At 43.4% G+C, this 64,933-nt stretch overlaps 2 long non-coding RNA genes across 2 annotated transcripts; one reads left to right on the forward strand and one right to left on the reverse strand.

Annotated features, from left to right (window-relative positions):
- The first annotated feature begins 4,394 nt into the window (after positions 1-4,394).
- LOC135202063 (uncharacterized) lies at positions 4,395-7,571 on the forward strand. Its single transcript, XR_010311665.1, has 3 exons — positions 4,395-4,521; positions 6,180-6,398; positions 7,273-7,571. It is a non-coding gene; the product is annotated as an uncharacterized LOC135202063 (long non-coding RNA).
- A 30,490-nt stretch (positions 7,572-38,061) lies between these two features.
- LOC135202064 (uncharacterized) lies at positions 38,062-56,485 on the reverse strand. Its single transcript, XR_010311666.1, has 3 exons — positions 56,388-56,485; positions 53,323-53,477; positions 38,062-38,149 (listed from the first exon to the last, which is right to left on the reverse strand). It is a non-coding gene; the product is annotated as an uncharacterized LOC135202064 (long non-coding RNA).
- Between the last annotated feature and the right edge of the window lie 8,448 nt (positions 56,486-64,933).

A 64,933-nucleotide genomic window follows, 5' to 3' on the forward strand; every position in this document is an offset into this window, starting at 1 on the left:
GGGTTCATCTTCAGTAAAAAAAAAAAAAAATTACAAGAACTCGCAACATTTTATTATTATTATTATTATTATTATTATTATTATTATTATTATTATTATTATTATTATTATTGACCTCTTAGAACTTTAATGACTTATAATCATTCACCATTTTTTATGATCCAGTCTTTATGTTTGCCTAATACATAACTAGAGACTAAAACGAGAACTTGAGAGAGAGAGAGAGAATTAGTTACTGATTGAAATGAGTCTTTTTCCAAGCTACCCCCCCAATCAGCAAACCCAAGGCAAGGTCGACAAGACTGCTTCATAATAAAAAGGCACGTATTTGTCAAAGAACCAACCCCAAGCCACAGAAAACAAAACCAACTATAGAAAATAGCAAAAAAAAAAAAAAAAAAGGAAATCAGAAGGAGGTTAACCAGAAAATGTGACAAGGAGACAACCGAAACCTGGCCGAGGAAAAAAAAAAAAAACCAAAGAGGAACCACCTCGGTGCCTAAAACCAGAAACCGCACTTTGGCGTCTTCGCCTTCGTCTGTAGTAAGCCGCGGAGGTCGGTCTATCTGTCTGTCCACTTGGGAATTGCTTCGAGAGGGACCCTTGCCCCGACGCCCCATTACGCCCGAGTTTATCGCTGCCGGTGAGGGTTGGGGGGAGGGGAAAGGGGGAGAAGGGGGGCGTGCGTTCCTTTGCTTAAACACTTCAAGGGCTGTTGCGTCCTGTGTTGGCACTGAAAGCCTCTCCTGGAAACACAAAGACGGCTATACTACCTTACTCTGGTTGGCAGGCTGAGACGCATAAATATAGGGCCGTAGAGAAGGACGACCGTCTGTGGGGGGTTGAGGGGCGGCGGCTGCTGCTGTTTGCTGCCGGTCCAAAGACCGATTCCGCCTCCGATTCCCAAACCTTTCGGGTGGCACGCCCATTCAGAGGCCATTGGAGGCCACTGGTGCGTAAGGGCGCTGCCTCAGAAATGGGGATTTGTTTTAATCAAATGTCTATACGTTTCGTCAAGGCTATGGCTAGGCTTGTGATCTCTCTCTCTCTCTCTCTCGCTCTCTCTCTCTCTCTCTGTCTCCAATATCTCTCTTCTATCCTCTCTCTCTCTTGCTTTTTACTGAGTAGTTTCTCGTGAACTGTTTGAGTAGGTTAGACAGTTTAATCAATCAAAACTGATATTTGAAGTCATAAACGACATGGTCTTTCGTTGTCGTTCTTATAGAAGAGTGGTAATGAATATAGGTTCAACTACTCTTTTATTTATTTTTTTTTATTTTAATCTTATTAGTCTGTCTTTTTAAATGGTTTATTTAAAGAAATTGTTCGTTAATGTTAAATATACAGTTTCACATTGCTGACTAATATTCATGGCATTATCACTGAATTCGTGAACAATTTCACCTTTTTTACTGCTGCTAAATTTATCAGGAGCATCCTTATTATTAACGTCTCTAGTCTCTACGGCATTTAGGGACATAGATTAAATGTCGTACATTCGCGTAATGGAACCCTTTTTAAATCCATTATACGACCTAAATCTTGGCTGCTAAAAAAATAAGACGGCGCACAGTTGAATTAACTATTACCGAACATATCAGTAGTACTACACCAGTTACTTCAATATTTATTTATATATCCACCGAACGAGATTCACACAGCATTCCTATTCTCGTATTACGACGTCCATACAGATCAACGAAAAAAGTAACCTTCAGAACTTGGCCAGAAGGCAATTCATTGCGTTAGTTAAAAAAGGACGGGGTTAGAAATGAACATATTATTGGTACAGTAAAAGTCACTGAAGCATCAAAGAAAGTTCAAGGGAGAAGGTTAAGATGGTATGGCCACCTGATGAGAAGAGAAGAGCAACACATAGCAAGAGAAGTGATGGACGTGGAGGTGGATGGAACACGAAGGAGAGGAAGACCTAAGACCAGGTGGAGGAGAGATTGCATTAGAGATGATGTGAGGGAGAATAAGGGAGTGCGGGAGGAAATGACACAGGACAGAGGTAGATAGAAGAGATTCATTAAAAACGGCGACCCCAAATAGGGATAAAACTGGGAAGAAGAAGAAGAGTTCAGAGCCAGCCGTCATTCAAAATCGTGATTCCACGTCATCAAGAGGTCGAAAACTCTTGTTCGTTGACCCAGTGAAGAGAGCTCACTGCCGCCATCTCTCGGTTGCAAATCTAACGAGAACTTGAGAGTTTAGCTCGTTTTTTGTTCTCCTTGTGTATATGGGGGGAAAGAGACACGTCTGCGCGAAAGGAAAAGAAAATGATACGGATATTTATGCCCCTACCCACCTCAACAATTTTGAAAGTTTGAATACTTGGATTTGGGGATTCAAGAATAAATTCATTGGACCCCTGTTGACTACAGAGATGAAAAGGGAGAATGGGTAGCAATTTCATCCGCCTAGGCATTACTAAAGGTTTTCTTTACAGCGTCCCTTCAGCCCCTAGCTACAACCCCTCTCATTCAAATATGTTGGACAGAATCATGGTTGCAAATGATTAATACCGGTGACTCCCATGGGGAGGGGGGCGTGTTGTGCTGGAACTTGTGCCGTCAGTGCACCTCACGCGTGGTTCACTGTAGGCGGTATTTGAGGTTCTTTGCAGCGTTCCTTCGGCCCCTAGCTGCAACCCCAGCCATTCCTTTTACTGTACCTCCTTTGATATTCTCCCATCTTACATTCCACCCCCGTCCAACAATTGTTTCAGAATGCAACTGCTTTGAGGTTTTCCTCTTGTTACACCTTCCCTTCGTAACCTTTTATTCTCTATTTTCCTTTTAGCGCTGAATGACCTCATAAGTCCCAGCGCTTGGCTTTCGACCTAAATTGTAAATTCTATTCTAATACCGGTGATTGGAAGAAATCGGTTTTATACAATGGCACTCATGGTGTCTCGGAGAAAATTCCTCTGCCATTATGATACTAAACATCAAATCTCAAATTTCCATATTATATTGAATGATTGAAACCAGGAAATAAAAAAAAATAAAATAAAAACATTGTCAGAGGAGTGGTGTAGGTCTTGGCATTGAAGTCTTAAATATCTAGAGACATTAATTTAATTGGTTTCTATTCCTCAGAAAGGTTAGGAATAGTTATTCATGTCTGCTACCAGATGGGATGTGTTTTCAAAGGGAATATTTTATAGACTAACTTTCGTTGAGTTCATTTCTCCCAAGTATACTACACGATTCCACTGTAGGTATTAGTAGTATATTTCGAAAATTTGTGTCAGGAACCAAGTGGTATTGCATGCTGACACAGTTCTTGTACCTATCGTTTACATTTAATCCCGGGTTATTTCCATAATTTTACGTCGACTTTTCTCTTATTACATTTCCATAAGTATAGCCAACGCATAACATGCGAAGATTATAGAAATTTCCTACATTTTCTTATTGCATTTTTACTTTGAGTATTTAATGAAAAGAAAGTTAGTATAAAGTGAAATTGAATTTATGTACTTTACAGAATAGAATTATCCATCAATAATAAAACCATGCACAATTTAAAATCAACAGTCATGCATTATGGTTAGAAAAAAATGTAAACATATCAATTTGAACTAATGAGACCAAGATAACTACGCAAGTGTGTCCTGCAAATGTATTTTACCCATTTTCTTTATTCACTTCCATTCAGGATTGAAGGAGGAACTTCTGTAGCGTAAATAGGTGACCGTAATGAATCATAACTATTCAGAATACTTCAACTAGGACTAATTATAATTAGATGTCGGTTAATCTGAGTAATAGTGTCGCGTCGACTAATTTCATTGGAAACTGCAGTTACCAACTTACCTATAGTATTTTGGTTGCAATATTTACTCCATAATATATTTTGTAATTGAATTTGTAAAAGAATAATTGCTGGAACTTTTGAGGGCAATATTCTGCCTAGAAAAATTTTAACCACGATTCAAGTCAAGTTAAGAATAAAACGTTCTTTTCATGTTGATTTTGGGTATAATCTAGTTATTGAGTGTGTATAATACGCTAATTATAGTGAACATAGTCAGTAAATAACATATAATTGGCATAATGACAATGTCAATTTAATATTAAAGGTCAGTTGCCTTTTATTTATCCCTTTCTAAAACGACTTTTCACCACCACAACTTTTGGTGAATAGAATGCAGCAGGAAGTTACTAGTGGGGGAATTTATTTTTATTAAAAATTCACCTTTGAATTTCCCGTTCAAATATTTGAATGATAATTCTATCACTACAATAATTAAAAATCATAATCAAATACTATAAGATGGCTATTCTACCCATAAATTGAAGATTAATTGTCTATTAAAGTAGTGTTCTGATAAAATATAGGTACCTGGCAATCTAAGTTACCTGACACCGTGATAAATGTGGTGACTTGACTCGTGAGACGTTTCTTCCTCTGGTATCCATGTTAAACTTGCCACGTTTCTGTTTTGAACTTTTGTCGAAAATATTAACCGAACCAGCTATTTGAAGGCTTGTAAGGTTTATTATATGGCATGTGAGTTATATTATCTAGTTTTTTCCATATTAAATTAACTTTGGATCATCATTTTATGTCTGGTTTTCCCTAAATTGCCAAAAGAATTGTGTTCAAAGAGGAGGCTCGCCCTTGTTGAACCCCATGTTACTGTAGTGGCATAAATCGAAGATCAGTGGAAATGGAATAGTAATATATTTTCATTATCATCAGTGTATTATTAGTACTTATTACGGTTTTTGTGTTGTATTGGACTTTCCGTAAGGTTAATTTTAATCATTGTACCCTAGGCTAACCCTAGCCAGTAGTACTTTGTGTTACGTAGCCAGAAAGCGATTCTGCAGTTCAATACCTAGTAAGTATTGATCAATTCTGCCATTGTGTAATACTTTTGTTACTTTGTAGTTTTGTTGAGCATGGTATGATCCCCATAGGGGGTTAGTGCCAACAGTGCACCTCATGCTTTTCACTGAAGGTTCTTTGGAGTGTCCCTTCGGCCCCCGGCTGCAACCCCTTTCATGGTAGCCTTTCATTCCCTATTTACTGTACCTATGGCCTAAAGTCTATTTTCTATTCTATTCTATGCTATAATTGACCAAAACACTAGAATTTTGAAGTGAATATGACAGGGAGGTTAGGTGAAGTAATGGTATTTCTATATAAGCATTCTGCATCGTTCATCCCCGCAAATACGAAAGCCACCAGGAATTGGGGTGTCAAATGTATTTTGCCGGGTTTAGTACGAGTCCCTTGGGGTTAATTACAGTCGTCCGAATAAATATTACTTAAAATTCTTGTTCATGCAGTAAAACTACATAGAAAAACCGCAACTGCCATAGTCTAGGCCGCCGCGGAATAGTATAGATCTACCAAAGTAACTTTTCGTATCATACCCAGGGGTTGGTGCAATTTCCTAGTTGTAACAGTTAGCCAAAGGGTGATCTGGAGGGGGAACCAGGGATTGGGCGCTGCAAAATTCCCTCGCGTTAATTAAGATGCTGTGCCTTGGTTAGGTTACGTTTGGTAAGGATGTATTTTGGCAGTATTTGATAGACTTATTAAAAAAAAAAAAAAAACTTGTGTTACATAAACATAACACTGACGTTATGTTAAGAATGGCTTAGAAACAGACACTCCCTCTGTAGCTATAGACTAGATGCATGTAATTCATGAAAAACTTGATTAATTACGAAATCAAGCCTGACGGTCAAAATGAGGTGTGACTTATTTAGGGCATCTAGCCTACTAGGTAGGTAGGCTAGTAAGTTTAGGATATGTCCTAACCCAACCTTAACTTTTATCTATAACTATGCCTTGCCCCGAACAGACCCCCTTGAGCCAGGTGTTCCAATTACAGACCTACCAAATGAAACTGAATTGAGCTGGAAAACATAGATGTTGGGAGATTGAGGCTCTCCTCAGTAGGGGAAATAACTTAAGGCTCATACTATATGGTATATATTTGTACCATTTTGTATGTGAAGAGTTCCACCTAAACCATCATAATTGTCACTCCCATACTAGTTATTAGTAGAAAGTGAAAAGCTATGGCAAGAAAGAAATTACCAAGGAAGAAAATTTTGAAGGTTTTCAAATGATGTAATTATATTTAAGGCAGATTTTCAAATTACTATAATGTATTGAGATTGAGGTAATAGTTTGTTTACTTTTCACTACAGGAAGGGCTGAATCAAGCAAGAGATTAAAAGTTGGATGACTAAGATCGAGTTGAATACGAAACCGAAGACATGAATGGCGTTCAGACCCAAAGGCACAAAGGATTCAGTAGAGTGCCTTGTGCAAGCGGAGTTTTCATTCATCAAGGATAAAATATGACGCATAGAGGGTTGGCAGTGGAGGAGGAAAAAACAGCCAAGGATGTTAACATCGTATTATTAGTAAAGTTAATTTTAACTTTTTCCCCTACGTAGTATTATCAGTAAAATTCCTTTTAGCTTTTTCCTGATGGTATAGGCCTTGCCCCTCCATAGAATCATTATTTTACTGTATATAAGACAAGTTACTGTATACTATTAAGAAGAAAGTAATATATTCAATACAAAATTTTTTTGCTGATGTTATGAATGACACCTCAACCTGTTATCAGTAATAGATCAGTTCATCTTACTGATGCAGTCATGGTATATATTAATTTCTTTAATTATATTTAAAGGTGTCTCCTCAGTTCGAATGGCAAGCTTTTGAGGCACCTTTATCCATCTAACACTTACTACACTCTGAAACGGAGCCTGCTTTTTGAATGATTTGCTTAACCAAGGTGCAACACTTTTTATCCTTTCGTATGATTACTTCTGTTTTGTTTATCGAACTTCATTGTGATTTTCATGGTTGAAATGGTTAACAACTTGTTAAGATCAAGCCCTTCAAGGGACCTTAATGAGAGTCTTATGAATTTGAATCCTTATTCTGTTTACATTATTTTAATGGTAATAATAGGATCCCACAAGGTCAGATCTTTGTCAAGCGGTGTAAGACATGTAAGCCTTTAAGTGTCCAATTTCTTTAACCATGCATTGCTCATTTAGGCAAACTCTGAGGGAGATTAAATACAGAGCTGAATGGTTTTGATGAACCATTACCTAATAAATGATAAAGTTTTGTATGGTAAAAAAAACTTTAGCAGGAGATTTTTGACAATGTAGTTTGTATAGCATTTATGAATTAGCATCTAGTGATCTTTTTGAAACGTATATTTCAAATAGGTGTGAAAGTGATAAACTTATCTAGCAGTAAATTATGACTGCATTTCAGATTCTGCGGTTCATCACAAGAAGTTGGCATGAAGCATCAAGATACGAAGACTGGATTCATTTGTCCACTCCCTCCCCCCTGTTTTTCTCGGTCGTCTGGTCACCTGTAATTTAAGTCACTGTCTCCTTTGCTAGTTGTTTGCTCCCTTGTCAGCTGTCCCATGCACATTTTGACGTGTTTAGAGAGCTTTTCTGAGTGTAATCATCCTCACCTTACTTGTTGTTATAAAGTGGATCTGCAAACTAGTACTACTTACTTTATTGGTCTAGAATTTGCTTGTTGGCATCTTGGAAGGTGTTTCTGAGGGATATAGAGTTGAGGATATTTTCATGCCTGTCTGCTTGTTTTAATGTGTTCAATCATTGCAGGCACTTGGTGTATTTTTTTTATTCTTTTAAAGAAATGCATCTGTGTACAGTGATAGTTGATTATCTGTCACGATGATTATTATGCAGAAGTTGAACCCTATTTATATGGAAGAAACTCAGAGGCCATTGACCTGGGAGTATTTTGTGATTCAGCTAATTGAATGACAAGAATACCTCTTGTGGACAAACACGCTTACCTTACTTCCCCCCGCCCCCCTTCCTACCTCCTCCTGTCATTCTGTCCAACCACTCAGCTAGCGCCTCAGTGACGTGATTGGTATGATGTTTGCATCCCACCTTGGTGGTCGCGGGTTCAATTCTCGGCCAATCCATTGAGGAGTGAGAGAGGTGTATTTCTGGTGATAGAAGTTCACTGTCGACGTGGTTCGGAAGTCACGTAAAGCCGTTCGTCCCGTTGCTGGATAACCACTGGTTCCATGCAACGTAAAAACACCATACAAACAAAACGAGCACTCAGCTCCCTCCTTTCATGGCCTTTGTGCTGAATTACTGAAAGTGCCCCAGTGCTTGGCCTTATAATGAGCCCAATTCTCATAAACAAAAGTAAAGTTAATGACTGACTAATGTCATAAGGAAAACACATTGAGGAATGGTTAATCTAGTCGGTTTGAGTGATTTAGGCTGTCAGTAAAATGTTGCTAAGTACTGTAGACATTGAGTACAAAATAGGATTAGTTTCTCTTTACCTGTGCTTTTTTTTTTTTTTTTTTTTTGTTTTTTTTTTTTTGAAAAGCTACACTCGCTTCTTAACCACTGACTTCACCTCCATTCTTATATAAATCAGATTTGTCAGAATCTAGTGATCAGATTTGAATGACTTCAATTACATTCATATAAAAATAAGAGGTTTGTTGTTTGTATGATTACTTGCCGAGTGTAAAAATAAATATTTTGTGTAATGGGTACAGACCACTTTGTTGTGCTATTGGTGCTCTTTTCTTTCATTCCCTTATATAATTCCTTTCCTTTTTATATTTTCCCGCTTGAGTTTGCTCTTGACTGAGTGTTTACCCCGTTGGGGGTAGTACCATCAGTGCACCTCACGTGGTGCACTGTAGGCATTACTTCAGATTCTTTGCAGCATCTCTATGGCCCCTAGCTTGCAACCCCTTTATTTTTTTTTTTTTTTTTTTTTTTTTTTTTTTTTTTGCTGTGCCTGCATATTCTTTTTTCATCTTACTTTCCACCCTTTTCTAACAATTGTTTCATAACGCAAATGGAAGGTTTTCCTCCTGTTATGACTTTAAACCTCTCGTGCAACTTTCCTTTCAGTGCTGAATGACCTTATAGGTCTCGCATGACCCAGAACTTTCCCTTTGGCCTAATATTATATCTATTTGTTTGTCCATCTATCCATGTATTAACCGAGAGTTCGGGCACAAGTATGAATAAAAGGTTTGTATCTATGAAACTAATAATGTTAAGTCATAAAGTAAATTGTCATTTTTAGTTTTGTAAAGTTGCCATTTGTAGGTGAATTCTTGTTTACAGTATACTGCATTTGAAGAGCATAACTGGTACATAATTACATTGTGTGCATTTTTTGTGATTGGTTTTTTTGTCTGTATTGTTTAAAAGAAAATACATATTGCTTTCATTGTTGTAGCTCTTATTCTGCAAGAAATCATTAAGTATATAAAATAGGAAAACAATAGTCATAGGCTCAAATAAAGTTTATGCAGGAATTGTTAAATATAAATCTTGTATGGTCATTCCAGATATGTAAAGATAGATAAGTTCAGTTATAAATTATGTAGATATCCAAAATGTAATTATCAGTAAAGTAAATCATAGTTTAATGCTCCACAGGCTTGAAATGTCAGTAAATTAAAATAAAAATTTAGAAGATTGATAAAGACAGATCTAAGGAGTAATTGTAAAGTTGTATTTACGTATCTGCTGTAAATGAGTAAATACTTGTGTTTTGACTGTATATTGTATTTGAACTATTGACTTGATACTCTAACCTTCAAGGAAGTGTTAGACATGGCATAGGACGGGTGCAAATACGAAGAAGCTCAGATGAAGTGGATGTGATTAAAATTAATTTTGATTACATGTTAACTTTTAGGATTTTGCACGTAAAAAATAAAACTTAAGGACTAACACTGTTATGAGGCAAGAATTGAGAACTTTCAAATACCTGTAAAGTTGTTATTTTGGGTAAACTATTAAATGCTAAATATGTACTGACTACTAATAATCTAACGAATCCAGAATACGACAGAAGACATTTTATCTTTCTCCTCATGTGTGTGTTCTCCTTCATTTTTTTCCCCACAATGTTCTTAAGGACCTGGACCATATGCCAATACAATATGATCCAGGTCCTTAAGTTATCCCAATCTTAAACTCCTTTATCACATTCATAGCCATCACTGCATTCTTCTCTCCGTTTAATCATGTGACAAAAACCATAACTTTTAGGGGTTGTAGTACTGTTATTCGTGTGGATTTATCATTAGAAGTTTTCATGACACTTGTATTTTTCTCCATAAAACTTTACATGTTACTGCTATTTAGTAATTTTGGATGTACGTATGTGCCTCGGTGCTTGGCTTGACAGCTTAAATTTCATAACTAATTTTAATGTATTCTAATATAGTCAGTGTATGTGATAACATTCTTCCTAACCATAGAAGCTGTGATATGGAGAAGTACGGTTGGACTGTTGGAAAGTGGAATGTATACTGACAAATAGCAGTTTTGTGTGTACTGTATTTTCATACTATTAAGCTAGAGATAATTTGGTGGATATAGTACAATAAGGTTAGGCAATAAATCAAATAACAGGAAACACTTTTATTTACATTCCTAAGAATAAATTTTCAATATCGGGTGTGGATCCTCTTAACAATACATAAAACTTACTATTTTATTTTACCCCTTGTAATATCCCAGAGGAAGAGTGCCCTAAGCAAGAGGTAACCAGTTAGTTCAGATTTGAAACCGACTGATTTATAGATCAGTTTTCTAAATTGACAGTCAATTTACCAAGATGGGAAGAGCCCTTCTATTTTACTTTGTGATTTTACCAGATGCATTGCCATTTTCTGTCACTGCTAAAAAAACCATGGTTCCTTTCAAACATTAAAAAAAGAAAACATATGCACAGGGAGTCCAAAGCAAGAGAAGGGGGGTAAAGTTAACATACAAATGAACGGTAGCAGAAGTTCACAATGACGGCTATGATTTTATGCTTTGGTAAATGCTCATCTGATGTAGTATCACGTGAAACTAGGCGTGAAAAACCTGTGGGCTTTACCTCCAGAATTCTGTTTTGAAGCAGACACACCAAAAACTACTCTGTTCCTCTATGAATAACATTCCTGTTTTCACTGAGTTCTGAAACCACAAGAATTTTGGTTATGCCTTCTTATAGAAAATGAGTATTTAGCCTTTCTAGAAAAAACAAAGAACAAGAGGCAAAGTACGTACACTAAAAGATATTAAGTGTGTTAACCGACTGAATTTACTTTTTGCAAACAAAATTCTCCACTTCCATCTGTATAGGATAATTTACCTGTAAATATTGCTAAGGTTACTTCATCTTCATTTTCAGAGATGCTAATATATATGAAATTCAGTTCAATCTTTCCAACATGAGTTGGCTAAACTAATTTGGTATATTTAAAGGGGCTTGCATAGCTGTTCCATGGCGTCTTGCAGCTATTTGTCATCAGAAGTGATAGTGTCATTACTGGCAACATTTTTTGTTTATTGCTACTGTATGTTCATAACCATGGTACAAATATGAAGACTTCAATTTTAAAACTAAAATTTCAGCTTTTTACTCACTCATTTTATTTAGATTCCTTCCTTAAAACATCTTTGACTGGCCAAAGTTTCCATGCAGATTTGAAGGTAACAATGCAGCTACATGACACCAACAGTTTACAAGATTTATTTGCAAAGTATGAAATTCATCTATATATCTCTCAAATGTCTTTTGAACAAGAAATCTACAGGAGTATCTTTCAAGTAAAAGCAAAAAGAAGGGTAATTGATTTTATTTAATGAATAAAAACCCACACTGATCCTCAAGTCTTTGTTACAGCAAAAACAATAATTACACCAAGACACATACAGTACCCACAAAAGCAGACAAGTAACCCAAATGCTTAATCGTCTTTCGGCATGACACCATTCAATGTAGTGATTGAGTCGGGTAAATGGTCGGAGACGTGCAAAGCTACTGTCCTCCTGCCCCATTCTTCCTCCCCCAGCAGGACAGGAGGTCGGACAAACGTCACCCTTCACCGTACACATGGACAACCAAGCCACTTTAGGTAGTGTGTGATTAACATCTCCAAAATCATCCCATTGGCAGGTAATTAGGGAGAAATGTTCAGCATCTGATTTGAACATTCCTACAGGTGTTTTGTAGTTGGATTTTTTGTTTTATGTGGATTGCTGTAAGGCTATGAATTTTTTATATTGCTCACTAAAATGACTTAAAATAAAAAATGCTTTGCTTTTCATAGTGGTTCAGCAGAGCAGGTCTGTACATTAAAAAGGCTGTTTCACATTCACCAGAGCATGACTAACTATGAGAGTAATAACTGCAACTGTGTACTACCTTTTGAATAAATATTGCCTTACATATTGATCAATATGATAATCATGACAAACAATTCTTGTATGAAAAACTTAAAGTTCCATCGACTTTGTGTTGTCTGGTCAGCTTTTTGAATAGTACTCAAAATCTTGGTCTTTCGTCTTATTCTTCAACAAAAATCCTCACATAATTCCAGAATGCTTTTTTAACCCTCTTACGCCGACTGGACGTATTTTACGTCGACTTACAAAAGTTTTTTTAAAATTCGCGGAAAAATACTTATAGGCCTACCAGCCGAAACCTTTTGAATCACGCGCCTTGGGGATGCTGGGAGTTCACGGATCAAGGTGTTGTTTTGTTTACAATCGTTACGCAGGCGCGCAAGCGCGAATTTCTTTCTTGCCGCACTAAAAAGTATCTGTGACACATCTCGGAAATTATTTCGTCACTTTGACATAATTTCTGTACCATTGTAAATTAGCCATTACATGAAGTATTATATATGAAAATGTGCGCATTTTTATGTAGAATACAACAATAAAATACTCATGATTGTAGCTTTTATCAGTTTTGAGATATTTTCATATAAATAACGATAATTGCCAAAATTTCAACCTTCGGTTAACTTTGACTCTACCGAAATGGTCGAAAAACGCAATTGTAAGCTAAAACTCTTATATTTTAGTAATATTCAATCATTTACCTTAATTTTGCAACTAATTGGAAGTCTCTAGCACAATATTTCGATTTATGGTGAATTTATGAAAAACATTTTCCTTACGTCCGCGCGGTAACTTTTCCGAAAAAAATCATACATGCGATTGTGGTAATGTTTGCACCATTTTAAAATTAGCCGTTATATAAAGTTTTATATATGGAAATGTGCGCAATTTCATGCACAATACAACTAAAAACAACACATGGTTGTAGCTTTTATCAGTTTTGAGATATTTTCATATAAATAACGATAATTGCCAAAATTTCAACCTTCGGTCCAACTTTGACTCTACCGAAATGGTCGAAAAATGCAATTGTAAGCTAAACGCTTATATTCTAGTAATATTCAAGCATTTACCTTCATTTTGCAACAAATTGGAAGTCTCTAGCACAATATTTCGATTTATGGTGAATTTATGAAAAAATAACATTTTCTTTACGTCCGCACGGTAACTCTTCCGAAAAAATCATACGTGCGATTGTGGTAATGTTTGCACCATTTTAAATTAGCCGTTACATAAAGTTTTATATATGAAAATGTGCGCAATTTCATGTAGAATACAACAAAAAATAATTGAAGGTTGTAGCTTTTCTCATTTTTGAAATATTTGCATATAAATCACGATAAATAGAAAAAAACCACGTTCGGTCAACTTTGACTCTACCGAAATGGTCGAAAAACGCAATTGTAAGCTAAAAACTCTTACAGTCTAGTAATATTCAGTCATTTATCTTCATCTTGAAACAAATTCGAAGTCTCAAGCAAAATATTTAGATTTATGGTGAATTTAAAAAAAAATCTTTCCTTCCCTCCGCGCGCAGATTCTCCGCCACAAATCTCCGAAATGCGTACGTCCCATTCTCGGAATATTTGCTCAGTTTCATATTAGGCATTTCATAGAGTTTTATATATGAAAATGTGCGCAATTTTATGTAGAATAAACCGAAAAATATTTGAAGGTTTGTAGCTTTTCTTATTTTCGAAATAATTGCATATAAAAAATATATATAAAAAATAAAAAAATTTGACATTCGGTCAACTTTAACTCGTCAGATATGGTCGAAAACTGCAATTGTAAGCTAATACTCTTACAGTATAGTAATATTCAATCATTTGTCTTCATTTTGAAAGAAATTGGAAGTCTCTAGGACAATATTTAGATTTATGGTGATTTTTTGAAAAAAATATTTGTTTACGTCCGCGCGTTACGAATTCATGCATTATTTTGTGATAATATTTTCTCTGTGTTGCTTTTATCGTTTTACAATGTGTTATATACCAAAATGATCGCATTTAGTGTACATTACAACTAAAAAAAAGGAACTTGTTACCTTTCACCGTTTTGCGCACAGCGCGATTTGAATACAATTATATATGAAATTTCGTTTTTGCGCTATCATATATCGCATTATTTATATATGATAATGATAATTTTTTTCATTTCTGATGGTTGCATACTAAACTTCAGCCAATGACAAAAGAAGGAGCCAAAAATGAACTCTTAATCTTGAAAACTAAGCGCACTGTGATTTTTTGAAAAAAAATATTTTTTCCGCTTCCGCGCTCACTCTGAAACACCTCCAGCACACGGGAGAATTTTTTTTTTACTGCTTCGGCGTAGAGGGTTAAAAGGGCCTTATAATTTTACAACTAGACATAAACATTTTCAGAAGTGTCTAACTGATTTCGCCCTTTTATGTTTGTTGTTCAGACTGCAATTCTTATTTCGTTCCAGTAACTAATTACAGGTAGTCCCCGGGTTACGACGGGTTCGGCTTACGACGTTCCGATGTTAAGGTGCTTTTCAATTATATTCATCAGAAAAATTATTTCCAGAGTTACGATGCCTCCAATGCTGATCTGGCAGAAGAAAATGTCACCAAAAATGCAAAATAATCAATATTTGAAGGTTTTTTGATGAAAAATGCAATGAGAATGCAGTTTAACATAGTTTTGAATGCTTCCCAAGCATTAAAACTAAGTTTCATACAATCAACTTACCTGTCAGATATATACATAGCTAAGACTCCGTCGTCCCAGCTATGTATATAGCTGCCAGGTAAGTATGTATGAAACTTTATTGTATTATAACAATATCATGTTTTCTTAGGATTTTGATGATGTTCCGGCTTATGACGATTTTTCGGGTTACAATGCGTCTCAAGAACGGAACCCCGTTGTAACCCGGGGACTGCCTGTATACATTTCTTCAGTTACTGAACTGGTTCTTGATTATAAAGACAACCTCTGCATAACAAAAATTTCTAAGAGATATTAAACCTCTATTCTTGCAAGTGCTTTTGGGCAAAAGACATTCCAGGACTAACACACTTGGCACTCGCCACAACTGACCAAAAGCCTAATCCACTGACACTAAGGACAAAAACTCCCCAACTGACACTCTAAGGCAAGAATCTTAGTTGAACTGATGCTTTCTGGAAAAAAAAAAGAAACCAAATTAGAGAAATAAAATTTATATGCAAAAATGTTTTGCCAAATAAACTCCATTTTCTGGAGAACGCCCTTCTAAACTAATGAACATTGCAAGCAAATGAACTCCACTGTCTGGCCAAAAGAATTGCCAAATCAACAAATTTGAAGGCCAACAAACAAACATTCCTCACCAAAAATACTTACTAAAGGATTTCCACGGCAAGAAAAAAAATTCATACAGCTGGCCTTTTTCCAGCATAAAACTTTCATATCAACAGACTTTAACCAACTTTCTAACCTAAAAGCTCCAAATTAACAACTTCTATGCAAAAATCCAATTCCCTGACAACACAGTTTCTTGGCAAAAAAACAAAAACAAATAGCAAACTAAAAGTACTTGGTAAACCAAAAACATTACCAAACTAGCACACTTCCAGTGGCAAAAAAAAAAAAATCCCAAATTAACACTTTCTATGCTAAAAAAAAAAAACAAAAAAAAAAAAAAAATCCTAAGATATATTACAGAAAAGGTTATCCCAAGTACATTTTTCAGCAATAATAAACTCCCAAAGTGGCACTTTCTGAACACCAAAGCAGACTTATCCAGCAAATAGCCATCCAAAACTAAGACTTTATAAAGTAAATAAAACTTTTCACATTAGGCACTCTCTCATTAAAAATATAATTCCCAAAACTTACACAACACTTTTTCAGCAAAACTATCACAAACTACAGATTTTCCAGACTTCCATATGTAAGTAAACAACAGCCTAGTCCACAATAGTCATGAATTAACAAAGTAAATAAATCCAACTGACAGACACTACAGGGAAAAACTCACAAACTCAATACCTCTAGAATTCAGACATCCTGAAAGCAAAACCAAACCAAAATAACAGACTATTTACAGGCACACATATATATTGTAAATTAAAATGTATTACAAACTGTTAACAGACATTTTTTTAGGAAGAACGCCAAAAACCTAACAGACTTTCTTTAGGGAGGAATCCACAAACTAACAGACTTTTGGGGGAAAAAACCAAATGCATACTAACAGATTTTTCTTTAGCGAGAAAACCACAAACTAACATACTTTCTTCAGGGAGAAAACCACAAACTAAAAGTCAAGCTGTGTGTTTGCTGAATCAACAAGTGTATTTTAAGAACAACAATTTAGCCATATCATTTAATGAGGTTTGTAAAATGTCCTTGTTTGTAGGTGACCTTTCTGATTGAAGGCCAACTTAATATGAATTCTTATGAAAATCTCAATCATATATAGAGGAAACATAATTGAAGAGAAACCATTCTCAGGATTAATCCCCGAGAACCAGCCCGAGAAGAGTCTACTTGAGACTCAGAGGTCTCGAAAAACTCAGCCTTATTAATAGTATAATAATGAAGAGAAACCAGTTGACAAATCCTTCCAGAAGCTATATGAACTTAAAAATGTTAACTTTGAGATGTTTACATTGGTTTATGGTGGGCAATTGATTTCAGGCAGTCTCAGTTCTCTCTGAAGGGTTGGAGACAAAGTTTTTTATTGTTTGACTGAACATTTTATTGGTTTTGAAAAATGGGGCTACATGTCCCAAATATGAGGTGGTTACGTATGGCAGTCTCTTTTTTTTTATATATAAATTTCATGGTTTGAGTGTGTAGGAGATTATGCACATATATATTTTTTGGCTGCTTTTTTGATATTTTGCTGTATAATTGGTATAGCATTTTTATTGCCAAAATGGTGGATCATTGGTTAGAAAATTTCCATTTTTACACTGATGCACAATTTGCCATAAAATAGTTTGTGGATTTCTGTAGAAGTTAAGGTTAGTGAAGATTTGGGATTTGAGAAATTGAAGTTTGCTTAATGATGAGAATTCTGATTCTGTTCTTGTCTGGGATAGTGAATTTTGCCCTACAGTTAAGCTTGGTAATATCTAACTTTTGATTGTGAAAGGCAGATCATGATAATCTAGTTCTGGACTAAGAAAAGTTTGTTTTGTTCATGACAGTATAGTATGAAATACCAGCTGAAATAATTTATTTTTTGTGTTATCTGGTATTCAGTGTACCTTTATTTATGGATTTATCACGTTCCAAACTTTCGTGACTCAGTTATACATATACAGTATCATACTCAATACTTGACAATAATCTTGTGAAACAAGTTCATGGAACTACCAAAGGAATATGCATGTGGTACATTAAATCAAGTTTTACTTCAGCAAAAACGGCATTCTGTTCAAGCAAGTTTACAATATGACAATTTGTCGAAAATTGTATTTTTCCCCAACTATACAACCTCAGGTCCTTTACAATAGGAATGTAACTTGTGGCAGCTGGAACCGGTCATAAGCTTCGAACAAGGGAGTTCGGTAGTTAACTGCTTGTCCGACAGTGCACGCACCGCGCGACTGGGAGGTGAGGATCCACTTTGCTTTAGGCCCAGGAAAAAACAGAGTGAGGGTGGCATGAGGTGGGACTATGTGTAAAGGACCTCAGGTTTGTATAGTTAGGAAAAATACAATTTTCGACAAATTGTTTTTGTTCTGATACGAATACAAACCATCGGTCCTTTACAATAGGAAGACTCACTTCTTGGTGGGTGGAATCTGAGTCTTAAGAACAGACTGGTGTTCGTCCAACCTTGGTTCCCTCCCTGGTCGTAAGAGCAGACCTCTGGACCCAAGTAATAAGAGGGGGGCAAGTGTACCTCTTAAAACTAGCAAGCAAGAACTTGTTTCCTATTGCAAGAGGCAATATGAAGTCATGGGTTTGTCTCTTGATGGCTTCCACTTCCACCCCCTTGTCGGGGGAAGTGATGGATAATCGCTCCTATCCCGATAGGATGGGGCTCGGTCGAGTAGCTTACCTGCATCCCTTCCTGTTCCAGCATAGTGACGACTGCGTCCCTCTGCCCACAGGTAGAGGAGGAGAAAAAGATGGGGAAGAGAAGCAGTCACACTCATTCACTCCTCCATTCATGCAGTCACACAAGGATGCGATACCTGTTCTGTCCGCTCGGGTGCTGGGTAAGCTACACGTGTTGAGCAGCCACCACGGGTCCCAAGGAAAAAAAGTGTCCAAGGACCTGTGGGCTATATCCTGAAGGAAGAAGGAGGTGAAGGTGGACTGTTGACCAGACCCCTGCCTTCAGGACCTGCGCCACGGAGAAGTTCTTGCGGAATGCAAGGGAAGGACCAATACCTCTGACTTCGTGGGCTCTCGGACGAAGGGTATGGATGTCGTCGCTACCATCAGCTTCGTACGCCCTCCTGATCACCTCACGCAGCCAGAAAGAAAGAGTGTTCTTGGATACTTCTTTCTTGGTCACCCTGGTGCTAACAAAGAGGCGTTGACACTCAGGCCTGAGGTGCTGAGTTCTCTTCACAGACAGAGCAGCATCTCATCTGCATCGTTGTCAGTGAAGTCCATTAGGGAGGGGATTGTGAAAGACTCGAACCGGTCGTCAGGGACCAAAGGATTCTGAGTCTTCGCTACGAAGTTTTGGGATGAAATCAAGCATCACAGATCCCCATCCCCTGGAGTGCTTGATGTTGAAGGAAAGACCATGCAGTTCCCCTACTCTCTTCGCCGATGCCAGGGGCCAGCAAGAGAGGGTCTTGAGGGTCAGATCTCTGTCTGACAACTCTCGGAGTGGCTCGAAGGACTTTGAGTCAGACTCCTAAGGACGAGAGTCACGTCCTCGAGCGAATTCGAAATATCCATCCCCTCAGTTCAGGACTAGGGCCAGAGCGGCTCTGTATCCTTTGACTGTGGGGACGGAGAGGAGCTTGTCTCGGCGAAGAAATACGAGGAAATACCGCTACCTGCTGAAGAGTGGCCCTGAGAGGAGATAGACCTGTCTACGACCACACCACAGAAGACGGCCCACTTTCCCTGGTACACAGCTGCAGAGGACTGTCTGCCGTTTGGTACACCGTCCCGTCAGGAATGAAGCGGAGTACTTCCTGGAGGCTTGATGGACGGGTATCTGGAAATACGCGTCCTTCAAGTCCACCGAAAGCATGAAGTCGTTCTCCCTGATGGAGTCGAGCACGGAACATGCCGTCTCCATCGTGAACCGAGACTGGCGAACGAATCGTTCAGGGGAGAGAGATCTATCACCGGGCACCAGCCCTCCGAAGACTTCTCCACCAGGAAAAGACGGCTGTAGAAGCCCGGTGAACGATCCCTGACGATCTTCACGGCTCCCTTGCTCAGCATGGCTTGGACTGCCTGCCGAAGACTACATCCTTTGATGTTCCAGGTACGTAGGTCTGAAGGTGGACTGGGTTGGAGGTGAGGGGTGGCCGAGACTCAAAGGGTAGTAGATACTCCTCCCGAAGGACGTCTACTATCCAGGTCTCCGCTCCGTAATGCTGGCCATGTTGCCCAATGGCTCGCCAGGCACCCCACCCCCCCACTTCTGGCAGCAGGTGAGGGGGGGGGGGGGGGGGGAACGCCGTCCCTAGCATTTCCCCGCCTCTCTTCGACTTCTTCCCCGCTCCCCCTCGAGGGAAGGAGGGCTGGGAGGAGGGCTGAGGACGACCGCCCCTGGAAGAAGTCGAAGGCAGAGTCTTTTCCTTTGGGCTTTGACGATGCAATCGTCTTGGCCGCAGAGGAAGCGCTAACCAAGCTCTTGGGCTTGGCCGCAGTTGTTCGAGGCTGCCCAGAAGCCTTCGAGACTGCCTGGTGTACTAGGCGGTCACTGTCATCAGTGAGCTGTCGTTCCACCACAGCGTCCACCATCTCTCCTGGGAAGAGAGAGTAGGAACTCCGAACCAGTCCATAGCAAAGACCCAGTGCCGCCTCACGCCCAGCCACCCTGGTCACTTGGGTGAGGACTGTATCCCTACGCCGAAGTACCAGGTTGGCCCACAGGTTTGCCGTCTGGTGGGCTAGGTAGGAAATGGCTCCACCTCCAGACTGACACAGCCTCCCGAAAGCCGGGTCCCCCGTCGGGAGTAATATTTCCTGAGGTGGTCCGCGACCTTAGACACTGTGAGGGACCACAGGTCTAACCAGGAGACTGCCTGGAATGCTGCCATGGCGGTGGATTCCAGTGCAAGTGCCTCATGCTGCGGAGAACCACAAGTTCTCCGACAGGAGCTGCTGCAGAGACACCCCTGGAGTTAGCCTAGCTCCAGGTTAACCTGTGGGCGGCATAGGATCCTCTGAAGGCAAGTAGAATCTCCTCTGTTGCAGTAGAGGCGGGGGAAGTAGCTTGGAAGACCTGCCGGACTTCAGCAAACCCTCCTGTCCAGAGACAAGCGAGTCCACCTGGCCCAGCACCGAGTCAGCCAGAGCTGATCACTGCAGACCCACCGTTGTCTTGGGTTCCTTCTTAGGACCCCAGAATGACTCGAGCCGGGACATGGACTCAGAATGGTGGGAGCGGCGATCCTTCCCCGAGGTCGTTGTGCTGACGAATCAGCGCAATAACCTCTGCGCAAACGACCTCTGGATCTCGGGAGTGACCACGTCATGTGGAGTAGGACCGTCCAGTCCCTTCAACAAGAACGCCTCTCAAGACCCTCCTCCTTCGGAAGGAGGAACAGCGACAAACCCCTCCTGGTCTCCTCCTGCCACTTGTGCATACGACTTGGTCGGTCCTAAGACCGTGCCGGGTTCGTAGGGCGTCGTGGTGGGACCGTCGATCACTCCGGATCGCCTCACTCTTCCCGGCGTAACCCGAGGAAGTTAAAGGGATCGGAGAGGAAGACCTGACGCTCCCCCCTCGCTCACCGGTAGAACCGGTGTGCTAGGGGGCTGCAGGCGATCGCCAACCCACGGTGGCAATCGAGCTGCAAGCCTGGTTGCGCGGCTCCCCTAGGGAGAGCGGCTGGACCGAGAACAGCGGCTCCGGTCCCGTGCGTCAGAGGAAGCCGCTGCTGGTCCCCGCCCCCTACCCGCCCGGTCCCGATGGGAGTGGCGGTCAGGGGACCTGCAGAGACCACTGTCAAGGTGAGAGCGGTGCCTATCCTCATGGCACATTGAACCACCCTGCGATCGAGGGGACCTCTTCCTAGCCTCAGCCCACAGGGCGGGCCGGTCTGGGACCGTCGCGTCAGCCCTGGTTACCTGCGGCTCACTACGAGAGCGATCACTGGCCTGGCAGAATCACCTGAGCGACTCTCACCAGTCTTCCGCTCCGTGCCTCGGTCCTGGCGCCGAGCGAACTCGGAAGCCTGAGCCTTGGCTGTACGGTCACCCGCAGGCGACTGTACACTTGGTACCTCGCGAACGAGAGGCCAAGCCGGAACCTGGTGTAGCGGCAGAACCCCTAGCACCAGGTGAGGAAGTACCGCTGTTACCCGGTACCCCTCTGGTCCCCGTCTTCTTCCTCCTTGCGGAAGGAGAGACGGGCCCTGCTTGGGAGGACCAGCGGAAGAACCCCCCATCCCACTGGAGTGAGACGGGCCCTTAGAAGTTCCCGAAGGAGACTTCTAAGGGGGGTAGGAGGCAGCCTTCTTCTTCCTCGGCTTAGAAGCCTTGGAAGTCGAAGGGGAAGAGGCGGCAGCAGGCGACAACGAAGAAGACGATGAAAACAACGACGACACCTTCATACTCTTCCTCTTCTTCTTCGTCAGCTTCCTCAGGATAGACATCAGGTCCTCCATCCAAGACGGAGCTGGGGCTATTGCCGAAGCAACACGGCCCGGCTGCACCTGTCCGGAAGGACCCACGACTGGGGCAGCAACAACACGGGCAGGAACGACGTCGGCAGGGGATGGTCCAGGCACGGCAGGCACGGCAGGAACGTCAGGTACAGCAGGAGGCAGCACCGCAATCAACGACATCCTGGGTACCGGTGGAAGGTCCAGGGGCGAACTCTTGGGGCACCGAAAGTCGGGGGCTGAGGGAAGAGCAGCAAACCAGGGTGGCAGTGGCACGACCCTCCTCGGAAAAACCAGCAATTGGGGCCTGCACCGCAGCTGAGGGTGTTACCGTGGTAATATGCTGGGTATACACCAGGTGAAGAGGCGCGGCATACACCCCGGGGTCGAGACGGTGTGTGGTGGTGGTGGTGGTGGTCACCGGTCCATGGGTGACCGGAGCAGCACCCGCCATGGTGGTGCAACAGCCCTCGAGAACCATACCTGGCTGAGGTCGTCGCCCACAGCAGGAGCACCTGAGGAGGCAAAGGTCAGGTTAGTAGGAGGGGTTCCCCTCACACGAGGGTGGACAAGCCCCACCCCGAACGAACGGAAGACCCCGAGTACAATTGATTGTCGGGATACCTCGCCCCCTCCTCCACGCTCAATGGATTGGGCAAGGAGAAGGAACGAGAAAACCCCCCCTCCCCCGAAGAAGGGGAAGGAGCCATACGAGGGAGCTGAGGTGGCGGCAGGAAGGAAGACGACTGTCTGTGACCAAGGGCATCGCCGGAGAACCCTCCGAAGACTCCCTGGCAGGCTTACGTCGCTTACCTCCTACCCTCATAGAGCACCCACTGCTCCTCCGACCAATTATTACACACAACACGGCTCGGCCCGAGAGCATTCACACCTGTGATGGTAATTGCTTCCTAGCAAAGAAAGATAAAGGAAAGGAGAACACATTTTCGAGAAGTTCGGCAGCAAGGAGGCGTTAGCGCATTGTGTTGGAGGTGCCTGTTATCATGATGGTTCTAGAATTGGCAGAGTTGTGGAACTCGTCGGGACGTGAGAAACGCCGCGATTTCTGATGCACACCTCGTCTAGATTCATCTAAGAAAGTTTTTGGTGAATTTCTGTTGGAAGGCGTAGTTTTCCTCTCTTGGACAAGTAGATTCGAAAGTAGTAGTCTTGCTTTGAGACACAGGCGCTGCTATCTCACTGATTAGAATAGTGTGTGTGCCGAACAGGGCAGAAATCAATATGGAAGAGAAAGTCATGTTAGGTGGATTTCCTAACACTTGTGTTCTTAGTCCTTTGTTGAAGTTGAATTTAGAAAGTCAGGTAGTGTCAGAAGTAAAACTTGCAGTTGTGGACAGTTTGCCCATCGAAAGCGTTGACATTATTGTCGGTAATGACTTAGTTTTATCCAAGAATGTGAATCCTGTTGTGAGGAATATTACAGTGCCTGAAATGGTAGTAACTAGGTCGGGTTTTGAATACAGTCGTAGACTACGGTCATAATTTGTTCGTGGATTCGAGCGAAAGAAAGTTCGTGGATTCAAACGAAAGTAAGTTCGTGGATTCGAACGTGAGTAAGTTCGTGGATTCGAACGTGAGTAAGTTCGTGGATTCGAACGTGAGTAAGTTCGTGGATTCGAATGAGAGTAAGTTCGTGGATTCGAACGTGAGTGAGTTCATGGATTCGAACGAGTGTGTTAGAGGTAGCGAGGTTTGATCTTGGCATGAGTGTGGCTGAGAGACCTAACTCTATCGTTGACAGTGATAGCCAAGGGGAAGGCGTAGCTGTCGAGAGTAACGTAGTAATGTACCAGTATCTAGTACTAGTTACGGTGATGAATTAGGCTCCAACATTTTGGATAAGGATGAGCTAGTCAAGTTGCAGAGAGAGGATGAGACACTAACCCAAATTTTTGAATGTGAGCTGGATGATGATCTCGATGATGTGTGTAAGGAAACTTTTTGTTTAAAGGACGAAGTTTTGTGTCGTTATGTTCGACTGAAGTCAGGTAGTAAAGGGGAAGTCACAGAACAATTAGTAGTTCCTAGGAAGCTTCGTGAGCTAGTTTTGAAGTTAGCATATGATGAGCAAGGGACATTTGGGAGTGAATAAAACTTTCAAGTGCATTAGTAGGGCATACTTTTGGCCTAAAATGAAAAATGATGTAAAGAGGTATGTTTTTAAGCTGTCGTGAATATCAAATTGCCGGGAAACCGATTCAAGTAATTCCCAGAGCTCAGTTGTGTAATAGTATTCCTTCAGTAGGCGAATCTTTTGAGAATGTATTTATCAATATGGTCAGAACTTTGCCTAGAAGTAAGGGTAGAGATGATTGCATAACTAATCTTGAGTATTATAAAAACAATCTAAGAGATGTTTGGCAGTTAGCAGAGGAGAACGGAAGTGCTTGGCACTTAGTGAAAGAAAACACGAGAGGAAGTCAAGGGGAAATTAAAGGGAAACTTGATCTTAAAGCAAAAGAGAGAAGTTTGTGTGCAAGAGATAAAGTCTTAGTACTAGTTTTTGAGAGAAAGTTACTTTTTACCTTATAAGTTCGAAGGTCCTTTTTCAGTGTTAGAGGAGAGAGGAAATATACATTATATAATTAATGTGGGTAAGAGTAGAGCAAAGGCAATGAATGTAAATTTGCTTCAGAATTATAAAGAACGACCCCCGTGCCATGGCCGCCGCCCGTACCCTTGGTAATTGTGTCCCAGAAAGAGAGATTAGTTTTGAGAAAGACGCAAGAGGTGTCTTAGTCTTTCAAAGTTTTGAGCAGAGTTCAGAAAACAGAAAAAGTAAGGGGAAAGGATAATGTATTAGCTGATAGCCTCTCTAGAGATTTCTCAGAATGAGTAGCCTAATGACCGTTTTCTGTTTTGGCACGAGTGGTTGAGTGGATGAGAAAGTATTAAAGCTTTATGCAGAATTGTTTCCACCCCCCGCTGTTTAATTCTTGCTTCTCTTTAAAAAAAAAAAAATCAGTTTATTTAATTTTTTTCTCTTTGGGGGGGCGTGTGATGGTAATTGCTTCCTAGCAAAGAAAGATAAAGGAAAGGAGAACGCATTTTCGAGAAGTTCGGCTGCAAGGAGGTGTTAACGCATTGTGTTGGAGGTGCCTGTTATCATGATGGTTCTAGAATTGGCAGGAGTGTTTTGTGGAACTCGTCGGGATGTGAGAAACGCAGCGATTTCTGATGCAATACCTCATCTAGATTTCATCTAAGAAGTTCCTAGAAATCCCTGGAGTCCTGTGAAGTTCGCCATAGGCTCCGCCCCCAGAGTGCCGTATAAATACGACAGTCGTAGCAGGAGAAGCAGAGATCATAAAAGAGAGACTCCAGTTAGTCACAGAGAGATATCCTCAGTAAGAGCCACAGATCAGATTATCAGTGAGAGATCAGCAGCAGCAGAGATCATCCGTGAGAGATAGAGAGAGAGGGACCGACGAAGGATCAGAAGAAGAGTTGGTTTGGACACTGTTCTAGTCATCTTCAGGAGTGGATGGCCGTTGTTATTCTTCACGTCGAGCAGTACTTCAGGAGAAGAAAAGGTCCTGCTAGAGGTTTTCTGGGAGTTCCTGCCTTACAAGTAGACTAGTTTCTGCAATACGGAGTCAAAAGGACGTCTGCAATCACCATTTTCCTTTTGAGAAGCCACCGCTTCCAATTGCCAAATTGACTAGCAAGTATTTGAATTGCCTCACTGTTCCACCAGTACATGCAGTGTAAGATTCTATCTTTTTATGTAAATAGGAGATACCTTTCTGGCATTTACCTATGTTAGTAAGCTTGTAAATAAAACCTTTGTTTGTGTTAGTGTTTCTTTCTATATTTCGTATCCCCAGTTTCAACTGTTGGTGTTGAAATGATATTGTTATGTTACAATAAAGTTTCATACATACTTACCTGGCAGATATATACATAGCTAAGACTCCGTCGTCCCCGACAGAAATTCAAATTTCGCGCCACTCGCTACAGGTAGGTCAGGTGATCTACCGGCCTGCCCTGGGCGGCAGGACTAGGAACCATCCCCGTTTTCTATCATATTTTCTCTCTTCCACCTGTCTCCTGCGGGGAGGCTGGGTGGGCCTTTAATTGTATATATCTGCCAGGTAAGTATGTATGAAACTTTACTTGTAACATAACAATATCATTTTCATACAATCAACTTACCTGTCAGATATATACATAGCTGATTGGCACCCTTCGGTGGAGGTAAGAGACAGCTACTATATGGAAATAGACAGGTAAACAACATATGTTGTAGGTATAAATAAAACCTTTGGTTTCCTACCTGATAGGTGGTAGACTTCGTGGGTGTTCACCCAGTAGTCTGCATCACCTCAAGAAACTTTAGCGAGAGATATATGATCTATGGCCAAGAGTTCTTGTGGGTCTGCCGATGGGGTCTTATCCGCTTACTCGGCAGAGCCTAAAAGGACTTTGTCAATGGGTGCTGATCCACTTATATGACAATACACCTTATGAAGGAGCACACAACCAATCCCGACCACCATGATCCTAACCATATGTTAGAACTAAGGATTGTTACGAGTTATCCCCCGAACTCGTCACAACAACCGTAACTCAAAACCACTACGCCACACATACATAATTGTCCAAAAAAAATTACTACTCAACTACTTTGGATATGACAAGAATTCTCTTACTGAACAACATAGACGGCCGCCCGTGCGAGCCAAATCCTCCATTGTTCGAAGAGATTCTCGACCATATCCAAAAAGAAGAACAGTATATACATTTAAGGATTGGTGTCGGCTCCCGTACCCAGAATCGTATCCGCCGATACGATAGGACCTAGAGAAAAAACACTTCTCATACGTCACACGTACGTCTTTCAAGTAATGAGATGCAATACTGAGTTGCATCTCCAGTATGTCGTGTCAATGATGTTTTTAAGCGACATATTCTTATAAAACGAGAGAGACGTCGCAACCGCTCTTACTTCATGAGCTTTTACTCTTAGTATTTGTAACTGTTCGTCAGGACAGACCTTATGAGCGTCCGTAATGACGTTTCTTACAAAGAACGCCAGAGCATTCTTGGACATCAGTCTTGTGGGGTCTTTTACCGCGCACCAAAGACCTTGTCTAGAGCCTCCCAACTGACGCTTTCTCTGAAGGTAGAACTTCAGAGCTCTAACAGGCATAGAGAACCTCTCCGCTTCTCTGCCTACAGACTCGACATTCTTTGACTTCGAATGACTTAGGCCAGGGATTCGAGGGATTCTCGTTTTTTCGCTAAAAACAGGGTCTTAAACGAGCAAATAGCCGAGTCTCCCTTGAATCCTACTTTATCCTGCAGAGCTTGTAATTCACTAATTCTTTTTGCCGTAGCTAAAGATAAAAGGAATAGGCATTTTCTAGTTATGTCTCTAAACGATGCCAGATGAGGAGGCTCGAATCTATCCGAAGACAGATATTTGAGGACTACGTCCAGGTTCCAGTTCGGAGGTACTGGTTCCTTAGACTTCGAAGTCTCAAAAGATCTTATTTGGATCGTGGAGATCTTTGTTATTCGCTAGATCTAATCCTCTGTTCCTGAAACAGCCGAGAGCATACTTCTGTATCCCTTATTGTGGATACGGCTAGATGAGATTTTACTCTCAGGAATAGCAAGAAATCAGCAATTTCCGCTATAGAGGTAGAGGAGGAGGACAACTTCTTGGCTCTACACACCTTCTAAAGACCTCTTCGACTGGTATACTTTCGTATGGAGGTTCTGCGAGCTCTCGCGATCGCGCTTGCCACTTCGCGAGAAAAGCCTCTCGCTCTGACAAGTCTTTCGATAGTCGAAAGGCAGTCAGAGCGAGAGCGGGGAGGTTTTGATGGTACCTCTTGAAGTGTGGTTGTTTGAGAAGATCCGTCTTCTTGGTAGGGATCTTGGAAAGTCTACGATCCACTCTACCACCTCCGTGAACCATTCCTGGGCCGGCCAAAAGGGGGCTATTAACGTCATCCTCGTCTCTTTTGACGCCACAAACTTTTTCATTACTAACCCCAGGATTTTGAATGGGGGAAAAGCATAAACGTCTACTCGAGACCAGTTTAGCAGGAAGGCGTCTACCATAATTGCTCTTGGATCTTCCACGACCGAGCAAAACACTGGGAGCCTTTTTGAAATGAATGTTGCGAAGAGATCCACATGAGGAGTTCCCCACAGAGACCAGAGATCGATACACACTTCCTCGTGTAGAGTCCATTCTGTATGAAGACCTGGTTCCTCCTGCTGAGCCCTGTCCGCCCTCACATTCCTTACTCCCTGTACGACCTTGTCAGCAGGAGATGTTCCTGTGAGACGTCCAAAGTAATAGGTCTCTCGTGAGTTCGTAAAGGAACGAGGAGTGGCGTCCCTCCCTGTTTCCGAATGTAGCAAGTGCGGTGGTGTTGTCCACGTTTACTTGCACTACTTGTTTGTCACCAGAGGTTCTAGGCTCTTCAAGGCCAGATGTACGGCGAAGAGCTCTTTGCAGTTTATGTGCCAGGACACCTGTGCTGGTTCCCAGGTGCCTGACACTTCCTCTGAGCCTAATGTCGCTCCCCAACCTGTCTCCGACGCGTCGGAGAACAACACTAGGTCTGGGTTCGTGTTCTTAGAGAGATCCCTTTGTTCTCTTCCAGAGGTAGCAACCACCACTGTAGGTGTGCCTTTATCTCCACTGGAATGGGAAAAACGTCCGACAGTTGTCCGGTTTTCCAGCTCCAAGACCTCTTGAGGAAGAATTGAAGTGGACGTATATGAAGTCCTTCCTAGAGGGAAGAATTGTTCCAGTGAGGAAAGCGTCCCCAGAAGGCTCAACCATTCCCTCGCTGACGTTTGTTGCTTCTCTAAGAAGAGAGAGATTATCCGCAAACCTTTTGCGGTTCTCTCTTGCGAAGGAAAAACTCGAAAACCCCGAGAATCCATCCGAATCCCCAGATAGACTAGGTCTTGTCTGGGGGTCAGCTGAGACTTCTCGAGGTTCACAAGCAATCCCAACGCCTTGGTTAAATCCAGAGTTAACTTTAGGTCCTCCAAGCACTGTCTCTCCGATCTGGCCCTGATGAGCCAGTCCGTCTAGATACATAGAGACATTCACTCCTTTGAGATGAAGAAATCTCGCCACATTCCTCATCAGGCTTGTGAAGACCTGAGGAGCTGTGGACAGGCCGAAACACAAGGCTCTGAACTGAAAGATCCTTCCCCCCGTCATGAAACGGAGGTACTTCTTCGACGAAGGGTGGATCGGGACGTGGAAAGTAGGCGTCCTGGAGATCTAGAGACACCATCCAATCTCCTTGTCGTAATGACGCTAGGACTGAAGCAGAAGTCTCCATGGAGAACTTCTCCTTCTGAACAAATTTGTTCAGAGAGCTGACGTCTAGTACTGGTCTCCAGCCTCCCGAGGCTTTTCGCCACTAGAAAAAGGGCGATTGTAAAACCCCGGGGAGTTTTGATCCAGTACTAGTTCTATTGCTCTCTTGTCCCACATTTGTTCCACCATCGATCGAAGAGTATCCCAGCAGCACAGGGTCCTTGTACTTGGCTGATAGTTCCCTTGGTATGACGTTAGGGGAGGAGTATTCAGGAAAGGGATACGATATCCCTTCCTTATGATATTCAATGAAGACGCGTCTGCGTCTATCAGTGTCCAGGCCTCCACGAATCCCAGGAGCCTGGCACCTACTGGTGCTTGGAGGAGAAATGTTTCATTTTCCCTTTTTAAAGGGACGAAAGGCGGACCTACCTCTCTTCTCCGGCGAGCCTTCCTTCTTGCGGGAGGTCTGGAGGTCGGACCACCATCGAAAGGGGCTGCAATTGAAGTAACTAGGTCCCTTTCATGTCAGATACTGAAGCAGGTTTCTTCTTCTAGCTGACTGCGTCAGAAGATCTGGGTCGCCTTCTCAGTTAAAGAGTGAGCCACGTCCTTCACTAACTGAGAAGGGAACAAAAAAAAAAAATCAGAAAGAGGCGCATACAGTAGAGCTGCCCTCTGAGCATGCGAGACTGCCTTTGTTAAGAAGGCGCCATACACCGTCCTTTTCTTTAAAAGACCTGCTCCAAATAATGAAGAGACTTCAAAAGATCCATCCTGTACCGCTTTGTCAATGCAAGACAAAATGCATAACAGGGCTTCAGGTTCGATTCCTTCTGAATCATGAGCTTTCTTGGACATCACCCCAAGGGACCAATCTAAGAAGTTGAAGACTTCCAATACATGGAAGAGTCCCTTGAGGAGATGATCCAGTCTGAAATACTCCATGTAATTTGAGCAGAATTGAGACTTGGACGCCTTGAAGCGTCAACTAAAGTCGAAAAATCTGCCTCTGTTGTAGAAGGGAGAGCGATACCCATATTCTCCCCCGTCTTGTACCATATGCCTCTTTTCCCAGCTAACCTTGCTGGAGGCATGCAAAAGACTGTCCTGACTAAGTCTTTCTTAGACTTCATCCATGAGTCTAATGCGTGTAATGCCCGCTTCATCGAGATGGTGGGTTTTCATTTTCAGAAAAGACGAGGGCTTCTTCGTCTTCGCACTAGAAAAGAGCGAGCGCGGAGAAGGAGGAGCAGCAGGAGTCAACTCGTCTCCATACTCCTCAAGAAGCAGGGTAGTCAAAACCTTATAGTTGGACAAGCCCTCTCTTCCATGATCGTCATCATCCGAGTTTTCCTCCAACTCGGGATATATCTGAGTCTCCGTTCTCCTTTCTGAACTTTCCTCTTCTGGAGGAGACAAACTCCTGATAGGAGAGGGGCTAAGGGAATGAAACTCTTTCCTTTTTCCCGTTTTGATAGACTTGGAAGGCGTCACAACCTGCGGCTTCTCTTGAACTTTAGAAGACGCCTTGTATGACGCTTCCCGATCTCCGAGCGTCATGGATGACGTCTCTTGTTGACGTCTTGATGACGCTTCGCGTCTGGAAGACGCTCCGCTCTCTAAAGGCGTCCTACTCGGCGTCACAATATTGGACGGAGCGTCACGTCTAAGATCCGCTTGGAATGACGCTTCACTTCTAAAAGACGTCTTTCGTTTCTCTTGCTTTACAAAACTCTCGTAAGCCCCCGTTCTAGTTCTCGAACTCGAAGCTTCTGCAAGACGTTTAGCAGTTTCACATCTGTCTGACGCTTCTCTTCGAGCAGGTGAGAGAGGACGAGACTTCTTAATTGGAAGCGTCACGTCCTTCCGGCGGGGCGCTAAAACTCCACAAGAGATGACAGTTGTTCCTGAACTGCCATAATTATCTTTCTTGACGCTTCTCCCACGTCTAGTGCATGACGCCTTTCGTCATCACTCGGGGAAGAAGAATGACGGGTACTTCCGCACAAGCTCAGGTGACGCTGACGCCACCTTCGCTTTCTTAATAGCAGACGGGGCGTCATCTGAGAAGCGCTCTGGGCTCGAATCTATGTCGTGCTTCATATGACGCTTCAGCGGTCTCGATAAGTTTCGACTCCTTCCACCCTCGTTTAGGTGAGGGAGAGGGAGAGGAACGAGAAACACTCGAAGAAGGACCTTTTTCTATAGCGCCCTTGAGCCGCCTGCCATGAACATAAGCAGAGCTAGCTGAAGGGACGTCTGACCGTTGGGGATTCCCCACGACCTCCTCCTTAAGGCTTTCGACTTTCCTTCTCTCCTCTGGGCATGGGAGCTTGGAAGGAGGGTCTAGGCCTGGGAGCGTCGCAGGGACGATCAAACGCCCCCATCCACAACACTGATAGAACTCACTTCACTGAAATGTTCACTATCACTAGCCTTACTTCTGGAGTCAGCCATCTTGGACTTCATGTCTCTAATAGTAGCTTTCAGATTGGCGATTTCCGATGCCGAATCCGAAAAAACACTCTGAGAATGAGAAATATAGGGAGAATCTACATCAGTAGGATTAGAATTATCCGTGAAAGGCTCAATAGGCCTTGAACTCACACCTTTCAGTCGTCTAACTCTATCCCTCTCTAACTTCTTCAAATAAGAAGGTCAAGTCTTCCACTCTTCTGCATTCAATCCCTCGCTCATCCGAGTTTTCCAAAAACAGTCCACAGTAGCGAATGCCAAAACACGATCCAAATACGTCACCAAAAAGCCGAAAAAACGTTGATCAAAGGTTGCAAAAATGAATCTAGTCAGGAGGTAATAACAACAATGTTGATACCACCGGCGACAGAGAAAATATGATAGAAAACGGGGATGGTTCCTAGTCCTGGCCGCCCAGGGCAGGCCGGTAGATCACCTGACCTACCTGTAGCGAGTGGCGCGAAATTTGAATTTCTGTCGGGGACGACGGAGTCTTAGCTATGTATATATCTGACAGGTAAGTTGATTGTATGAAAATATATTTTTTTTTTATTATTTCGTATCGACCTGAAGCGGACCTCTCTCAGAGGCCGTAACAACGCCCTCGGCACCGAGCACATAATTCATGAGGATCAACCTCTGGGAAAGAGCGGAAGGCCCCACACTTACGGCCCTCCACACCAGGGCAAACTCTGCGGCTGATGGGGGGAGTGGGGACTCTCCAGCTCACGGGAATCCATAATAATTGATAATAATAAAATACAAAGCACACGTACTTACAGTATTTCATCAAAACACACACAAAGCAAACCAAGTTTGGCAGAAGATACAAAGCGTACGACGAAAGCGGGCAGAGAGCGAACAACACGTCTGTCTCCGTCAGGGGCCGAAAGCAAAGTGGATCTTCACCTCCCAGTCGCGCGGTGCGCGCACTGTCGGACAAGCAGTTAACTACGAACTCCCTTGTTCGAAGCTTACGACCGGTTCCAGCTGCCGCAAGTTTACATTCCTATTGTAAAGGACCGATGGTTTTGTATTCGAATCGGAACAACTTTAATTTCAGTAAATGATACCTTGCAAGCTAGTTTTTTTACATTACATAAAATTTACAAGGAACTTGGTCAGGAAATGGTGTTTTAAAGAACAGACTCTAAGGATTAACTTCTAAGTAAAATGTAACAAGACAGAATAAATATGAGAATTTCTCTTTTAAAATATTAAAATCTTAAGTCATGCACAAGGCCTATTTTTCGCATCTAAATATCTAGTAATTTCAGTATTGATCTATTGAAAATAAGCCAACATTCAACATAAAGATCTCTGAAAACAAAACAAATATAACCTTATCCATAAACATAACAATTTGCTGAAAATTGTATTTTTTCCTAACTATACAAACCTGAGGTCCTTTAACAATAGGAAGGTACTACTTAGCGGCAGCTGAACCGGTCGTAAGCTTTGAACAAGGGAGTTCGGTAGTTAACTACTTGTCCGGCAGTTAGCGGTACGCTCAACCAAAGGGCGAAGAGTCACTTTGCTTTAGGCCCAGGAAACGCAGAGTGAGGGGTGGCATGAGGTGGGACTATATGTAAAGGACCTCAGGTTTGTTGAGTTAGGAAAATAAAATTTTCGACAAAAATGTTTATCTGTTCTGATACGTAATACAAACCTTTTGGTCCGTTTAACAATAGGAAGATTCACTTATTTGTTTGTGGGAATCTGGTTAATCTGTGTCTTATGAACAGACTGGTGTTTGTCCTACCTTGGATTCCCTCCCTGGTCGTAAGAGCAGGGAGGGATCCTAGCCTCTGCCCAGCTGATCGGGATGTGCACCGCAGGATCAGTGGTCAGACTTCTGACCAAATTATAAGAGGAGGCAAGCTAGTACCTCTTATAAATAGCAAAAAGCAAGAACTAGTTCCTACTTCAAGAGCCAAGGTAAAGTTATGGGTTTGTCTTTTGTTGGCTTCCACTCCCCCCCTTGTTGGGGAGTGGTGGATAAACACTTCTATCCCTACTGAAAGGGATAGAATGGGGCTCGGTTGTGTAGCTTACCTGCATCGGCCTCCTGTTTCAGCGTAGTGACGACCGCGGCCCTCTGCCCACAGGTAGAGGAGAAGAATGAAGGATGAAGAGAAGCCAGTCACACTCTCACTCGTCCATTCATGCAGTCACACAAGGATGTGATGCTGTTCTGTCCGCTCGGATGCGGGGTAGACTACACAACTTGTTGAGCAGCCACCTCGGGTCCCAAGGAAAAAGTGTCCAAGGACCTGTGTGATATCCTGAAGGTAGAATGAACTGAAGGTGGTCTGGTTGGCCCAAACCCCTGCCTTCAAAACCTGCGCCACAGAAAAGTTCTTGCGAAACGCAAGGGTTGGACCGATACCTCTGACTTCGTGGGCTCTCGGACAAAGGGTATGGGTATCGTCAATGCCAGCTGTCTCGTACACACCCTCCTGATCACCTCACGCAGCCAGAAAGAAAGTGTTCTTGGAAACTTCTTTCTCGGTAACCCCGGTGCTAACGAAGAGGCGTCGACACTCAGGCCTGAGGTGCCGAATTCTCTTCAGATAGCGCCCTCACAGGACAAAACAGCATCTCATCCACATCATTATTGGTGAAATCCTTCAGGGAGGGGATCGTGAAGACTCGAACCGGTCGTCAGGGACTGAAGGATTCTGAGTCTTTGCTACGAAGTTTGGGACGAAAGCGAGCTAACGGATCCCCATGCCCTGGAATGCTTGACGTTGAAGGAAAGACCATGAAATTCCCCTACTCTCTTCGCCGATGCCAGGGCCAGCAAGGAAGAGGGTCTTGAGGGTCAAATCCCTGTCTGACGACTCTCAGAGTGGCTCGAAGGGTCTGCAAGTCAAACTCCTAAGGACGAGAGTCATTCCCATCCCGGGGGCCTGAGTTCCCTGGGTGGGCAAGACCTCTTAAAGCTCTTCATCAGAGGGAGATCTCAAAAAAGAAGAGGAGATATCCACACCTCGCAGTTTAAGGACTAAGGCCAAGGCGGCTGGGTAGCCCTTAACTGTAGAAACGAAGAGGAGCTTCTCTCAGCGAAGGAAGACAAGGAAATCCGCTACCTGCTGAAGAGTGGCTCTGAGAGGAGTGAAACCCCGTCCACGACACCAACCACAGAAGACGCACCACTTCCCCTGGTAGACAGCTGCAGAGGACTGTCTGAGGTGTCCGGCCATCTCTGTCGCTGCGCTGCGAGAAAAGCCTCTTGCTCGAAAGAGATGGTGGATAGCAGCCAGCCATGAAGGCACAGGGACTCAACGGACCGGTGGTACCGTTCTACGTGTGGCTGGCACAGGAGGTTGTGCCAGGGGAGATTTTCTCTCGGCGCTTCGGCAAGCAGAGCCAGCAGAGATAGCAGGTCCGGATATCAAACGGCCTGAGGTCGTTTGGGCGCCACCAGGATCATCCTGCAACGTCAATTGGTGCAGCGGGAGGGACACTAGCCCCCCTGCTTGTTGACGTACGCCACTACTGTGGTGTTGTGCCGCACATCCAACAACCACCGAGGTGACCAACCAGACGGTCCCGGAACTCTTGAAGAGCGAGGAACACGCCTTGAGCTCCAGGACGTTGATGTGAAGGTGCTTGTCGCAATGGCCCGGTCCCCACACACCTGCAGTCCAGCAACTCCTCCAGGTGTGCGCCCCATCCCTCGGTCGATGTGTCCAAGGTATATTTGAAGTAGGATGTTTATTAAAGGAATACATTTGGCATCTGAACTTTTCAAGATAGGCAGTTATAAGGAATTATAGTGGTGGTTTTAACTATTCGCGGGTTTTAACTATTCGCAGGGGGTGTCTGGTACACATCCCCCGCGAATACGGGGGGGAACACTGTATATGATATGATTGACCAAGATCTCTCTCGTGGGATAAGTGACCAAGATCTCTCACATGGGATAAGTGATCAAGGTCTCTCTAATGGGATAACTGGCAAACTTTGCAAGGTTGGTAGAATCTCCACTCCCTGCTGAATAGAGGGTGTTGCACCAATCATTTACAACATGCATACCAGTACGTATAATCAAAGCACTTCAGTTTATGTTGAAGGTCAGCAGCCGAACATTCAGTACCCAAATCAGTTGCAGAGAGAGCATTTGGTTGAACAGGGTTTTGATGGACACCAGGCCACAGAGTCATGAGGTGCAACAATTAGTAGATAATTATCAAGACGGGCAGCCGTTAATGAACACTACGCGCTGGCCTTGTGGGAGATTGCCGCTTTTCATAAAGTGCAATCGTTTGTAGAAAAAAAAGACACACCCCGAAAAGGCTCACACAGGTCGTATGCTTGCGCAGTTCGATGACGTTTGCCTAAGTCGTTTCAGGAACATTGTGAAAAGTAGGCAGAAGCAATCTTCCTTGGATCGTTATTTTTTAAAGAGCCTTTAGCATTAGCAGGAGTAAGCAAAAAGGAAAAACCAAGTGATAAAAAAGCAGAAAGTAAGCAAAAAGGAAGAACCAAGTGATAAAAAACAGAATGTTGAAAGTGGTGATGAAGTTGAAATTCTGTATAAAAAAAAAAAAAAAACAAAAAAAAAAATTACGTAAAGTAAAAAAAAAAAAAACAAAAAAAAAAAAAAAAAAAAAAGTTAAAAAAAGTTAAAAAACAAAAAAAACAAAATTTTTTTATTTTTTATTTTAGTTTTTTGTAAAGTTAAGTGTTACAGTTTTGTTAATGTGTTTCGTAAATTTTAGTTTAGTTTTCGTAAAGTTAAGTGTACGTACGTACGTATGTATCTGCCGTTTATCCTCCTCCTCCTCTGCCACCACTTTCGGAGATAGCCTCGCTCGAAAGGTAAGCTTCCACATTTTAGGTACAGTATTTCTTGTATACCATGTACACTAATACACTTTATTTACAAGTTAATTTGCATTACGTTATCAAGTTAGGTATTGAATGGTCCAATTTGTTGTAGTATTTCATTGTTTATAGGTCGATTTAGCTTTATTATGAAATTTACTGGGGTGTTTTTGGAGGGCTTAGAACGGATTAGCCATTTTACATGTAAAACGTGGTCCAAGATACGAAAACCTCATGTTACGAAGGGCGCCTCGGAACGGATTAATTTTGTATCTCGAGGCACTACTGTATTAAGTGTTCTGACTGATAAGATGAAGTAAAAATCACGTATCCTGAAATATACATGGCTTCCTAATGTCTACTACTAAGCTAAAAATTGTGTACTATATTTACAATCTATAAAGTATGCCTAATACCTGATATAGCTGATAGTTTAGCAAACAGTTCAATACCATCGGTAATGATTTCACTGACAATCTGTACATGTTCGATACAAAACCAGAATGGTACTGAAGAATGCTTGTGACAGAATCTTGTAATTATTCCTCCTGATAATCTGATATTCCACTTGGCAATTGAGAAACTTTCTTTCTGAAACAATGAGAAACAAATATCAAAAAGAGGGGTATGATTAACTATAGTCAGGTCCCAGGTATCCTCTACCTGGGTCATTTCTCTATGGTTTGTTTGTATGGTGTTTTTTACATTGCATGGAACCAGTGGTTATTCAGCAAAGGGACCAATGGCTTCACATGACTTCCGAACCACACCGAGAGTGAACTTCTATCACCAGAAAAACACGTCTCTGACACCTCAATGGAATGCCCAAGAATCGAACTTGCAGCCACCGAGGTGCCAGGCAAAGACCAAACCGATCACGCTACACAGATAGGACAGGTATTTTTGGCTCAGTGTTAAACATCTATTGTGTTTTCCTACTTAGCCACGTCACATCTGCAGTCAATGACAATTGCTTTTGTTTGAAATATAACTGGAAATTAGTGTGTTCATTCAATGAGAAAACTTTAAAAAATTTGGAGTGAATGATTTTATCACCAGTAGTTGATAACATTCATACTAGTACAGTTGATTGAGAAAAAGATCCATTAGGTGAAATGTAAACTTGTCTATTACATAAACATTGTAGTATTATTATTATTATTATTATTATTATTATTATTATTATTATTATTATTATTATTATATTATTATTATTATTTATTATTATTATTATTATTATTATTATCATCACAGTTGTCCATCCCCTGGTTGGTTTGAACCATTTCAAGAAAAAACCTGTTTTTCCTGACCTTGTCAGTCAAAACTTCCAAATGCATCAAGTTCCAGTACAAATCTGTACTATTTTAATCCTAACTTGAAAAATATATTCCTCAAAAGTTTCACTTCATTTTACCAAATACTTATCTTTTCTTACAGTGTGAGACAGCTTCTTCAGAATACTACAGTTACTTTCTTCAAAATATGTAGCTTACTTCCTTCAAGAAGTTTCAGGCTGTAGGTCACCTGAAACATGAAGAAAAAGTTAATCACACCATGGAAAATTGAGTTCTTTTTTTTTGCATGAAAATTATCAGCATTTGGATTTCATGAATTACAGCCAGGAATGAAATATCCTACACACAGATGGCATTTTGGAAATTGTTGGGGGATCATAAAACATCATCACTACATTTTTTTGAAAGTGAAGGAGATAAATCAGAAGAAAAATCAAATACAATAAATACTCTTTTAAAAATTTATAAAGAAAATCAACTGGTTCAAACAGATGGTAACTCAATCACCAAACTGAAATTATTATATCACCTTTCTGTAATTACAGTGGAACCTCTATATGCGCAAGTCCCTACACATGAAAAATTCAGGTTACGAAAGCAAATACGAAGATTTTTTTGCTTTTGTGTGTGAAAATAATTCAGGTTGCAAAAGGGTAAAGTCCGAGATTTACCCGGGCCGCCGAGAACAATTTTAAAACTCAAGCGCCGCCAACCGAGTACTCGCTACTATACTCCCGCTCTCCCATTGGTTCCTGATGCTAGTCACCAACGTAAGATCCTGCTCTCCTATTGGTCAGCATCTGTCCCATCATGCCTCTATGTAAAGGCGTTCCTTGACCATTTTTTTGCATCACCGTTATCGTAAACACCTGGAATTCGTTCGTTCACATATATTTTGTTTGTTAAAGTAAATTCGTGTTAGTGATTTCACTTTCGTTGTACTGTAAGTTACTGTATAGATATTTAATGTTATGCTGTATATTAATTATATTATGTACAGTTTTTGAACATATTGTACATTTGCTTTGTATTATTCTATAGAAGAATTATATTTATGTTTCCATGTATATTTCCCATTGCACAAACTGTGAGACCACTATTTCATTATGCATCGTGGCAACATTGTAATTAGATGTGTCAACACTGCCTTTTATTTCCCGCCATATGCATAGTCAGTCACTGTCCAGTGGTCATTGTAGAGACAAGCGCGGACCTGCTTCCCGCTGCTGTCGTCTTGATGTCTGTTTATCTTCATTACAAGATTTTAAAGAATCTACGGATTTTAATTTGTCACCCCTTCATTCATTCCATTTCTTGCATGGATGTATGTGGCAGCAACCCACACATGGTGCAGTGAGTAGCTGCACGTATGGACTCCAAGAAGATGACCGCCATTGCCGCTTACTTCTCGTCTCGCACATTGGATTCCTACAGTGACTCAAGATATCAACGACAGTTTTTACTATAGTGTTCTCCAAGAATGATACCATGTCTCCAAGAGTGATACAAGTGTTTTTGTGCAGTGCATGGTTAGAGTGACAGTGTGTTACAGTGTTGTGTTGCATTATATTAAAGTGTCCTTGCCAAGCTGTCGTTATAAAAACCATTTGAACGCTAGCGCCTGATTTCTCGGACCCCCCCACCGTACGTCCTACCCTCATCATGTCATCGATGGTGTGGGTGGGGACTGAGGCCCGAGGCACTCGCCAGGAAGCACTCACCCCACCCCCCGCCTCCCCTCTGGTCGCAAGCTCACAACACATGCTCACTCAGCCCACCTGACTGCCGCTTATTTCACAAGCGCACTGACAACTAATTTTTAAATATCCAAAGTGCTTTTCTTTCTTACTACAGCGACTTGGATATTTTTCTAGCAATTCTACGATCTCAAGCTCTCTTACAACACCGGGGGGGGGAGAACACGATATGGGCTCAGCTAAAGGAAAGGAAAAGCTAATTGATTTAATGCATCACAGCGGATGATCAGAGAGCACAGTGATCAGGCAGAGGATCAAACGGAGGGTCTGATGAAGAGACGAGTACCTGTTGCACCCTACCCAATGCTGATGAAAATACAGCACCACTCTCCCTCCTCCCCTGACTCCCCAATGGACAGGAGAACCAGAATAATGACATACTCATCTTATACACTTTCTGCAGACTTCCAGCATGCAAAAGAGCAAGACCGACGACGACAAGAAGGGAGGGCAGAACTTCAAACTACATGGAGCAATCAAGACATTGGAGACAACCCATCGGTTCATGTCTCTTTTCTCCTTGCTATCAGGACAGATTGCGGCATCGCAACCCCAGCAACCTAACCCCATGATTGCACCTCATTTTACCCTGACCCCCCCCCCTTTTCCCCCCCCCCCCCCCCCCTGGCTTCTCAGAGCATACACCTACAATTTCCAGCAAGCCTATGGTCCATCCCCACCTCTCCTGCAACAAGAAATGCAACGTTACCAAGCGTTTCGCCAATGGAGACTCCGTTTTTTGAGGATTATGCAGCATTAGTTGGACTTGATAGGTTACATCAAACTTCTCAGCTGATTCACCTGAGAACTTGCATATCCCTGGACGTCCAGCGCCTGCTTACGCATAAGCTGGGCATCCCCACCAACACATCCTTTCCCTTACAGAGGTGTTGGATACATTGCAAAAACACTTTCGCAGCCTTAGAAATGAGCCTTATGACGCAGGGAATTGTTGTCCTGCAAACTGCTGTCGGAGAATCGTTGTAGACTACTAACGCACGCCTAAAGGATCTTGCTGATGAAGTGGACTTATGCACTGCAACCCCACCTCCTGCACTGAACGGCAATTGCAGATGTAATTTTGATGGGTGTGAGAGACGACGAGTTAATTCAACGCCTTATTCCCCCTCCAACCTCATCTACCCTTTGCAGAGTTCGTGACATGCTGCCGCTCCCTACGATCACACATGCAACTGCATCAGCCATTGCATCTGGCCCTAGCCAGGTCAACGCAGTATCTACATACAAAAGAACCAGCATCTACAGAAAGGACTTCTCATCGATCTCCGACCCAACGTTCTCACCAGCCTCCAAATAGTGACCCTTGTCAATATTGCTCTCAGCAAACACGATTCCGGACAATGCCCAGCCACAGGGTATCGTGCAATAACTGCGGACGCACGGGTCATTGGCCCCCCGCACTCAAGAATGCCCTGCTAAGGAGCTCAGTGAAAGACCTGCCAGAAACATGACAATTTGTCGAAATTGCATTTTTTCCTAACTATACAAACCTGAGGTCCTTTAACAATAGGAAGGTAACTAGCGGCAGCTGGGACGGTCGTAAGCTTCGAACAAAGGGGAGAACGGTAGTTTTAACTGCTGTCCGATCATGCGCGCAGGCGAGAGGTGAAGAATCACTTTTGCTTTAGCCCATGCATGCAAAAAGTTTTTGCAGATTGAGGGGTGGTATGAGGTGGGACTATATGTAAACGGACCTCAGGTTTGTATAGTTAGGAAAAATGCAATTTTCACACATTGTCACTTGTTCCGATACGTAATACAAACCCATCGGTCCTTTAACATAGGAAGACTCACTTCTTGGTGGGAGATCTGAGTCGTTTTTGGTGAACAACTGGTGTTCGTCCAACCCTTGGAGTGCCTCCCTGGTCGTAAGAGCAAGGAGGGATCCAAACCTCTGTCCGATTGATCGGGGTGTGCACCGCAGGATCAATGGTCCACCTCTGAGGCCAATACTAATAGAGAGGCAAGCGTATCTCTTGTTTACCAGCAAGCAAGAACTTGCTCCTTTACAAGAGCCAAAATAAAGTTATGGGTTTGGTCTCAAGTAGGCATCCACTCCATCCCCCTTTGTTGGAGGAAGTGGAGATATTTGCTTCTATCTCTAACTAAAGGGATAGATTGGGGCTCGGTCGAGTAGCTTACCTGCATCGAAATTCCTTTCCAGCATGGTGACGACCGTGACCCTCTGCCCACAGGTATAGGGAGAGAAAGATGGAGAAGAGAAGCCAGTCGCACTCTCATTCACCACATTCATTCCTACAGTCACACCAGGATCGATGCTGTTCTGCTGCTTTGGTGCTTGGGTAAGCTTACACAAACGTTGAGCAGCCACCACAGGGTCCCAAGGAAAAGTCCAAGGACTTGTGGACGTGAAGGTAGTCTGGTTGGCCCAGACACCTGCCTTCAGGACCTGCCACGAGAAGTTCTTACGGAACGCCCAAAGAGGGTCCAATACCTCTGACTTCGTGGGCTCTCGGTCGGAGTGTACGGATGTCGTCACTACCATCAGCCTCGTACGCTCTCCTGATCACCCTCACGCAGCCAGAAAGAAAGTGTGTTCTTGGATACTTCTTTCTTGTAACCCCAGTGCTAACGAAGAGGCGTCGACACTCAGGCCTGAGGTGTCGAGTTTTTCTCTTCAGATAGCGCCGTAGCGCCCTCACAGACAAAGCAGCATCTCATCCTATCGTTGTCGGTGAAATCCTTAGGGAGGGGATCGTGAAAGACTCGAACCTGTCGTCAGGGATCGACGGATTCTGAGGTCTTAGCTACGAAGTTCGGGACGAATTCGAGCATCACAGATCCCCCATCCACTGGAATGTTTAACATTGAAGGAAGACCATGAAGTTCCCCTACTCTCTTCGCCCGGATGCCAAGGGGCCAGCAAGAAGAGGGTCTTGAGGGTCAGATCCCTGTCTGACGACTCTCGGGAAGTGGCTCGAATGGTCTTCGAGTCAAACTCCTAATGGACGGGGGGAGAGTACCATTCCCACTCAGGGGGCCTGGAATTCCCTGGGTGGGCAAGACCTTTCGAAGCTCCTCATAAGCAAGGAGATCTCGAACGAGTTCGAGATGCCAGTCCCCTCAGTTTTTTAGACAAGAGCCAGGGCGGCTCTATATCCTTTAACTGGTGGGTACTGATAGGGAGAGCTCTCTCGGCGAAGAAAAACAAAGAGGAAAATTCGCTACCTGCTGAAGAGTGGCTCTGAGAGGTAGATAGACCCCAGCCTACGACAAACCAACCACGAAGAACGGCCCACTTCCCCTGGTACACAGCTGCAGAGGACTGTCGGACTTGTCCAGCCATCTCTGTTGCTGCGCTACGAGAAAAGCTCTCGTTCGCAAGAGATGGTGGATAACCGCCAGCCGTGAAGTTGTAGGGACTGGACTGCTCGTGGTACCGTTCTACGTGTGGCTGGGCTAGAGGTTGTGCAGTGGGCATCTCTCTCGGTTCTTCCGCAAGAAGAGCCAGTAGGTCCGGATAGCAACGGCTTTGAGGTCTTTGGGGAGCCACCAGGATCATCCTGATTGGGAGTGACCAGCGCTCGGCTGATCACTATTTAGAATCAGACAAAAGGGAGGGGGGAAAGGCGTAGACGAAAAGAGGTTGTCCCAGGGGTGTTTGAAGAGCTCCTCTGCAGCTGCCCATGGTCCGCCGGCACGGCTGAACAAAAAACAAAAAACCTGAAGTTTTTTGTTGTGCCGGGTGGGGGGCCAACAGGTCTTATGACTGGACGCCCCCACAGGTTGAAGAGCCTTTTCTCGCCACTTCAGGGTGTGTAGGGACCAACTCGGTCCCTTACAACCTGATCTGACGGCCGTTGATTTGTCTGCTACCATACATTTCCTCTTGCCTGGAATGTAGGCATGCTGACAGCTCTATCGATGAGCCGTGGCCCACTCGTGCACCTGCATGGTCAACTGGTGTAGCGGGAGAGACACTAGGCCCCCCTGCTTGTTGACGTATGCCACTACTGTGGTGTTGTCAATCAACACACTGAGTGTCCCACCAAGCGGTCTCCTGGAATTCTTGGAGAGCGTAGAACGCCGCCTTGATTCCAGGACATTGATGTGAAGGTGCTTGTCATGATGGTCCCACACCTGCAGCCAGCAACTCCTCCAGTGTGCGCCCCATCCCTCGGTTGATGCGTTCTGAAAACAGCAACATCTCCGGGGGGGGGAGTGCGTAGAGGCACTCCTCTTAAGAGGTTCCTGTCGTCGAGCCACCAGGCTAGGTCCTGCCTCACCTTCTCCGTGAGGGACACGGGGAAGTAAGGTGGATCCTTTACCTGTACCAACTCTCCCTTAGTCTCCCACTGGAGAGACCGCAGGTGAAGACGTCCGTGAGGAACTAACTTCTCGAGTGATGACAGGTGGACGATCACAACTTGCCATTGCTGAGCTGCCTGTTCCTGCCGAGACAGGAACCGGCCAGCTGCCTCCCTGCGAATTTGCTGATCCTCAAGTCTGCGGGGCGGACTTTAGCTGCTACCATATCGATCAGCATACCCAGGTACTTCATCTTCTGCTTGGGTTCGAGATCGGACTTCTCGTAGTTTATCACGATCCCCAGATCGCGACAAAACTTTAGAAGTCGATCCCTGTCCTGCAGCAACTGCGAGCGGCAGCTCGCCAGGACCAGCCAATCGTCGAGATACCTCAGAAGACGTATCCCGTGCGAATGGGCCCAAGCAGACACCAGAGTGAACACTCTCGTGAACACCTGTGGGGCGGTTGACAGACCGAAGCAAAGTGCCCTGAATTGGTACACCGTCCCGTCGAAGATGAAGCGGAGGTACTTTCTGGAGGACTGATGGATGGGTATTTGAAAATAGTACGCATCCTTCAGTCCACCGAAAGCATGAAATCGTTCTCCCTGATGGAGTCGAGCACGGAACGTGCCGTCTCCATCTTGAACTGAGTCTGGCGAACAAATCGGTTCGGGGAGAGAGATCTATCACCGGGCGCCAGCCCCCGATGCCTTCTCCACTAAGAAAAGGCGGCTGTAAAAGCCCGGTGACCGATCTACTACGACTTCTACAGCTCGTTTGGTCAGCATGGTCTTGATCTCCTGCCGAAGAGCGTCGTCCTTTGAAGAACCTTGTACATAAGTCTGAAGATGGACCGGGTTGGAGGTGAGGGGTGGCCGAGATTCGAAGGGTAGTAGATATCCCTCCCGAAGGACGTCTACTATCCAGGTCTCGGCACCGTAGCGCTGCCAAGTTGCCCAATGGCTCGCTAGGCACCCCCCCACTTCCGGCAGCAGGTGAGGGGGCGGGGGAACGCCTTCCCTAGCGTTTCCCACCTCGCTTCGACTTCTTCCCAGCACCTCCTCGGGGAAAGGAGGGCTGGGAGAGGGCTGGTTACGGCCTCCTCTACCAGAAGTTGAAGCAGGAAGAGTCTTTCCTCGGGGCTTCGATGGAGCAGCCGTCTTAGCAGCCGAGGAAGCGCTAGCTAAACTCTTAGGCTTAGCCGCAGTTGCACGAGGTTGCCCAGAAACCTTCGTGACTGCCTGTGACCAGACGGTCACTGTCATCAGTGCGCCGTCTCTCCACCGCAGCGTCCACCATCTCTCCAGGAAAGAGAGAGCGGAGGAACTCTTCATAGGTCCATTACGGAGTCCATTTACCGCCTCACGCCCAGCCCCCTTGGCTACTCGTGTAAGGACAGCGTCCCTACGACGGAGAACAAGTTGGCCCACAGGTTTGCCGTCTGATGGGCGAGGTAGGAGATGGCCCTACCTCCAGACTGGCACAGTCTCCTGAAGTCGGGGTCGTCTTCGAGGGCAGCACCCCCCCCCAGAGTCGGCCGCGACCTTGGATACTGTGAGGGACCACAGATCCAACCAAGAGACTGCCTGGAATGCTGCCATAGCGGTAGCTTCCAGGCCCAGAGCCTCCTGCTGCGAGAACCACAAGTTCTCCGACAGGAGCTGCTGCAGGGGACGGGGACACCTGGAGTTAGCCTAGCTAGCTCCGGGTTAACCTGTTTGGGGCCGGTATTGGATCCACTGAAGGCACATAGAACTTCCGCTGTCGCTGCAGAGGAGGAGGAAGTAGCTTGGAAGACCGTCCTGACTTAAGCGAATCCTCTCGTCCTGAGACGAAATTCTCTACCTGGTCAAGGACTGAGTCTGCAAGCCCTGATCGCGGCAGTCCCACCATCAATTTGGGTTCCCTCTTCGGGCCCCAAAATGACTCGAGCCGGGACGTGGGCTCGATGGTAGTAGCGGCGATCCTTCCCCCAGGTCGTTGTGCTGACAATCAGCGCAATAACCTGGGCAAAGTTCCTCTGGATCTCGGGAGTTACAGCGTCCTGAGGAGTAGGACCGTCCAGATCCCTCCAACAAGAGCAGCTCTCGAGACCCTCCTCCTTCAGAAGGAAGAATAGCAACAGACCCCTGACGGTCGCCTCCAGTCACTTGCGCGTACGACCTGGCTGGTCCTAAGACCATACCTGGCACGTGCTGCGTCGTGACGGGATCGTGAGCGGCGCACTCTCACGATCACTCCTAGCTACCTCGCTCTTCCCGGTGTACCCCGAGGAAGTTGAAGGTAGTGGAGAGGCACACCTGACGCTCCCCCCCCCCCGCTCGTGCTGGCAGGACCCAGCGTACGTGGGGGGCTGCAGCTGATCAACCAACCCGCGGTGGGGGATCGATCTGCAGGCCTGGCCGTGCCGTTCACAACTGTGGCGAGCGGCTCGACTGAGCACGTCGACCCCGGTCCCGTGCGTCAGACGAGCTGCTGCTGGCCACCGTCTCCGCCCGGTCGCTGTGGGAGCGGGCGGTCAGGTGACCTGCAGAGCTCGCTTTCCCGCGGTGAGACCCGGTGAGCGTCTCGACGCGACGCACGTCAAACCGAGCTGGTACCAGCCGAGGCTGGACCGTCGGTCGAGGGGACCTCTTCCCAGCCTCAACCCGTGGCCGGTCAGAGACCGTCACGTCAACCCGAGGTACCGGCTGGTCGCTACGAGAGCGGCCGCTGGCCTGGCGAGAGTCGCCTGTGCGACTCTCGACAGTCTTCTGCTCCGTGCCTCGGTCACGACGCTGAGCGGACTCAGGCGTCTTAACTCTGGCTGCACGGTCGCCCGAAGGAGACCGTACACTCGGAACTTCTCGCGGACGAGAAGCCGAGCCGGTACCTGGCTTAGCAGCAGAGCTGCCAAGACCAGGCGAGGGTGTACCAGCAGTAGCCAGCACACCCTTGGTCCCCGTCTTCTTCTTCTCAGAAGAGGAGACAGGCCCCGTTCCCGAGGGAACAGGAGGACCAGCAGAAGAACCCCCCGTCACACCAGAGTGAGACGGGGCCCTTTCGAAGGTCCCGAAGGAGCCTTCTTAGGGGGGGGGGGGGGGGGAGGAGGCGCCTTCTTCTTCTTCGGCTTGGAAGCCTTAGAAGTCGAAGGGGGAGAGGCGGCAGCAGACGACGAAGAGGACGATGAAGACGACGACGACACCTTCCTCTTCTTCTTCTTCTTCGTCAGCTCTCTCAGGACGGACGTCAGGTCTTCCATCCACGGAAAAGCCGGGCCAATTGCCGAAGCAACACGCCCCGGCTGAACCTGTCCGGAAAGACCTGAGTCCGAGGCAGCACTTCCATGACGAGACACGATGTGGGCATTGGCAGGCACGGCAGGAGCGGCAGGAACATCAACAGCAGGACCAGCAACAGCAGACGCAGCATCAGGACCAGCACAGCAGGACCAGCACCAGCAGACCAGCACTCAGGACCAGCAACAGCAGGAGCGTCACGCACAGCACGCCCTCACAGGAGCGGCGCGAGCGGCTGGGCCAGCAACAAGATCAGCGGCAGGTACGGCAGGTACGGCACCATAATCAGGCGTCACCGGCGGCTCAAATTCAGCCAACTTCATCATCGGGACAGGCGGCAGGTCCAGGGGAGAACTTTTTGGACAGCGAAAGTCTGGGGTCGGCAGCACATAGGAAACCAGGTGGAGGTGGCACGCCCCTCCTTGGCAACGGCAGCAATCGGCATTTGGATTGATGCTGTCGGGGTCACCGAAGCAATGTGCTGCGTATACACCACATGAGGAGGGGCGGCGTACGCTGGAGTAGACAAGGTAAGTTGTCGTAGTTGTCCACACTCCATGAGTAACCACAAGCTGACCCGCCAATCGCTGAATTAAGCCCTGGATACTGGGAGCGCCCTGCAGTCCCAACGACGCCCACACCTGCCCAAGGTTGTCACTCCCAGAAGCACACCTGAGGGAGGAAAAAGTCGGGTCAGTTAGAGGGGCACCCTCGCGCTTGGGGGAGGACGAACCCCACCCAGAGCGGACGGAGAGAATACAGTTGAACATCCGGGTATCGAGCGCCCTCCTCCACACTCGACGGATCGAGTGAGGAGTAGGACTCCGAAACCCCCCCCGCAAGGGAAGGCGCAAACAAAGTGGGGGCTGAGCTGGTGGGGCAGGAAGGATGACGAGGTATCCGTCACCAAAGGAGTCGCTGGAGAGCTTTCCGACGACTCCTTGGTTGATCTACGCCTCTTCCTACCCTCATACAGCACCCACTGCACCTCGGACCAATTTTCACAAACATTGCATGGTTCGGGCCCGGGAGCATTCTCGCCCCTGGCACCGATAACACAATTCATGTGGATCTATTTCCGGGAATGAGCGAAAATCCGCCGCATTTACGCCAATCCAGCCCGGGACACACTCTACGGGCAACCGGTGGTCGTGGCGAAAGCTCTTCCAGATCCATTATTCACTTTTCACAAATAATAATAATAATGAAAAAATGAAAAGAGTACTTACAATTTCATTCACACCACTAACAAACCAGTAAGAAGAAATTGTAAAACTTTCAAAGCACACGACGAAATAGCAGGCAGAGCGATGACGAAGACGTCCTGTCACACCACGGCCGAAAGCAACAGTGATTCTTTACCTCCGCACGCACGATCGGACAAGCAGTTAACTACCGTTCTCCCCTTGTTCGACAAGCTTACACCGTCCCAGCTGCCGCTAGTTACCTTCCTATTGTTAAAGGACCGAGGGTTTTGTATTACGTATCGGAACAAAGGCACATTTTGAGAAGATGTGCAGGTCTACCAAGAAAAGTCAGACTGGGAAGTACAGCTTCACCTCCTCCTACTAAGTTCAAATCCCAGCTGCCGTTTCATGGGTGATAACTTGGGTGCGAGTCCCCCACACCAGTCACTGTCTCTCTGTCATTTGGCGATATATCAGCACAACTCCAGCTAATCCCTGATACAGGAGCAGACATCACAGTGATTGGCACCACACATTTGGATGCACTCCGCATACCTCGGACAAGGCTCGAACCTCCACCCATGACAAACGTTGTGACAGCAGATGGATCCCCCATGACACCGGCTGTAGGATACTTCCAGGCAGCCCTTCGTCTTGGCAACAAGTCTTGCTCAGCAACCATACATGTTCATGAGGATATCCAGACTCCCCTCCTCTCCCGTGAACATTGCCGAGCCCTCGCCACAGTGTCATCGGAATTCCCCGAAGCCCATCCTCCAAGGTAACACGTCACAGATGCGCTCAGTTTCCTGGCCTCTGCCATGACGTCACCCGCAGCTATTAAGGACTATTTTTCTTCGGCACTTCAGCGACGTCCTCATATCCAAGAAGGATCTACAAACCCAGCCACTAAAGAAAATGGCAGGCCCTCTGATGAGGATTCACCTGAAACCTTGTGCTACACCATTCGCTGTGCATACTACACGCAGGCCCATTCCGTTCGCTCTCAGAGATCAAGTGAAAGAAGAACTTGACTCCTTGGTGCAACAAGGAATCATCAGACCAGCAGGCGACGAACCCTCTGAATGGTGCCATCCCATGGTCTTGGTACCCAAGGACAAAGGTGTGCGCATCACTGTGGATCACACCCACCTAAATTCTCAGGTAAGCCCGCCCTACACACCCTCACCTATGCCCCATGACTGCCGTCCGCAACATCTCTCCTACTGCGAAGTACTTCACCACAGCGGATGCCCTGCATGGATATTTGGCAAATGGAGTTGGCAGAAGAGGACCGCCACCTGACTACATTTATAACTCCGTATGGAAGATTCCAGCACTGTCGTGGCCCGATGGATTTCAGCAAACAGGTGATGCATACTGCCTCCGTGGAGATATGGCACTACAAGGTGTTCCCAACTTGTGAAGTTGTAAATGACTCCTCCTTTCCGACAAGGATCTCCCTTCCCACCTACAACACGTGCACCAAATGCTGACCAGATGCCGTCAATATGGCATCCACCCTCAATAAGGAGAAATTCACTGTAGCCGCCCCTAAAGTTAACTTTTGCGGTTATGTCTTATTCAACCGATGGTATTGCAGCAGATCCCGACAAGGTATCACTATACGCGACTTCCCGACACCGTCCAATGTCACAGACGTCAGGTCGTTTATGGGTCTCGTCAATTAACTTGTTCCGACTTCACTCCAGACATCGCAGCAGCAGCACAGCCCCTACGTCCACTTATGAGCCCCAAACGCTCATTCGTCTGGGCGCCCGACCATGAGCGAGCATTTAAGAAAGTCAAGACAGCTCTGACTTCACCACCTGTCCTGGCACCCTTCAATCCTGCCTCGCCTGTGGTTTCTACAAACAGATGCCTTAGCCTATACGGTCTCGGCTATGCCCTACTTCAAGATAAACGGCCGAGGTCAGATGCGTCTCGTCCCAGTGTGGCTCTCGTTTTCCTTACGATACAGAGACTCGCTACGCCACCATAGAGCTGGAGCTACTTGCAGTCACTTGGGCTATAGCTAAGTGCCGCCTATACTAGTCTGGACTTCAACATTTCACCTTAATGACTGACCATCGCCCCTTGATACCATTCTCAATCACTACACTTTAGATGCTATTGAGAATCCACGCCTTCAGCGCCTCAAGATGAAAGTGGCCCCCTACATCTTCACTGCAGTATGGCTCGCAGGGAAAACAACTTTGCATACCAGACGCCCTGTCTCGCTCCCCAACCAGTCGCCCCACACCTGAAGATGAAGAGGAGTGCACTACTTCAACTGCACATGTCAGGCGTATCGTTGCCCAGCACCGCCACTTCCACTGAAGACCAGGCAACAGGACCCATCATCGAGGAAGACAAAGTCTCTACAAGAAATCCGCACGGCCGCATCCCAGGATCAAGATTACAGTCGTCTCGTTCACTACGTCTCCAACGGTTTTCCTACCAACTGCTATGATCTCCACGCTTCCGCCCTCCCGTATTGGAAGCTGCGGGACAAACCTTTACGCGGATGGAGAGTTAGTATTGTATGGACGCCCCGGATCGTCATCCCTGCAGCCCTCCGTAAACGCACCTTGGATCGACTCCACGACAGCCATCGAGGGATTGAAGCTACTCGACGTCGTGCAATGCAGACAGTATTCTGGCCAGGTATCAATGCAGATATCAAGAGTAAAGTAGAAAGCTGTGAGGCCTGCAACAGCTTCTCCCTAGTCAGCAACAAGAACCTTACATGTATGACGACCATCCATCCCCGGCCCTTCGAAAGTGTGTCAGCTGACTTCTTCCACGTAGCAGGAAATCCTTACTTGTTATAAGCTGATAGACTTTCAGGCTGGCCTGTGGTTGTTCCCTGTGAACGTGACACAACTGCAGCCAGAGTTACAAGAATGTTTTCTGTGTTTTCTTCCGCGAGGTTGGTGTTCCACTCCGCTTACGAACTGATGGAGGACCCCATTTTCCAGCCATGAATTCAAGCAATTTGCTGACCGCTGGGGAGTTCATCACATCACCACTCGACTTCCTCCACATTACCCTCAGGCTAATGGACATGCAGAAGCTGCAGTGAAAGCTGTTAAACACCTTATCATCAAGACTGCCCCATCCGGGACATAGATTGTGAAGCCCTTTGATAGAGGACTGCTGGAGCTTCGAAATACACCGAACCCCGCTGGACGCTCCCCTGTGCAGATTCTCTATGGCCATCCTCTCCGCACTTGTGTTCCAGCTCACCCCAGATCATTCATAGAGGAGTGGCAAACTAAGACTGAAGATTACGAACGTCGCACTGCTGCTAAAACCGACCTGGCCATGAGCCTTTACAATTCTCATGCCCAAGCCCTCTACCCAAACTCACCATCGGCCAACGAGTTAGGATACAGGACGCAACGACGCTGCGATGGGACAAGGTCGGCATCGTGATGGGCCGCCGGAATGTAAGAAGTATGAAGTACGCCTTCCAAGTGGTCGTGTATGGTTTCGAAACCGAAGACATTTACGCCCAGTGGCTAACATGAGTGATGACACCTCTCCCCAAGTCCCTGTGTCCCCTTGCTCTGGCCAGGAAAGAGAGCCATCATTCGAACCCTCCAATGTCCCTCGCCATTCACCTCGACTAGCTCAGAGGAATTTATGTTCTGCTCGAGACACTGCTACGAGCGTAAAGGGGGAGGGAGGTGTATAAGATATTTAATGTTTATGCTCTATATTATTATTACGTACAGTTTATGAACATTTTGTACATTTGCTTTGTATTATTCTATAGAAGAATTATATTTATGTTTCCATGTATATTTCCATTGCACAAACCTGTGAGACCACTACATTTCATATGCATCGTGGCAACATTGTAATAGATGTGTCAACACTGCCTTTATTTCCGCCCATATGCATAGTCAGTCACTGTCCAGTGTCATTGTAGAGACAAGCGCGGACCTGCTTCCCGCTGCTGTCGTCTTGATGTCTGTTTATCTCATTACAAGATTTAAAGAATCTACGGATTTAAATTTGTCACCCCTTCATTCATTTCTTGCATGGATGTATGTGGCAGCATCCCACACAGTTACTTTATCGTGTTGTGTGTGAACTTAATTACTTACATTACTAGCCATGGGTCCCAAGAATGCTACTGAAGTTCACGGAAAGAAGAGGATGCTTTCTATTGAGACGAAGGAGATAATCAAGAAGTGTTAATGTTTTCTGCCATTTGTTAATGAGTTTCGTAAAGTTTTGCGTTAATGTTTTCTGCCATTTTTTAATATGTTTCGTAAAGTTAAGTGTTCATGTTTTCTGCCATTTTTCCTCCTCCTTTGTCGTCACTTTCGGACATCGTCTCACTCGAAAGGTAAGGTTCCACATTTTACTATGTACGTACATACATATACATACAGTATTTCTTGTACCCTGTACACTAATCCACTTTATTTACAGGTACAGTCATGGTTATGTTAGGTATTGAATGGTCCAAATTGTTGTATTTCATTGTTTATTGGTCAATTTAGCTTTGTTAAAAAATTTACTGTGGTGTTTTTGTAGGGCTTGGAACAAATTAGGCAATTTACATGTAAAACGTACTTCAAGATACAAAAAAATCAGGTTAGAAAGGCCGCTTCGGAAGAGATTAATTTCGTATCCTGAGGCACTACTGTAGTATTAGCAACTTTACGTCTAACAACATGTAGAAATTCATCTCAGCCAAGATGAAATACTATGCACATGAAAGAACTAATACAAAAGCTTTCCTCGAAAAATTGATAATGGCATTCTTCTGGTACGATACTCTTCTAACATAAGTAAAATAAATTAGTTCAAATGAGGGTTTTACAAATTTTTATTCATATGGTACACATTATAAGTAGTACTACATACATACCGTAATGTCAATACTGTTGAAGGTAATTCTGGATTTATAAGAAAGGAATGTCCTCATAATTTTCCTCCTATGACACCATCCTGAACCAGCTAGCAAAGCATCCAAAGGCAAAATGTAGACAAAATCTTGCAGTGGTTGTACTGTGATAACTTATCCTGGAAGTAAATGACAATAATTAGGTAAATCAAGCTCTATGATATCTAGGAATAACCAAAATGCTGAGTCAATTTATAGTTACGGAAATACCTACTGAAAATTCTATCAAAATGCAAGAGGAATAGTATTGGGGTAGTAATGCATTGCATTTTTCCTTGAACTTCTGAAGTTCTAATTGCACAACATCCTCTGGGAGGCTGTTCCTCAGTCCAATGGTGTGAGGAATAAAGGACTTCTGGGATACAGAAGTTTGACAGCAAGGCAAATTTACTGCATAGTACTATTGGAGCTGCTGTTCAGCAAATCTGGTTGCTCATGGGAGATAAAGGTGATCAGAGATCAATTGTGAATGTGAAAGATCTCTCTCTCTGTTGAATACAGTTTATAAAAACATGACAAACAAGAGACCATCTATCGATGGTCCAAGTCATAACTGCTATTATTATGAAACAGAAACCTATCACCACGAACCATTCTATCTGAAATGAAATAAATCTCTGGCAGAAGCAGACATCCACACTAGTGAACAGTATTCCAGTAAAGGAAGTTGAAATTACCTTAAACAGGTTGCACTGATTTTATCAGTTACCAATATGTGAGACCTTGCAGACAATACATAACTTTTATGTGACATTTGCTAAACTTTCATTAGATGTTATTCAAAAGTTAGATGCGAGTCAAAAGTTACACCTAGAATAGTTACTTACAGCTTAAGACTCAATCAGCAAAGTTCGATCCACCTGAAGGGGAGGATGGGGCGGGAAACTGTATGAGATCTGCTATTGGAGTTCAGCCTCACACCCCACTGACTACACCAATCCCTAATCCAGTCCAAGTCCCAACTGAGGCTGAGGGCAGCTTCATTTCTCATAAGTGTTGCATCACCGGCATACTGAACATCTTGTTTTCCGTGCCACAGTCTATCACAGTAAGTCTTGGTTCACTAAAGATCCCTACCACAGCAACTTGCTGCTGCCACCCACTCCAAGATTCTGAAGTTTATAAATAAGTGCCTTGTGAGTTAATAAACTGAAAGCAGCACTAAAATCTATTTGAGTACCTCTGCACCCAAAACCATTATCAACATTCCCTTGCAAAAGCAACTTTGGAGGGCACATGGATAACAGAGATTGGCCTGTGGTTACTAAAGTCTGCAAATATATGCCCTTCATTGGAACAGTCACTGTATTACTAAGCTTGGGCTCATTTGCAAAGATACCGCATCAACATAAAATCTATATAGTATAGAATTTAGAATTCATGGAAGACAACGCACTAGAAATTTTTTTGAAAATAAACGGAATAAACCATCAGGATTTTCATCCCATCAAGATTATCTTCATCAAGATTGTCCAGAATTTTCTTAACATCCTGGAGCAAAAGTAAATTTTTTAAGAATAGGTTCAGGATGACAAGTATCAAGAGGGGGGGGAGATCCTCAGCTGATTGCTTGGCTTCAAAAGCTCGATGAACCAGTTCAACCTTTTCCCTAAGGGCAGTAACCAATCTACCATCATCTGTTAGTAATGATGGAATGGAAGACGAGCCTGACCCAAAGACAGATGATGCCAATTTGGTCCATCACACAAGGCCAAGTAATTCCATCAAGTTTCCTCTTCAAGGAATTATTTCAATTTCTCTTGATTGTAAGATGAGTTCTATTTGCAGCACAGCAAAACTCATAACATGGTGTAATTTTTTTTCCATTTTAACAATTTTGTCTCCATGCGCTGAATTTTGTGTTTGCCATGGTAGGCTTGTCTACATGTATCACCAAACCTTGGAATACCTATTTATTGAGACAAATCCTGTTTGGCATCTTTCCTTATATTTTACAAGTCCTGTATGCTACCTTGAAACCATTTCCTGAATATTTTCATGTACAAATACTCCTTTTCAAAGCCTTGCTATCTACAAAACTATAGGTAGCAGTTTTACCAATTAGCTCTAATACAGAGGATGGGTCTATTTTCAAGCCGGTCCTAACATTACATCAGTCTGTTATGTTTACGTAACAAAGTATTTTTATATTTTAAAGGCCTATGAAATGTTGCCAAATTACTTCCTTACTAAACTTAACCTAACCTAACCTAAAGCACCGAATCTTACTTAACCCCTGCCAGATCACCCTTAACTGTTACAACTAGGAAAATGCAAAACCAACCCTTCGATATGTAAAGTTACTTTATGTAGGTATAACATTAATACTGTGAAAATCTTGGTACACATTCCATTTGACGGTAATTCTACAGAATAGGTAGCCTAGTTCCGCACGGACTGCAAGGAACGTAACTGCGGATACGACATCCACAAGGGATTGGAGCGTCCAATGTATTTCGCGGTGTTTAGTACTGGCCCCCGGAGGTTAATTAGTAGTACAGTCGTCCAAATAAATATTAGGTGCTTAAAATTCTTGTTCAGGAGGTAGGTAAAACTGCATAGAAAACCGCAATTGCCATAGTCTAGGCTGCCGCGGCATACTACTGTAGATCTACCCATTTGACAAACAAAGTACGTATTGGCAATACCTACCTACCTATTAGCTAGGTAGGTAGGTAAGGTTACTTTAGTTAAGGTTCTTTGCAGAGTCCCTTCAGCCACTAGCTGCAACCCCTTTCATACCTTTTACTGTACATCTGGCCCAAAGTCTATATTCTATTCTATTCTTTGCTATAATTGATCAAAAAACCAGAATTTAGAAGTGAATGTGATAGGGAGGCTAGGTGAAGTACTAGGCTACCTACTAGGTATCTATCTACTACTACCTACTGCCAAGGGGTTCTCCATAGGCCTTAACCCCCTAAATTTGGAACATCAATTTTGACAATTGGGGGCATTAAAAAAGGTCTCGGAAATATAACCAATACTAAATATAATGTGGCAAGAGCTATACAACATAACTTACGTACTTCCAAATAATTCCTTTCGTTATTTCATTTAACAATTTAACCAAAAATTTAAGAATTACAGATGCAACACAATCTAAAAATGGCAACTTTTCGTTGCATTCTATTAAACAAAACTTATGGTTAAAATATACTATTTGAGGAGGCAAAACTAATTGTCATTTAACCTAGTATTATCCTAAGAAAAACTATCAATTGATTCTTTAAACTATAATTAATGTATAAAACGTACGCAACCACGTAATCATACCAAAATAATCACGGAAAGGAACATTCTATTCTTAAGATGTTTGAATCATGGTTATAATCTGTTTACCTTTAATAAGCACTGAAAAGCTATCGTAACTATTCTTTAAAGTTTTTCAATAAAAAAATGTTCTTTTATTAATATTAAACCATATATTTTTTAATTAAATTTTTTTACTGTATATAAGTAATTTATCTTATTTTAAGAGATATTTGGAAGATTCAGAAGTCTTTTAGTCAATTTAATCTGGCAATACATAAAATGCACAACAGTTCACATTCACGAAAAATACATATCATTTTGCTATCTTAAATGTTTCTTTGGACTTTAAAGTCTCTACATGTTATGCAGAAATTGAATATATCGAACTATTTGTATAAAATGGAAAGTTGTAACTACTAAATAGCATTAAAACAATATCTTGATAATAAAATCATTACAAATGCATCTCCTACCAAACAAAGACTAGAGGTTCTCTGATCAAAACTTTTTTTTTTATTCTTACTCTCCATCGCACCTTATGCCTTTCAGCCAAAAAACCATGAACCCTAAGAAGTTCCCTTTCTTATCTTTCTGCCTGCAAAGTTTTTGGAGGTGGGGTGGGGGTGACTGGCGTCACAACTTCAGTCTACAGTGAATGAAGTGACGACAACATTCATCCTACACTTCACAGCAGTCTTGCACAAGAGTAAAATTATTAATATTAAACTTATTTTCCTGTGTATGGAAGGAAACTTTGCTGAAATATCGGTAAACGATTGTCAATAATAGTTTAAAGCACCAGGCCCCGAATAAATAAATATAGAAAAGGACGATTTTCTACGCATAAAGACTCACCATTCCCCCCCCCCCCCCCAACCCCTTAGCCAGAGCGTTTGAACTCACGGTATGGCAAAGAGTCCAAACAGCAACTCATAAACAAAGGAACTCCTTCGTTTTATGACGTTTCTTGGCGAGAAATATCTGTGCTCTCATTGGCTATTATCATTCTCTCACTTGATTGGTGGTTGTCCTTGTTACTACTAGCCATGACGTCATATAACCCCCTTCGTTTACATCATGAATTTGTTGCCATAGGACACCAGCAGACAAATCTTTTAACTGGTTTTGATTAAAATTGCACTTTCATACTGCCTGCATCTGTTACCAGAAGACTTTAAAACAAATTTTTGTGATTCTTAAATGAGAATAAAATTATGAGATGCATTTTATTTACTATAATTATTAAGTTTTATTGTTTTATACTGCTGCCAGTTACTATTTTCAATTTTGTTTATGCAGACGACATTTTGCATCATAGCCAACATTAATTCAATAATACTTTGACAATTTTCTTCTTATGCTGATTAATTTTCTTTTTCTATTCATTTAATCTATTTTAACCGCAATAAAATTTATTTAAAAGGTTTTATTTTATACAAGTATGATTTATTAGATGTAATTCAGTGAATATTCAAATAGGTTTTTCACTATTTCTAACACCCCCCCCCCCCCTCCACCCCCCCCCCCTCCACCTGAATAGTAAACAAGACATCCACCAATCACTGCAGAGATGATACGGCCAATAAGAGAACCGGATTTTCCCGCTCTAAGAGTAGTTTTCTAGTTTATGGTATGCTGTTTAAAGAACCTGCCCAAAAATTGTGGTAGCAGCAAGCTAAAAACGCTCTAGCTAGTGGAGCAGTTTGGCTGATGTTTTACTGATGTATCTATCATATGTGAAATTAAATTTAATATTAGGTCATTCATTGCGTTTTACTTAAAGCAACGTCGTAGGATGAATTTCATCATCAATGGGACCCATGCAGCCAATCAGAATACAGAAATTTCCTGCTTGTTGACTTTTTTTACGAGCAAAAGTTTAAAATTGATAATGAGTCTAATTTACGGATATCTTATCAATGCTTCTCTGTTTATAATGAAATTTAATTATAAACTCATATATTAACTAATGATTTACATTTAGCAATTGAAACAGATGGCGTTGTTGTAAGACCTTGATGGCTTATATATAACGTATGACGTCATTTTCCATCCGTCCACCAGCGTGAGGTGTTTGGGTATGGTAACACTACGTCCCGGGCTTTAGATAGTTACATTCAGCTTACATTCAACAATAATAATAACCTTATTTCGAATATTAACGGTGTAATTCGCATACTGTAAATTATTAAAACACTTTTCAGTTGCAAATGTACACCCAGATATCCTTTTATTTACCTAAAACTTACACATAACGTAACTATTTAAAGCCCGGGACGCAGTGTTACCATGCGAAACACCACAGGCGAATGGACAGATGGAAAAAAACAGAGTACATGCATATTTATTGTACATTCTATCCACATTTTAGTTGTGATGATTAATGACCTATATTGACGGGCTTCATAGATTTTGAGTGTTTACCAGATACCATTCGACAGCTGTCTTTTTTTTTTTCTTTTTTTTTTACCGGCAACCACTCATCCATAAATCGATATAAGATTAATACCGCTACTTACAGGATGCTGAAATATACCTTGGAGTGAGTTCCATCCTCTAAAGACCTTGACTTGGAGTAGTTGGTGAATACGTAGCGTCACTCATCTTGATTTTGCCGGCATATTTGTCACAGAATATGATTTTTATATTCTTGAAGTAATTAAAGGCTCTAGAGTACCACTCCAAAATCTTTAGTGGGTGAATTGAAGACTTTATTTAACAGTTTAGTATCTCGGATGCTGAGGCTCGACCATGCAACCCACCCAATCTTCGCTTTTTTCCATATATTCTATTTCAGTCTATTTGGTATCCATTCTGTGATACGTTGCATACTTGCCACATAACGGTTCGTCCTCTCATTATCAGGGCAATGAATGCTGTTCCAAGAGACAACACAAATGGGTACTAGTACACGACACCTTCACATGAATATTATTAGTACGACACGTTAATTGTCCCTTATGAATGTCTGTCACTCTAGCTTCTTCTTATCGTGAGTCTTACGAATGAAAGTCCTTAAAAGTATTCCAATAGACAATAGCTAGTAGACTCCCAGCAGTTGGTTTATCACAGAATACCTGAAATCTTCAACATTATCGACGCTACAAATTTCAATTTATTGCAATCAAGTTGTTAAGATATCTGACAATTCAGTCGATACATGGCGTAAACGTTTCTACATCGTCTGTATTTCAGCCAGTTTGGAAATTCATATTTAGTTTCTTTCAACATCATATATCACAAGGTATTCTTTGTAGGCTCTCACTCCATCAGCATCTAGGCATTTCTTGTGAGCCCATGTATGCTACAAAACGTACATCCTGGCCAGGCATCTGTATGACCTCCCAAGAAGTCACCGTTTAATAATAAAAAAAAGGAAAAAAAATACGACCACTGTTCACGAGCTAAAGGCAGAGACGACTGACTTGTCACCGCTTCTTTCTCAGACAAATTCTAAGATTTAAGAGGAGCACACTGAATATCTAACTTGTAGTTATCGCTATATGATTCACACAGTTCATTTGCTTTATTAATCTTTTTTAGGTAATTTAGACTTAAAGTTTATATTATTAATTTCAACATTCATGCTGCTGACCGCTCCACCAGATTGGGCATTAAAACAATGAACCTTAATATAAAAATAATATATATTTCCATGCACTTTCTGCTTTATATACAATTTAGTCTTTCCCTAATATTGTGTTTATACACTTAATTAACGAGAGAGAGAGAGAGAGAGAGAGAGAGAGAGAGAGAGAGAGAGAGAGAGAGATGAAGTAGTGTATTTGTTTTGATACTGGGTTGTGTCCGAATCCTCCCTTTGTTCATTTACTCTTATCAATGCGAAACCTAGCCAATAAATTCAAATCTTGATATAGAAATTGACATTTAATAAATAAATATAAATAATGTTCTTTATAATTCTATTACAAGTGAAAAACGGTAAAAATCCCAAGACATATTTTTCAGGAAAATAGTCAAAACCACCATTCCGAATGATTCTTTGAGATGAAGATGGCGGACCAAACTGTCGTCCTGCGGAGGAATCGTCCAGGGACTAAAGCTGAGGTTAGTATAACCTTGAAACCCATTAAAAATAAATTATTGAATACATGAATGTATATTGTAGCGATACATTATGGCGATTTTCTGTCAAGTCTTCTATATTCGATGTAATACGGGTCTCTTAAGTAGCCATGGGCTAGGCATCGCCTTTCGTAGGGGTAGCTAGCTTATTAACCATAATCTAGTCTGGGCTAGTTTTAAGCTTTGCTGTGTTCAGTACAAGCAGGGTATTTGTCACAAATAAACCTGTAACTTGGATAAGTGTAAATGTGAGATAGTTTAGGTGGCTCAATAGTTTTGACGATAGGTCAGACGAGCTTAGTTTAGGTAGGTAGCTAGGCTAGGCGGTTTTTGACGAATGTGACTTTTCTGTTGGAGGTGCGAATGCAGGGTAAGGAGTCAGGGCTACTGTAGGTCTAGTCGGCATTTCAGAAGGAGTATGACCCAACCAGACTTAGTACTTTTGCCTAACCTATCCCTGGACGCTTTGTCCTAACCTTGAAGGTTGGGCTTTGTCCTCCCAGGCACCCCCTCTGTCTCAGTTGAGAACGACGGACACAGGTTCCACAAACCTAACCTTTCCTGGAATGCTGTGTCCTGACCTTACCAGACCCTACCTTTATAGTAATTTGACTTGGGGCTCCTTGCCATGACATGGTGGGGTTGTTGGGTGGCTACCTTCCATCCTCCTTGGATCCCCCCAAGTGGCATATAGGGTAGAATATCACGACAGGCCAACCCTCATCACGGTGGAACGGGTCTTATTTTCACTACGTGATATTTAATTGGTGAAACATGAATACAATTGCAACTCTAAGCATACCATTTAAAAGACTGAAGTTTCATCAACATATTGTGATATATGAAAGCCCCATACGAACTAAAATAAGCATGTGAGCTCTTCGTAAAATATGTTTTCAAGGCAGTTTTGAAAATCCAATATGGCGGCTACGTTTTGCATGGACGGTTCTCATCAGTGACGGCCCACCATCTTCCCCAGCTTCCCAGCACTCATTTGAACAATGTTAGCGTATGTATGTAACGTTTATTGATCTTACTCAAGATGCAGTTGTAATCAGCACAACAATAAAACAACATTTGTTGCCTATATTAGTGAAAGTATGAAACTTGTTATTCCCGGGGTTATGGTTGGAACTGAATTCATTACTTACCTTGTAATCATGGTTTTTATATCCTTACTGCCATCACAACTGAAACTCCACAGTGCTTATTTGATTGTAATTATACACATTTTGGTCTTAATTCACTCCACAGTGCACTCGAACCACATGCTGTTCGTGTTTCCTAAGCACTCACTCCGTAAACAAAGTTACGAGCAGCAGACGCACACTGATTATGAGATGCAAAGCTTTATTCCCTTAATTGTTTACTTTCACAAAATATTTAGTTTAACTCTACTTCAAAATGTTTATTTAATTCATGTCCATTATCCCTTTTTTTGCATCCAAATTAACCCCCAAAAATTAAAAATGTTTCGGATGTATACTTACGAGCAGACGACGTGAGGAAAAATGGCTCATCGTTGCCAATCTAGTGGAGCGCACACATACGCCGATGCATTTACAAACTGTTTCGATGAATTCTAGTTGTCATAGTAATGCAGTAATGATAAAATTGCTCTAATATGTATATATACTACAAATAGATACGTTTTCTAATTTCACTTATTTCCCCGTTTCCTGTAAGTCTGTATACCTAGTTTGGAGGGTAAACACATACCAATTGACAACACTGATAAACAATTGAAGAGCGCAAAACGCGCAAAGAATGCCGTAGTCCCCTTGAATAAGTACGAATGTGCTGAAGAGGTGGGTTTACGATTGTTGTGATGAAAGTGCCCCAGCGCGTCTATGGGTACAAGTGGTGTGCAGATTTAGCACATGAAATGGGAAGTTTGTTGACACAAGCGATCTCCGTAAACATCAAGATAAGCGTCAGTCTTCGAAACATTTTTTAGTTGTAAGTTAAAAATTTCTAAAGCGTTTTGGTGAGATTTAATTTTTCCACTGCCCGTAGCCTAGCCCTTTTCAGTACCCTCTGTTTTTTAAATCTTAAGAAGATTTGGCCTTAATTTCTAACTTTGGAGAACATAACAAAATATTAATTAGCTTCGCAAAGGAGAGTTAGAAGGTCCTGTTTAGCTCCGTTCTTTTTATTTTTTTTTTTTTCACCACAAGAAGTCCGCTGACTGATGCCCATAACTCCGGTGTCAGGACGCGTTATAATGTACTTTTTCGGAGGGTGGCTAGTGTTGATTGTAGGTGCCTGCTTGGCCTGCTGTTATATTTTACCCTACCCCTACTAGGGTAAATGACTAAATGGTGACATATGGTTAACAACCAACTGGACTGGCCAACTCACTGACTACCGCGTTTTTGGCCACCCTCCGAAAAAGTACTTTAACACGTCCTGACACGGGAGATGGTCATCAGCCATGAGCTGTTGGTGGTTATAGCAGGAGCTCAAGACCTCTACTCTCCTTTTGAACTAAGTATTTTCTCCAAAGTTAGAAATTAAGGCCATATTTTAAGATTTAAACAGAGGGTAATGAAAAGTTTGGCCAGCGCAGTGCACACTACCCCCATGACACTTTCGAAATTTTTACTTACAATTAAAAATGTTTAGAAGATTGATGCCATCTCGATGTTTGCGCAGTCGCTTGTGTCAACAAACTTCCCATTTCCTGTGTGAATCCACACACCACTTGTATCCATAGACGCTGGGGCACTTTCATCACAACAATCGTAAACATGACTTCCAACCACTACTTATCCAAGGGAACTACGGCATTCTTTGCACTCTTTAATTGTTTATCAGTGTTGTCAATTGGTATGTGTTTACCCTCCAAACTGGGTATAAGACTTACACAAAACCGGGGAAACAAGTGAAATTAGCGTATTAATTTGTAGTATATATACATATTACAGCAATTTTATCATTACTGCATTACTATGACAACTAGAATTCATGAAAAGAGTTTGTAAATGCATCGTTGTATGTGTGAAGCTCCACTAGATTGGCAACGATGAGTAATTTTTTCACCGCATTGCCTGCTCGTAAGTACATCAAAAATATTTGCAATTTTTTGGGGTTAATTTGGTTGCAAAAAAGGGATAATAGACATGAATTAAATAAACATTTTGAAGTAACAAAGTAAAGTTAAACTAAATAATTAGTAAAGTAAACAATTAAGGGAATAAAGCTTTGCACCTCATACCGCGTACTTGTGTGCTGCCCATAATTGTGGTTGTGGAGTGAGCGCTTAGGAACCAGGAACAGCAACGTAGTTCTAGTGCAATTTGGAGTGAATTAAGACCAAAACGTGTATAATAACAATCAAATAAGCACTGTAGAGTTTCAGTTGTGGTGGCAGTAAGGATAAAACCACTGATTACAAGGTAAAAATGAATTTCAGTTCAAACCATGACCCTGGGAATAATAAGTTTCATACTTTCACTAATATAGGCAACAAAATGTTGTTTTATTGTGCTGATTACGACTGCAATTTTGAGTAAGATCAATAAACGTTACATATACACGTTAACGTTGTTCAAATGAGTGCTGGGAAAGATGGTGGATTGTCTGTGGTTAGAAAAGCCAGTCACGCAACTGCTGCCATATTGGATTTCAAAACTGCCTTGAAAAAATATTTTACGAAGAGCTCACATGCTTATTTTAGTTCGTATGGGGCTTTCATATGTCCCATTATGTTGACGAAACTTCAATCTTTTGAATGGCATGCTTAAAGATGTAATTGTGTTCTTGTTTCACTAATTAAATATCGAGTGAATAAGGCTGAGCCACACGATGATGATGGATTGTCCTGCGGTTGTCTACCCTAGTGGCCACTTCTTGAAAAAGCACTTGAATTATTCAATTATATTTCATAATTAAGGAGAAAACACTTACTTCGAGAGGAACATAGCTAGAGGTCTCGGTGTGCAGCCAGGATGGGCCACAACTCTTGACTGAGGCTCATGGCAGCAAATTCAAGTACTTTTTCAGGAAGGTGGCTGCATTCTGTGATTGGTGGCTGCTATGTCGCCGCTCAGTCATTTACCTTAACATCCGAAACATTGAAAGCCCTTTAGGTAGTGTTCGAGGCTGCTTGCCATTCTAAAAAATACCCAGAATTAGCTAGTGAACTACACTAATGCATCTTTAACCAACTAGCCTAGTACATGCAGTCCCCGGGTTACGATGGGTTTAGCTTACGACATTCCGGGGTAAGGTG

Source organism: Macrobrachium nipponense, chromosome 30, assembly GCF_015104395.2.
Source record: "Macrobrachium nipponense isolate FS-2020 chromosome 30, ASM1510439v2, whole genome shotgun sequence".
In the NCBI taxonomy this organism is placed as follows: Eukaryota; Metazoa; Arthropoda; class Malacostraca; order Decapoda; family Palaemonidae; genus Macrobrachium; species Macrobrachium nipponense.